At 43.3% G+C, this 60,948-nt stretch overlaps 1 protein-coding gene across 2 annotated transcripts; it reads left to right on the forward strand.

Moving 5' to 3' along the window:
• Positions 1-19,703: 19,703 nt before the first annotated feature.
• Positions 19,704-55,916, forward strand: ASAH1 (N-acylsphingosine amidohydrolase 1). Of its 2 annotated transcripts, XM_054990464.1 has the most exons (14): positions 19,704-19,827; positions 31,877-31,923; positions 37,788-37,878; positions 40,389-40,475; positions 43,063-43,141; positions 48,431-48,505; positions 48,616-48,661; positions 50,072-50,216; positions 51,225-51,279; positions 51,795-51,876; positions 53,048-53,179; positions 53,515-53,638; positions 54,413-54,469; positions 55,058-55,916. In XM_054990464.1, exons 1-14 carry the CDS (start codon positions 19,774-19,776, stop codon positions 55,145-55,147), a joined length of 1,164 nt encoding a protein of 387 aa, XP_054846439.1. In that variant the 5' UTR covers positions 19,704-19,773; the 3' UTR covers positions 55,148-55,916. The 2 variants fall into 2 exon arrangements, with proteins under 2 accessions (XP_054846439.1, XP_054846440.1); XM_054990465.1 differs by lacking the exons at positions 19,704-19,827; positions 31,877-31,923 and adding an exon at positions 34,049-34,103.
• The last annotated feature ends 5,032 nt before the right edge of the window (positions 55,917-60,948 follow it).

The following is a 60,948-nucleotide window of genomic DNA, read 5'->3' on the forward strand; positions in this document are numbered from 1 at the left end:
TTCCAGGCTGGAGTTGGCAACCCTAATTCTTCCTGATGTCCTGCTAAAAAGCAAAATATCCTTCTTGGTCAGCTGGACTTTTCCCATTGTAACAAGAGTTTTCATTATATGTTCTTGAAAAGGAATATGTTTCTGAATTGTTAGGTCTGTTTCTAGTATTAAAAAATAAAACAAACAATCTCAGAGGACTTGTTTCCTCAAGCCATATCACAGTATAAATTCATCTTTCCAACCTGTCACATTCTGGGGTACATAAAGATGACTGAGTTGAGAAAACTCCTTTACACAGTAGGCAACAGAGATATAAAAGGTGAAGTTAATTGAAAGATAGAAGAGCCCTGTGGCGCAGAGTGGTAAGCTGCAGTACTGCAGCCCAAGCTCTGCTCATGACCTCAGTTCAATCCCGGCAGAAGCTGGGTTCAGGTATCTGGCTCAAGGTTGACTCAGCTTTCCATCCTTCCGAGGTTGGTAAAATGAGTACCCAGTTTCCTGGGGGTAAAGTGTAGATGACTGGGGAAGGCAATGGCAAACCACCCCGTAAAAAGTCTGCCAAGAAAATGTTGTGATGCAACGTCCCCTCATGGGTCAGTAATGACTCGGTGCTTGCACAGGGGACTACTTTTACCTTTTTTTAATTGAAAGATAGCATGCCCAAGAAATCAACACTCCTTCCTATTAATGTTGTATGCAGGGCTTTTTTTCTGGGAAAAGAGGTGGTGGAACTCAGTGGGTTGCCTTCAGAGAAAATGGTCACATGGCTGGTGGCCCTGCCCCCTGATCTCCAGACAGAGGGGAGTTGAGATTGCCCTCCGCGCTGCTGAGCGGCGCGGAGGGCAATCTCAACTCCCCTCTGTCTGGAGATCAGGGGGCGGGGCCACCAGCCATGTGACCATTTTCAAGAGGTTCCGGAACTCCGTTTCACCGCACTCCTGCTGAAAGAAAGCCCTGGTTGTATGGGTGGTTGATGGATACAGTTAGTTGTTCCCGCATATGGTGACCTGTTTCAGCATTCAAATTATATGTTGGCCTTCTGGCCATATGGCCTTGTTTCAGAAGCTTAACCTAAAGTTATCTGATTCTGAAGCTCTTCCTTTCAAGTAGTTTTAATTCTGCACTCATTTTGCACCATTGTTAAAAGATGCTACACTGAGAAAATGGTAATAAACAGCAATGCCAATGATTCTCATTGTTTCATTAGTAAACAGGAAGGTTTAAAAGAACAGAAGTACACAGAAGACAATGTGTCCAGTATTCATGCCTGGATAATAGCCAAGGTTCCTACTGCTGCAACTGAATATAACTCTAGGAGAACGTTTTCATCTTTACAGAGATACCCTAGCTCATTCAAGCATTGTCCAAAAGGCCCACGAAACAGAATTTGCATACAACACAGAGGTTGAAGGGGCCAAGCTCAGTGGAAATGTATACAGAGTAGAAGGCTATGACTAGCCACATCTCTAACCTCTTCCCTAGTCTGTTCTAGGTTGAGAAGGATGAGTGGGTTCCTTCAAAAAAGCGGTGCAGCTGTGGGTCCCATAAAAGACAGAAGCAGCAATGAGAAAGAGGATGCGGCAGTTTCCACATCTAGAAACAGAAAAACAGTTCCAGATGAAATGCCAACAGCTTCTCCCCACAAAAGCTGGCTTCTCCTCTGCAAAGAAAAGAAGGAGATCTGCGTACAGGCTGGGGAAAATCTGAAGAAAATCTGTGAGTGCTGTATGCACAATAAAATCAGTCCTCAAGAATGCGCGTCTCAGGTGGCGGCTCCAGAAATCTGCTCACTGAAAAGTTCTATTTTAACATGTGAGTATAGGGATTCTAGGATTGGTGCTAGACTCACAGAAAAATGCTCTGGATGGGACAGCACTGGGTTTATTATTGAATCACCTAGAAGTATATTCAGCCTCATTCTAAGAATGTCCAGGGCTCATGAGATATTGCTGGGGGGATCTAACTGGTTAGGATGGAGGAACATTGGGCGCTCAGGAATGTGCACCTTTCTGAATAAAGTGTTTTGGCGACAAAGATGATGCTAGGTCTATTTTAAAGAAGAAAGGAGATATTAATCTCTCTTCATATTCTTCATGTCCTCCCCCCCCACCAGTTTCATCATCAAGTTGTGCAGACTCTTGTTCAAACTCAACAAAGGAGGAGGACATCTCGTTGCCTGAGGAGTCCTTTGACACTATCCTGGAGCGAATAAAGCATGGAGAGAAGGTACAAAACCTCTTGGGAAAATCCTTCCTTGTACACAGCCCACGACAATTTGCATTTTGGTTGTCTACCCCATGGGCTCCCAGGATACGTCCCTTTGTTTCTATCAGTTTTTCATTTCTCTGTACAGAATTTGTTTGTTGGTTGGTTGGTTGGTTGGTTGGTTGGTTGGTTGGTTGGTTGGTTGGTTGGTTGGTTGGTTGGTTGGTTGGTTGGTTGGTTGGTTTGTTTGTTTGTTTGTTTGTTTGTTTGTTTGTTTGTTTGTTTGTTTGTTTGTTTGTTTGTTTGTTTGTAGTCCGCCCTCCCCACACAAGTGGGCTTGGGGCGGATCACAACAGACTTAAAATACACCACACAACTAATCAACATCACCATTAAAAGCATAAATAATACATATCATTCAATTTAAAATATGTACTACAGCTATATAAATACAAATGTAAAACAGAAAACATGGCAGCGCGTGAGCATTTTACAGCAACTATGTGAAGGACAGGAGGTGACATTGGGCAGAAGGGCATAATTTTTTTTAAAAAACCCATGGGGGGAGGGCACCACCTAGCATCAACCATATGCCTGGCGGAACAGCTCCATCTTGCAGGCCTGGCGAAATGCCAACAAGTCCTGCCAGGCCCTGGTCTCGCAAGACAGAACATTCCACCAGGCTGGGGCCAGGGCCGAAAAAGCCCTGGCCCTGGTCAACGCCAGGCTGGCCTCCCTAGGGCCAGGGATCTTTCCAGGCACAGAGGGAATAGGATTGGCTAAGATATTTCAGGACAATAAACAAAACCGCTTTAACTTGGAGGATAGTGTTGCCAGTTCATAATTTTCAGTATTATTAACCCAAAGCCTACCCTGACCTGAGTAGCCCAGGCAAGCCTGATCTCATCAGATCTGGGAAGCTAAGCAGGGTCAGCCTTTGTTAGTAATTGGATGGGAGACCGTCAGTGAAGACCAGGGTTGCAGAACCAGGCAATGGCAAAACACCTCTGTTAGTGTCTTGTCTTGAAAACTCCAGCAGGGATTGCCATAAATCAGCCATGTCTTGATGGCACTTCCCACCACCACAATACAAAGTGTTTCCTCAGTAGATGTGTGTGTGTCTTCTGACATTTTCTTTGTATGACTTGAGGCGTCTACTCCAAGTTTCCTACTTGGGACTATATTAAAAATGTGGCAAAAGTCCTGGATGTTCAGCCAGCTAGCAGGCCCTGGCTAGAATTTGTCCTTCGATGCAAAGGAAGCTGCAGCTTGCGCCAGGGCTACTGCCATTCCGGGTCACAGTAGGAAGGGTCCTGGGACCATTTCAGGCAAGGCTCAGACAATCACCTCCCTAACAGCCTGACTCTTGCAACTTCCAGAGATTCCAGGAAAAAATTTTAAACATCAGTTTCCTGAGTTCAATATCTGCGCTCTGCAGAGATGCTAAAGAGAGCGGCTTGGGGGAGTCACACCTGCCAGAAACAAAAGAAAATTTGGCAGAGCACATCATGGTAAGTGAGATGCAGCATCAGCTGTCAGGTGGCAGCAAAGGGGTTGGTGGGGAACCTGCATATCAATGCTGGGGTCCAAAGAAGGGTGAGGCAGGAGCCTTAGGAGTGTCCAAGAGAAGACACATGCCATTGCGACTGGAACAGATTACATCTGCTTAAAAAAGTAAGTGATGCCATACATTTGTAAGGCTGTTCCAAAACGTCTTGTGAGAAGCACCTAGCTGAAAAGGAGCTCTTTTCAGAAATCAGATTGGAAAAACACAACCAACCATGTTGGTTGGATGGTTGGTTAGTTGGCTGGCTGGCTGGTTTATGTCAGTTATAGTCCGTCTTTCTCACTGAGACTCAAGGCGGATTACACAGAGTGAGATTAGTACAATCAGTAGCGAGGACATTTCCATAAACAATGCCATAGGGTAAATAAATACAAGTTTACAAAGACAGAGCATTAACAAGGATCCAATATAGAGTTAAAGAAATGCTGAAACAGAACATAAGCAATTCTAGGACTGCCATTAGACAACATGAAGCACAGGTAGTATATAGGAGTACATATTTAAAGCGACAGATAATATGTAAGGCAACATAGTGGTGAAGACGATGGTCTCTAATTCATTAGCGAAGCATCTGAGACCCCCTCCCTACAAGGCGGCCCTCCTATCTGAGTAAAAAGCCTTTTTGAATAATTCAGTTTGCGGCAAGTCAGGAGAGTGGGGGCTCTCCTGACCTCAGGCAGGCCATTCCACAGGGTAGGGGCCACCACAGAGAGAGCCTGTCTACAGGCTGCTGTTAATTTGACCCATATGCAGAAGGCACCTGCAGGAGATTCAGTTCAGATGAGCACCCTCCACAAAGCTGGGAGTGGATGGAGCGTTGATCCTCATCGTTTGCATTTTACTCATTTCTTTCTCCTAGATGTTGATGGCAAATCTACCCGAATGGTCAGTGCCAAACACTACCCTCATCTGTGCCATGTTTGCTATCCAGAATCTCAGGTATCAAAGCTATCCATGAGAAAGGCATTCCAATTGGTTCCTGCACCAGGGTTCCTTGAACGCACGGCTCAAATGGCAGGGAGGGGCAGATTTTATGCTCCTCCTTCTTGCTAAAATTATAACTGTTTACTGTTTATACTCCTCACCAGGGCTTTTTGGGGGGCAAAGAGGTGGTGGAACTCAGTGGGTTGCCCTCAGAGAAAATGGTCACATGGCTGGTGCCCCCCCCGATCTCCAGACAGAGGAGAGTTGAGATTGGCGCGGAGGGCAATCTAAACTCCCCTCTGTCTGGAGATCAGGGGGCGGGGCCACCAGCCATGTGATCATTTTCAAGAGGTTCCGGAACTCCGTTCCCCCACATTCCTGCTGAAAAAAAGCCCTGCTCCTCACATTATGCTAGTGAGCTTCCTCTCACAGTTTTCAGTATTCCCTCCTGTTCTTGCTAATCTTTCTAACTGTCATGGTGTCCTCGCCATTGTCTTAAAACACCAGGTGCAAAATACTGAATGTATTGTGTTGCCATCCAATCTTAATTTTACCTTCTCTGTGCAAAGTTCTTCAAGTCCAGTGCCTAGGACTAATCCCTTTTAACAGTGCTTGAATGTCTCATACATAAATATAAATGTATAGGCACACATATGACCACAAACAAAATGATATAAAATATACAGAAGATATTCTCTCCACAATATCAGTCTTCAGTCCTTCGATCTGCAGATTTCTGGCATCTTTCACAGTGCTGCTTACAAGAGAGGAGACGTGAATCAGCTCTGAATGAGTTACAAGCAGGCTAAGAAGTCGTAGGTTTGCTACATGCAGGCAACTTGTGAAATATTACTCTGATGAAGGGATTTGAAATGTATGGCATTACTGGATGTGCGTAGGTCATGTTTTCATCCACACTAGGATTACAGATTGATATCGTGGAGAGAATATCTTCTGTATATTTTGTATCATTTTGTTTGTGGTCATATATTGGCCTGTACATTTATATAATTTATGTATTAGACATTCAAGCACCATTACAAGTAAACTCTGTGTTGTGTTTCATAAATCCTTAGCACAGTGTTATCTTGTACTTTTAACGCTCACACCATAGCCCAGTTGTATTTAATTGTAGGACTAATCCCTGTCAAGGGACAGCCTAGTTGTAAGTCCTTCCCTCACACAGCATCATCTAACATTTATCTGAACATTTCATTCTGTCAGCAAAATCAAACCACCTCTTCCGCCAGATGTGGAATCCGGTGTTCTGCGGTTTGCTCTTCAGGGTGTTTTCAGTGTGGACGCTGAGGATGCCAACCCCCACAGTCTGGTGAGCTGTGGTCCATCTCATCAGCACTGGGGCAAGTTCACTGTGGTGGGGCCTGCGAGGCCAAATCCCTTCTCAAACTCCCGTGTCTGGGGTTAATTCCACTATATGTCCCTGATGAGGTATGTACCCTAGACAAGGCAGGCAGGGAGTCTTGTTATGTAGCACATGACTTCCATCTGATTCTGAGTCTCCAACCTCCTTAAAACTGCTCCTAGCAGAAACGTATCCATTTGATAGGTAAGCTTCATCACCTGTTTGTGCCTCTGCTCTATAAAAAAAGAGATGTGGCTCAGAGAAAGTGAACGCAGCTTCTGTACTCTGGCTTTCTTTCCTTTCAGGCCCTCTACAAAACGTCCTCCGATACACTGCAGGCAATGCTGAAGGGGTTGCTGGAGGAAGAACCAACAACGGGGCACCTCCTCTTCATACTGGAGGTGAGAAGGAAGACTAGAAGAGGGGAGGAATCTGTCTTGCACTTAATACCATCACGAGTCTGGCAAAGGCACTAACTGCCACCTTCTCGGGACACTTAGTCCAGAAAGATCGCCTTCTATACACAAATACACCAGGGACCAGTATGAGTCTTGATAACCACAAGGTACAAGCCACAGCATGACAGCAGCAGAACACTTTAGAGTCTTTCAGGACTGACAAACCAGGGACATTCTTTACAGGAGAAAGAGGCTGCTGCATAGCCATGCTTGTCAATACAGGGACTTTTAGGCAAATGGGTCAGCCTGGTAGAGATTTTGCATTGATTCTGAACTGCTTTTTCCCGCAGCATGTTCACTTTTGGATCAAATCTAGAAATCCCAGGGAGAGAGCCAGAGCCCAGGAAGTCAGCACGGCCTTGCTCCAACATGCAGTGCTCTCCCCACATTTTGATGTGAGTATTCCCCCCCTGCTGACACAGCTTGGCAGCCTTAGTTTGGGAGTAACAAGAGCTGGGATAAGTGGACCCAAGTTGCGTTTTTTTCTAGGGAAGGAGCCTGAAAGCCGAAAATGACTTTTTGCTTCTAATTAGCTTTAGTCTGACATCCCAGCTCATACATGTAGGAGACGAACGAGGAGGAGTGAGAACAGAACAACACAGGGGTGGTAGAATGGATTGCACCACTTCAGTCTTTTTAAGATTGAACAGCATATTCACCTGTGGGATTGATTTTGTATTCCTCACCAGATGATTTTATTGTAGGCTTTCTATTCATCAGAGAGCCCCAAATTAGGACAAAGTGCATGTGCATCTCCTTGGACTTTGCCTGTTCACTCTGTGAATGAGGGCCAAGCTACAAGTGATGAATGACACTTGAACGGCAAGTGAACAGACTTGCGTGTATTCCTCCCTGTTCACTTGCGCTCCACTTGCGCTCCACTTGATCACGTAAATGGCAAGTGAACAGACTCACGTGTATTCCTCCCTGTTCACTTGCACAAGTGAACAGGGAGGAATACACGTGCGTCTGTTCACTTGCCGTTCAAGTGTCATTCGTCACTTGTAGCTTGGCTCTGAGAAACATTCTTTAGAGCAAGGATCTCTACTACCCATGGATTTTCACAATAGAGCTCAGTAGAAAGAGATGAACAATTGAGAGGGACAGGTAGGATCCATCTTGTTTTCTATCCCACTAGGATTTTGATGACTTCCCATTGCTGGGACGTCATGTGGCAGAACTTGCCCTCTGTCTAACAGATTCCAGCCAAGATGTGAGCGAGCAGGCCAGGGAGGGACTCACGTGCCTTTACAAGGTTCTGCTTCACCGAAGTAAGTAAGCTGGAAGAAATAAGACCAACAATTAATTTTGAGAAGCCCAAATTTCCAACACACATCTTCAATTCCTACCCCATACCATAAGTAAATTCAGAAACAGGGAATAAGCACTTCATGCCAAAAAGCAACAAAACTTTACTTCTGCTGTCTTCCTTTCAGATGAGCTTGTGACTGAAAAATCTTGGTTTCAGCAGTGGCAAAGCAACAAAGAAATGCGAGGCTATATTGATGCCAGCAAAGTTGGCCAGGTATGAATATTCCCAGCATAATTGAGAATTGTCGTAGAACAAAATTTCAGTGCACGGAAATGACTCTGACTGTTCCTCGTTTAGGTGGTTGTGTAATGGGCCACCCAAGAACCTGGTCAATAGCTGTCGTCCGTCCAAGACCAATAGATTCATGGCTCTTTGTTGGATACAGGAGCCTTTCCTGAGTATCAAATTTTAAAACAAGTGATGCATAACAGATTTTTTGATGCAGACTCTGATATCTTTCCATCAAGCAGAACTTGTGTGGCAAGAAAATTCCATTTAACAACCTCTCAAAATAATGTTTCTTCCCACAGAGGAAGTGTCAAGGTATTCCCCCACCAAAGGGTAGGGTTGCCGGCCTCCAGGTACAGCCCAGAGTTCTCCCAACTGATCTCCAGATGGCAGAGATCAGTTCCCCTGGAAAAAATGGCAGCTTGAGAGGGTGGAGTTTATGGCATTATGCCCTACTGAGCTTCCGCCCCTCCCCAAACTCCGACCACCCCCAAATCTTCAGGAATTCCCCAACCTGGAGTTGGCAACTCTACATAGGGTGAGAGAGTGACACACAGTACACTGTTTAAAATGTTCATTTGTGGATTTTAGATGTTTGCAAATATCTTCAATGAACAACAAAGGAGATGTTTCCTCCAGACCTCTTTGCAGGCAATTTATAACCCACTACCAAACACCAGAGAAGCAGCCGTCCTCTTGATCTACTCCCTACTGGGGAGAGAGAAGGAGCTCCTGGGAAAGGAGGTGAGCAGCTGGGTTAGGCTTGGGGTGGGGGGCGCAGTGGCCAGTGCCTAGTAGGAAGCCCTGTGCCCTGCTGTTCCGGCATGGCTGGGTATAGGAAGCCCTGAAATGAAAGGGAGTGATGACTATTGCCATGAGCAAGGGGAAGTGGAGCAAGTGCAGTAACAAGGCTTCCAGGGGAAAGTTCAGCCTTGCTTTGGCCAGGATATCCTACGGATCCCATTTCCACAATTTCAGTCTTGGCACACCTGTAGGCAAGCCAGCCAAACCACTAACAACAGAGGAGAGGAGAGGTGAGGTGCCTGGTGGAAACGTTAAAAATGGTGATTCATGACAAATGTTTTAAAGCCACACAATCAAAAGAATGTCTGATGTACCAAACAGACCTGCATCAGCAGAAGCTCATGCACAGTTTGACCGTAGGTCAAACCATACACCACAGTTTGGTGTAGAGGTTAAGAGCGGCAGGACTCTAATCTGGAGAGCCGAGTTTGATTCCCCACTCCTCCGCTTGAAGCCAGCGGGGTGACCTGGGATCAGTCACATCTCTTCCAGAGCTCTCTCAGCCCCACTCACCTCACAGGGTGATTATTGTTGTGGGGATAATAATAATACACTTTGTAAACCACTCTAAGTAGGCGTTAAGTTGTCCTGAAGGGTGGTATATAATCTATCATCATCATCATTATTATTATAAGAAGGATGAGCTTCTGCTCCAGATTGAGGTCAGAGGAAACCTTTTTTTAGGTTCGAAGCAGAAATGGAATGTGCATAGTGACACTTTGATCTGGCTGGTTGTTGTATCTAGACACTTCTCAGAGCACTCAGCGTGCAAAAAGTTAACGAGAGAGAAAAGTACTGAAGATTGGGCAAGAAAAAACATTTCAAGGAAGGCTCTTTGAAAACGAAAAGCCAAAGCTGACTGTGTGCCTAAAACAGCCATTGGGGCAAAACAAGTAGCAGTACTCAGTCCTGATTCTTAATATGTGCTTTTATAAAAGGCTAAACAGACACTAGAAAAACGCACCTGCTCTTGTTCCAAAGTATGTCTGTATGCAGCCGAATAGGTTGATTTGCTCCACCTTTCTAGGTGAAAGAAGTAAAGACCAAGATTAAGAATGAGATCCGCAAATTAGAAACGTGCATGGAAGTGACAGACCTACTTCCGGGCTTATTTCCAAGTCAAGGTAAGTCTCCTGGATTAGTATACAGTCTCCACACCCCCAATCAACACACTGAGCAAAGTTTGGCCTATAGACAGACCTGATGCTGTTAATCAAAGAGTTCTTCTAGCTAGCTCTCTCTTTTCAAATTCTAAATTTCCAAAAGCAAGCCATTCAGAGACTGCTAGTTTATTTGTATCAAGGGTCATTTAGATTAGAATAAGCATTTGAGTGAAACCACTGCTGTGCCAATTTTTTTTAAAATGAGCTGTAGAAACAAAGACCCTTTCCACACACAGTCCTTACTCCTAGTTTCTTTCTGTTTTTAAAAAGGGTTTTTTTTTTAAATGAAATGATTAAAATCCCATTAAGTGGAAAAGAAGAAAAAGAAAAAAACAGTAAAAAAAAAGAAAAGTAAACCAAAATACATATATTGTGTTGGGAAAAGGGATTAAAATAGTTTAAATTCAGAGTTGCAATGGATCTTGTATCAATAGAGAGTCAGACACATTGTTTGCTTTTAAGAAAAGTTTACTTCTAAAGGAAAAAGGTGCACGGGGTTGCTACAAAATAAAGAAACCTATTAGCTACATCTAGACACGACGGACAAACTTAGACTGAGGGTCCAAGCCAGCTATGGCATTCTTCTCCTTGACCCTAGAAAGGAAATCACCTGATCAGTTGACCATTGGTAGTTTACAAATACATCTCAGTTTCCCAGGCTTTGAGTTAGATTAGGTTATTGGTCTGTGCCAGATTTCCCTTCCAGGTCAATACAAACAATAGCACACTGGGTAACACATTAACCCTATAATGACTGAATGTCAGACTCATACATCATTACAAATAATATACTTGTAGTCTTACTAATATAAGTACTTAACCATTTCTTTATATCTCGTTTTGTTTAAATTTTCCCAAATCTATCTTCTTAATAAATCAAATCTGCATATCATCAGTTCATTTTTTTCTGTTTCATGCAGAAAGTCAATAAGGAGTTTCCAATTCATTATAAATGTAGACAATGTTTTATCTCTAATCAAAGCTGTAAGTGTAGCCATCTCGGCTAACTCCATAACTCTGTCTGGTGCCTTTCCCCCCTAATAGGAATCAGTGGAGAGAAGTGTATCTGGGCAGAGAGGCACCTACTTTGGGGGTCCGTAAAATTAAAGCTCTTGCTCCAATTTGCTTAAAATGGCTGAGGGGGCTTTAGTGCCAATTTGGTACCCTTTTTATAAACAGACCCTTGAATATATTCCCCACTGAAAATAATGGTCCCAAACTCCAAAACTTAAAAACCCACAGGGAACTGAATTCTGAACAGGAAGTGTCTTACCCAGAAATAAGAAATCATGGTAAAAACCTCCTCCTCCAAAACCTAGATCTGAAATTATAACGAATTTTTTCTTGGCACACACCCCTACTGGTAACACTGCTCTACATTTCACACCTAAGATGACCTGTTTCCTAAGCCTAATAAAACTGGCCTAATTAAATCTCTTCTTCTCTTTCACCCAGATCAGCTTTTATTGGAGGATATTGAGAATACAGAAGAGGAGTTCTGAAATATCCTCCAAAGCCAGCAAATATAACACAGACCACTACGCTCAATTTCTTTCTTCCTTATGCCTCCAAGTCACAATCCATTACCTCCATCTCTCCCTTTCCCCTTTTATTTCGCTTCTCTCCTCCTTTCTCTCTTCCTTCTCTTGTCTCTATATTTCCTCAGTCTCCATTTATGTTTCAATATTGATTTAAGACAGAAGAAATGTAATTGTTCAGACTGTAACTGTTGAGAAAAAGTCATATTATAAAATGTTATTACATACAACCAGTTTACATGTTAAATAAAAAATAATAATCGTGGTTTCAAATGAAAAGAATATTGGAGTTATTTCATAAATGAGATGGGGAGGGGGAGTAAAAATGCAAGCAAAATACACAAAGCACTAATTTTTTATCATAGCTTGCCACTTGTCATTTGTTCTAACCAGGGGTCATTTTGTAGAAAAAAAGCTGGTGGAACTCATTAGCATAACTCATTAGCATAACTTATTAGCATATGCCATGCCCCTTGACATCACCAGAAGTGTGTCAGCATAACTGATTTGTGTATGCCACACACCCTGACATCACCTAGCCTGGCTGTTTTGGACCCAATCCTGGCCATTCAGGACCGCAATTGGGCCCAAAATGGCAAAAAGGGGCTGAAAATGGTCAGGATTGGGCCATTGCTGAACAGGAGAGTGATCCACCACCTGTCAGAGGCCCAATCTGGGCCATTTCGGCCCTAATCTAGGATGAAGCGCACCCAAAATGGCCGAGAGTCAGGTGGGCAGGGCCACCTGACTTGTGACCTCTTTGGGGAACTGCCAGAACTGCGTACCTGCATGTTCCCCCTCGAAATGAGCCCTGGTTCTAACACAATCATTTATTTAATAAACACATTGAGAAATGTAGGTAGTTACTTATAACCAGGGATTTTTTTCTGGGAAGAGGTGGTGGAACTCAGGACTGTACATGTCACTTTGGGTTAGCTGGAACAAGGGTGGAGTTTTTTAAAGTTTAAATCGCCCTTGGTGAAAATGGTCACATGGCCAGCGGCCCCACCCCCTGGTCTCCAGACAGAGAGGAGTTTAGATTGCCCTCCGCACTGCTGGCGCGGAGGGTAATCTCAGCTCCCCTCTGTCTGGAGATCAGGGGGCAGGGCCACCGGCCATGTGACCACTTTCAAGAGGTGCCGGAACTCTGTTCCACTACATTCCCGCTGAAAAAAGCCCTGCTTATAACCCATCTTTGATTTTAAAATTAAAATATCCAGGTCATTAACTAAAGAAATAAGGAGTAAAATGGGTGAAAGCAGGCCATAGAGACCACACTGTGTCTTCTTTCCTCTTATTTATTTGTTTATTTGTTTGTCATTTATAGTCCACCTTTCACACGGAGACTCAAGGCGGATTACACACTATGAGATTAGTACAGTCAGTATATCAAGAACATTATCAGGTCGAGGTGAAGGTCACACCAGCTGCAAATTCCACTAGCCACTCAACTGCTGTGCACCTGCGCAGTTCTGCAGCTGTGGCTTTGTCACTGCCTCTCAATGCCCTTCTCTTCCCTTTTCCCTTCAGTGTTGCTCAGTGGTGGATGCTGGAATATTTCCCATGACTCACGTCACAAGCCACTGTTAATTGTATGTAAAAGCATCCTTTAGAGCAGCACATTGCCTAGAAAAGATGAAACAGCACTTTCTGGCATCAGAAGCCTCTGTCCTGAGCAATACAGGCTGGCTGGTTCAGGGTTCCTCTAGAATAAGGCCACAAGCTAGGCGCGAAAGTGTAGACTGGAGCTTGGACCTGAAGGCAGGGAGCTGGACAGGGCCAGGCCCCTAGGCTTTCAGGTATTTCGGACCCCTTATGGCACTTCAGTCTTTCACCCCACTACAGCTGACAGCCTGACCCTGATATCGTAGTTACTAGACTGCAGAACATAGCCTGATATACATTTTGAGGGTCTTCTGAAGAATTCTAGTCACAATTTTTAAAATATTTTTATTGTGCGAGTAGAACTCTTCAGGAAAGCACATTTTGAGGGTATAATTGTTCAATACTGTAATATTTTGAAGTGAATAATTTTTTATTATTTATTAAAATATATAATGTCTGGATAATTGTTGTAATATAAGAGACAATTTGTTTCACTTCAATAAGGAAGCAGTTAATTATCCTATTAATAGAGGTTATATTTGAGAATCAATTACTTGTAATTTATGTGGGAATGTGCCTCAGCAAAACAAATTGATGGGCCTTTAATGCCTGCGGGGGCCCCTAGGCTTCGGCCTAGTCAGCCTTATGAATAATACAGTCCTGGAACTGGAGCCCAGGGCTTACACCTAATGGTCCAGCAAGAAGATGCAGCCAGATGCAAAAGGGTTGCCTCAGGAGACAGAGTCAAATGGACTCCTTCCCTCCTCACACCTGCCAGGAAGAAGAAAATCTTGAAGGAGATGAATAGAACCACACACTGACTAAAGAAAGCTCACCAGTCCTCATTCTCCAGCGAAAAACCCATTCATTTGAACAAACCCTACCTTACAATGACTTTGTAACAGCTGGAAGTGCCTCACCCCACTGATATTGACTACACTGTAGACGGAGGTTTGAATACTGTTTATTGAGAAGAATTAAATATTGGCCGGAAGAAGACTGTTCTCGAAATGAGCCGAAAGAGACGGGACCGGAGAAGCTCATAACCATCTGTTTGGAAATACTGCCTCTGTTCTTCCCATCCCACAGGGGAACAAGCGGCTTCCATTAACTACAGGTCGAAAGACCGTGTGTGCTCCGTAAAAGGCAACCTTGAAAATCAAGGAAACAAGATAACACATGATAATTTTGTGAATGGGACTTTGTATACTATTGATACTGGACTTGACTTGTCTGGTTTATTTCACTGATACATAAAATTGTCTATTGTTAACAGGCAGAAGGTGTTTAATTTCAACCCCTTCAACCTCCTTGAGCTTTGGCTCTCTATACTAGGAGTCAACTTCAGCCAAGGGAAGTACTGGCAGATATCATGGTACCCGTGGGTACCACATTGGCGAACTCTGCTCTATGCCAAAGAATAAAGGAACACAAATCTGAGGTTAAAGTATAGCAATACTCAGAAACTGGTAGAATAATATTTCATACTTCCAGGACACACGCTGGCTGCAACGCTACGTATACTTTCCTGACAGTCTCATTGAATGCATCTGATGAAGAGAACTCTGGTTCTCGAAAGCTTATACTACAGTAAAGTTGGTTAGTCTTAAAGGTGCTACTGGACTCTACTATTTTGCTACTACAGACAGACTAACATGGCTACCTCCTTTGGGTCATTGAATGGGGGACTCACTTCTGAAGACGCCTGCTTAGGCGTACGCCTGAGTACACCACTCACTGCTGCTGACCTAAAAATCACAATTTTTCAGCAAAACAATTTTAAAGAGAAATTCTGGCATGAAACTGAACTGCTTAACTAGAATTCACCAAGAGGTTTGACACAATTTCCCTCTGCTCCTAGAATAATATTCCTAAAGATGTGGGCACAATCATGCACACACCTACTGAGTTCCCATCCTACTGACCTGTACACATTACTTCAATTCATATTAATCTGCTATTCTAATATAAGAAGATGTCAGAATCGATAACAAAGGAAGCTTGCGGTTAATCTTCCTTCCTTTCGCTGTTCTGGCATTATGTAAACAGAAAGAAGAATATAAAAGAGTAAATTATGTACTTGTATGTACTTCTTAAGTAAAAGCTACTTTTGCTTAGTCTCCAACTAACATTTGTAAAGTAATGAAAGGTATAAGCAGGGCTTTTTTTCAGCAGGAATGCAGTGGAACGGAGTTCCGGAACCTCTTGAAAATGGTCACATGGCTGGTGGCTCCACCTCCTGATCTCCAGACAGAGGGGAGCTTGGATGGCCCTCCGCGCCGAGGGCAATCTACACTCCCCTCTGTCTGGAGATCAGGGGGCGGGGCCACCAGCCATGTGATGATTTTCTCCGAGGGCAACCCACTGAGTTCCACCACCTCTTTTCCCAGAAAAAAAGCCCTGGGTATAAGAGAGGTTGAGAATAGCCTTGAGGTTTTTGTTCCTATGTTTAAATCGTCCAGATAAGGAATCTTCAAAACCTGGTGTTCTACCCCTCAGATGTGCTATGCTGACAGGCAGTCTTACATTAGGACATGTATGAGTCAGATCAGTTTTGTACATGTGCACAATACAGAATACAAAGAGGAAGCATGAACTATATTTCAGACAATTTACTCACCAGAACTGTCTCAACAAAGTTATGGTCTTCTAAGCATTATGGAGAGAGCAGCTGCTGAGTGGACATTCACATTGGGATCAAAGGTTGCTCCTTCATGCACGTCCACATGAGATTACTCTTCTTAAATTATAATAATAATAATATTCTATTTATATACCGCCCTTCAGGATGACTTAACAACCACTCAGAGTGGTTTACAAAGTATGTTATCATTATCCCCACAACAACAATCACCCTGTGAGGTGTGTGGGGCTGAGAGAGCTCTGAAAGAGTTGTGACTGATGGATATAGATTTGGAGGTTTTTTATATACTTATTTTTATATACTAAACCTATGCTTTTTCAGTATTACATGCTTTGCACTTTTTCTATGCTCAGGAGCCAAAGTAATACTTGTAATGTAACCTGTAAGAATTTGACACTTGGAACAAGAAGACTTGAAACTCTGTAAGAACTGATATACTGCTTTTAGGGCTGCACTTATATTATATGTTATATTATTCTATAGATTCCAATAGAAATCAGTACCAGAGAGCCTTTTGTAGAAAACTGATTTGATGCAGCAAGCTGGTTTTGGCCACCTGTGGCCAATCTTCCTTAAAGCTGAGAAGAAACTGGGGAAAAGGGTACGAATAGGAAAACATCCCTTCCTATCCACAGATTTCAGTTATCAGAAGATATCAAGGCACCAGATTGAGACTCATTGGCGCCCTTGAAAGTATTATGCCCAGAAGAAAGTAGGTAAAAGGTTAGACAGTGTCCTTCCAAAATGAGGGCACAGGAAAAAAAACTGTGAAGACTGGAATTCCCCCAAATAGAGGGGCCAGCCCAGAATTGCATCTTCAAATCAGAACTGACCCTAGATATGTTACGAGCCAGTAAGATATCAAATATTAGAATACTGTAATATTGTTATGATTATCTGTAAGTATTAATTGCCTGTGTTTCTATTGTAATTTTGATGAGCTCTGGACACAAGGAGACCACCTACTCCTGTGAAAATGGGCTCCTCCATTGTTTAAATTAAACAGTCATATATTGCTTCATTCTACAGGACTCCGTGGTGTGTGTGTCTCTTATTGTGATTGGTGAGAGGGACACCTAAGGCACAAGTTTGTGCATAACATGACTGACTCAAGGTCACCCAGCTGGCTTCAAGCAGAGGATGGGGAATCAAACCCGGTTCTCCAGATTAGAGTCCCACGCTCTTAACCACTACACCAAACTGGCTACAACAAAGAGCATGACAAAAATAATATTTTCTGTGAAAAGCTTTTCCATAAAGAAGTTTCTGTAGCTAGTTGGAGGTTAATCCAAAACACTTTTGTCTTCTCAAGCGCTACTCCAGCACCTTCATCAGAGAGGCATTAGCTATAGCCAGGGGTTTTTTTCTGGGAAAAAAGGTGGTGGAATTCTCAAGAGGGAAATGAGGAAGAAACACACGGGATTCTTTGAAATAATATTATTTTCATACACTATTGATGAGTATTTTCAAGAGGTGCCGGAACTCTGTTCCACTGTGTTCCCGCTGAAAAAAAGCCCTGGCTCTACCAAATATACTATAACAACTATTGTGACTGTTTCATTTGAACTCTGGACTGATTTTTGTTGGTTATTTAACATGGTCACAGGAAAACTGTATAATAAATTTGACTTTTTTATGGAGAAGAATTCATTTCTTCATTAAAGTAATACAGAAAAACAAATTATGCAAACTGCTTAGACCTGTTTGGGCAACAAATACAAATAATGAGGCTTGTTGGCTAGGTAAGTTTCTCTTAATTGCCCAATTACATATATGCATTACTCTTAGTTATATAAGTTATTTATATTAAATTTGTTTAAGTTTAAAACTTGAGATTTTTGCTGATTTCAAGCTATTGCATTACATTCCAGAACAATACAGAATATATATATTAAATTCTACATTTTAAAATGGCCAAATCAAAGATGCCTCTAACATAGCCAGCTCTTTAACTTGCCACCAGTATGGTAAAATATCAATGGTGATACAGTTATTTCCTCTCCAGAGGCATATTATGGTTGTGAAACAAGAAACAAATGTTTAGCAACTAGGTCCAGAGGAGTTAGCCGTGTTAGTCTGTAGTAGCAAAATCAAAAAGAGTCCAGTAGCACCTTTAAGACTAACCAATTTTATTGTAGCATAAGCTTTCGAGAACCACAGTTCTCTTTGTCAGATGCATCTGACAAAGAGAACTGTGGTCCTCGAAAGCCCACGTCAGGTGCCACTGGACTCTCCCTGACCCCGCCTATGTAAAGGCTTGTGCTCCAGTGGAATTGTATGGTCTTGGTGGTGCTGCTGGACTCTTTTTGATTTTGCTACTACAGACTAACACAGCAAACTCCTTTGAACCTTTACACAAGCAAACTGATCCCCACATCAAAAGGAGCTGTTTGCATCTCCATATCAAAGGAGTTGTTTTCATCCCTCCTCTCCTCCTCCCCTCCCCTCCCCTCCTCTATATTTGACCAGTTTCTTTCTGTCCTCCATGCATCTGACAAAGAGAACTGTGGTTCTCGAAAGCTTATTCTACAATAAAATTGGTTAGTCTTAAAGGTGCTACTGGACTGTTTTTGATTTAGCAACTAGGGTTGCCCGTCCCCCGCTGGGGGTAGAGGATCCCCCAGTCCCCCTCCCACTGCCCCCCTTTAACTTGTTGGCAGGGGGGTACACTCCAGGGCTGTGCCGCAGTGGCCCAAATCGGGCCCAGATTGGGCAGCTGTGGAGCACAGCAGGACTCCTGCACTCTGCAGCAGCCCGATCTGGGCCAAACTGGCCTGATCCCAGTCCAATTCGGGCCTGATCTGGGCCCCTGTAGAGTGCAGGAGCACTTCCAGGGTGGCCCATGTGATGATGTCCCTTCCTGGAAGTGACATCATGGCGCAGGCTGGGAACGCTCAAGAACAGTGGAGAAAATGTAAGTGCTAAGCCTCCCACCTCCTGCCTGGGAGATGGGAGAACCTGGCAACCCTATTAGCTAGAATCCTAAATAGTTACACCCTTCTAAATCCATTGAAGGCATGGCTTAAAAAGGTGGAACTCTGCAAAGGATCGTGCTATAAACCAAGTATGTGCTCCTATGGGCTACCTGTGCTTTAAGTATGACCCTACTGGGCAGGTCTATGTTGTTTAATGTCAATCCTAGAATTGCTTATGTTCTGTTGTTTTAAATATGTGCTCCTTTGAGCAACAAGATGGGTCTGTCTAGCCGTAGAAAAGAACAAAATTTGCGGTAGGGTATGAGCTTTTGTTACCCTTATAGCTGCTACTGGACTCTGGCTCTATGTGCAATTTGTTCTTCATTTTGCCTGGTATCAGCCCTAGAATTGCTTATGGTCTGTTTCAGGAGTTCTTCAACTCTATATTGGATTCTTGCAAATGCGACGTCTTTGTAAACTGCCTTTATCGAAGCTACGGGCTTGTTTAGTGAACTGTCCTTGAGGGCGACTGTACTAATCTCACACTATGTGATCCGCCTGGATCTCAGTGAGAAAGGCGGGCTGTAAACGGCAAAAATAAATGTCTTTTCCCGTTGTAAATTCGCTACCTGTATTTATTTTAAAAGGGGTTCTGGGCCCGTTTGGACTTTTGCGCGTCGAAGTCAGGGTCAGAAATTAATATTACAGGAACCAATCAATAACGATTCCGCTCCCCAGGAACTCTTTTCTTTCAGTTTGTCAGGCTTTACGGGGCCAGAAGGCGCTTTCCGATTTTGCGCCGCACCCCCAATTCTCCCCTCCGGCATTTGCTCCTTAAGAAGCGCCGCCCTCCCCCCGCGCCTGAAGGGCAAGACCGCCAGTCCCTCCCGCAGTCCGTCCCGAATGGGCTGGCCTCCGCCCCCCTCCCAACTGCCAGTGGTACGGCCCCGGCCGAGTCACGTGGGAGCGGGGGGGGCTCGCCGCCCGGGGAGTCAGCTGACCGCGCCTTCTTCTAGCGCTGCTTCCCGGGCGCTTCCGGCGAGTCTGGCGAGCAAGATGCGGGCGGCGGTGGCTTTGCTGGCCGTGCTGGCGGTGCTGGCCAAAGGCCCGGTGAGTTGGGCGGCAGCCGCGCCCGGGCGCTCTGAGGGGCTCCGCTCCGACGGGCTGGATTCCTAGGCGGGGAAGCCGCGGGGCCGAAATCGGTCCTGCTGCCGAAGTAGGAGCAGCGACCGAAGATGCGTTAGAGCCGGGGCTGCTCCTGAGTAGCGGCCAGCAGGAGCTGGGCAGAGGCAGCGTGCCTTTCCCTTACTCCCGAGTAGCAGCTTGTAGGAGCTGGGCAGGAGCAGCATGCCGTTTCCTTACTCCCGAGTAGCAGCCAGCAAGGCTTTAGAGAAGCTGCTGGATGAGGCAGTCTAGCTCAGACAGTATTGAGCCTTGAGCCCAAGAACTTAACCGCTGGTGGTAGAGCAAGTTGTATTCTGTGTATGCCCAGAGGAGCTGCATTGCATTTCTGTATTCCACGGCCTGAATCCTGGCATAAACTAAGCCCTGAGCTGGGGGGCATAATGGAGAGGCTGTTTGCTTTGAATGTTCAACACCTTGGGTCTGGAAGTGGGCAGGCAGGTTGAAGGGAAGGCGCTCTGCTGGTATTGATTCTAGATGGAAGGGCAGCAGTCTGCAGGGTGTGCGGCTAAGATCGCCAGTCGGGTCAGTCGTTAACGTCTCCTGTTAAAAGCCTTCTTGCTACATAAGGTAGTCAGAAATGAGCTGGATGGGGTTTATTCTATAGAAATAAAAATCGTTCAGAGCCAGCTGGAGGAATTTTGTAGCCCCCATTTCTGAGGCTTTTCCACAGGAGACTTTAAAATCAGGAGTGTTTTCCTTGTAAATATACTGAATAAGAGAGCCATGTTAACCAGAATGTGATTGAAATATGATTTCCTTATCTCTCTGCATTAACCTTATTCTAAATTGATGCAGTGAAGGCTAAAAGGCTATGTGCATAAAAAGCACATAGTGGCAATGGCAAAAATATCTTCCCTTTGCCTTTTCAGTGAACTGGCTGGAGCATTTTAAACTGTCTGCTTCTTTATTTCACTTCTTCTATACCTCACCTTTCTCTCTGGTGGCTTCTGTCATTCTGTCCTTTCCTCAAAGCAAACGCTGCAGTCAGTTAATCTGAGAGTGTGTGATGAGCCCAAGGTCAGCCAGTGGGCTTCCATGGCAAAGCGAGGAATCGAACCGGGGTTGCCCAGATGCTAGTCCGTTTCTCTAGCCCCTCCAATTTGCTCTCCTTGCCTTTTGACTTTCCCTTCCTTATGAATTTCAGCAATAAATCCAGAGCACCAGTGCGTGCGTGCTTGAATGACTGACACTGCAATCCCAAGAACACTTTCTTGGGAGTAAGCCTTATTGAATAGACCTGAGTAGGATTGCTTTTGATGAGTGCAATCCTCAATAGAGTTACACCTGTTTATGCCCATTGACTTCAGTTGACTTAGGAGGTTTTTACTCTGTTTAGGGCTGGACTGTAAGGGAGCAATTCTGAGCAGATCTACTGGCCAGCAAGTTCTGTTTTATTCATTGGGGTTTGTGTGTGTATTATGTGCCATCATGTCACCTCTGACCTATGGCGACCCTTGGAATGAAAGACCTCCAAAACATTCTGTCTTGCTCAGATTCTGCAAATGGGAGAATGTGGCTTCTTTTATGGAGTCCAGCCATCTCATTTTAGGTCTTCCTCTTTTCCTACCGCCTTCCACTTTCCCTTGCGTTATTGTCTTTTCCAGAGAACCTTGTCTTCTCATGGGGCTTACTCTAAAGTATTCTTAGGATTGCCGCTGAAATGAGTTTTTAAGCCTGCTAACTATAGCCATTCTTTATTGTACAAAGACTTGTTTCTTCCCTATCACATGGGGACTTACAGTAGCAAAAGTACTGAGTTTACAGTGAAAGATGTTTTCTGTATTCTCCCTCCCGCCTTCTGCTTTTCTCTGGGAGCTCTTTGTCCTTGTTAAATGTCTTGGAGCTGTTTCACAACAAGTCCCACATCTGCTTGCAAAGCACCTTGTGACTGAGCAGAGCAATCTGTTTGAGGATTTTGCTTAAAATACCGAGCACAGCAGATACTTCCTTCTTAAGCCTATCTTGGAATCTCGTTTCCAAGCACTATAGATGTTAAGGCATGGTTTTAATTTAGTAATAAGAAGGAGGCTCAAAGCATGTTTGTGTACTGTGTTGCCGCTGTATTATTTACTTTTTAAAAACAGAAAGAACTCTCTGGAACGTTCAGTTAGTCACCCCTCTTCTTAACTGCACAAGTGTTTACAGCTGATGGCGAGGTCCATGAACTCTTGTTTATCCTTTTAAAAAATCACTCTCTCTCCTGTTCTCCCCTCCCCTCTATATGAGTACTTGCACAGGCACACTAGAGGATTGTTAGGCAATCATTTTTTAAAAAATGATATAGCAGAAAGTCAATCAAACTTATTCTGTCTTTAAGCTGGGTAGCCATGTTAGTCTGTCTTTAGTAGTAGAAAAGAGCAAGAGTCCAGTAGCACCCTACCAAATTTGTGGTAGGGTGTGACTCATGAAAGCTCATACCCGGCCACAAATTGTGTTAGTCTTATAGGTGCTACTAGACTCTTGCTCTTTATTCTTTGATTAATAAAATGTATGAAATGTAAAGATTGTTAAATCAAGCAGTTAAATTATTGCTGATAATTTGAGATCAGCCCTAAACACCAAGAGTCCGTGGGCCAAGCTACACATGACGAATGACACTTGAACGGCAAGTGGATTGAGTGGAGGGCAAGTGAACAGGGAGAAATACACTTGCTGTTCAAGTGTCATTCGTCATGTGTAGCTTGGCCCCGTGTCTTGCGGTTTCTGACAGTCTTGACTCAGGGCCAAGCTACAAGTGAGGAATGACACTTGAACAGCAAGTGTATTTCTCCCTGTTCACTTGCCCTCCACTCAATCCACTTGCCATTCAAGTGTCATTCGTCACTTGTAGCTTGGCCCTCAGTTACTGTGTATTTTATTGAAGAAAAAAGAATGGGGTTTTCTCTCGGCCATATTGTGAACTTTAAAAAAAAATAGCTTACTTTAAAAACTGAGCTACCTTTATTTTTAAAACCGATGCATACATTTTGTGGATTTACTTGCTGCTGTATTGTTCTACGGAAATTGTTGCTGTGTCCCGTAGGATATGGTTTTAAAATAGTAAGAGGTGTTGCTTATTCAGAAGCCTGAATATTCCTCCACTCTGTGTTATTAAGTATTAGAGCCTTGCAAATAATCGTTTGATGGGCTCTGTTGATCTGTAATGCTGCCCCGGTATTGTGAGGTGGTCTCTGATTCTCTTCCTTTAAGTTGGTCTATATGTTACACACGCTACCGGAATTGGCCTCGCTGGGGCATCATCCCAACTGTACACATACTCTTCTGTGTCACCGTTACCACAGTACTGACTCCTCATTGGATCCAAACATTCCCCACCCCCGCATGTGAAAGAAAAGGCTCTTTTACTCACAAGGGAGGTTGCAGTGTCTATGGGTGGTTCTTCTCAGAGCGGGACCACAAGTGACGCCTGACACTAGTTGGACACTTGTCAGCTTCCCTCAAGTTTTGATGGGAAATGTAGGCAGCTTGGCGGAATGTTGGACAAGTGACAATTGAAAAGTCCATTGGACAGCAGTCAGAGAGCCAAGCTGCAAGACCAGGATGCCTACATTTCCCATCAAAACTTGAGGGAAGCTGACTAGTGTCCAACCTGTGTCAGGCGTCACTTGTGGTCCCGCTCTCAGTGTAGCACAATGGCTGCTCTATAGTGTGTTTTCCCACCTCTTAGGAAAACTCACATGGATCATGGGCCAAGAAGCACCCGGTATTGTGTCTCTGATTCACACAGTGAATTGTGTTGAACAATACACCTGGGAACCCCTTCATGAAGGAACATATAAACGCATGCATGTGGATGAGAGCCCCAAGTTGGCTTCGTTCATTGTCATTCTGCATTGGACAGGGCTGAAACAAATTCTAATACTGGATCTGTCCTTTCCTAGAAAAAGACCAAATGAGCAAGAGATCCAAACAAGAAGGCAGTTGCTGTTCATCACTTAAGTGTGTAGCCGTTGTTCCTCTACCCAAGTGAGCAGTGACTAGCAAACTCTTTTAGCCTAAAGTAGTGGCATTTTATGTCTGTCCAGTTTGGTTTAGATCAGCACACTTAATCTAAGGGGGAAGCATCAAGAAGGCTGGTTGAATAACATTCTTCGGGACCTGTGATTTTGTCCTCTACATTCCAGCAAAACCTCTAGCCGTGTTCAAAGTGCTCTGAATCTTTTAACAGTGTTTTAGACAAAACTTTAATATTGTCAGATATCTAATGCTCACAAGCAAAATGAAGCCAACTGGATTTCACTCTAGCTTACTTCATCCTTTTATTTAAATACAGATTAAGTTTCTTGTTTATTCACCGATCAGCAGGGCTTTTTTTCAGCTGGAACGTGGTGGAACGGAGTTCCGGAGCCTCTTGAAAACGGTCACATGGCTGGTGGCTCCGCCCCCTGATCTCCAGACAGAGGGGAGTTGAGATTGCCCTCCGCACCACCCAATGAGTTCCACCACCTCTTTTCCCAGAAAAAAGCCCTACCAATCAGTATGTCGTTGCTTATATGAGTCTCTGGATACCTTCTGTTAGCAGTCAACTGCGACCCTCATGCAAAGAGGAAAGCTTATGAATATGGCTATATCGTAAGCCCCTATCCTCATGTGTTTCGAACGTAGACGTGCATTGCAAGGCTGCCAACCTCCAGCCAGGAGTTGGAAAATTACTGGAAAGTGGGTCAAAAGTAAGACTATCAGCCCCACACCCCCGAAGAGATCGCAGAGTTGTATAACAGAAGAGAACTTCTAGGAGTTCCTGAGTTAATCTCATCCACACCCTACCAATCTTCCCTTATCCACTGTCTTGATTTGGGCTATTCAGGGACCTGATAAGCCCCGCTTAACCAGCCATCGTGGGCCATCAGTCTTTTTCCTCCTCATTCTTCCCAGGAAGGCGCTAGCCAGACTTTCCCAACTTTATTTCATCTCTGTACTCAGCATTAAGTTAGTATTTTTGAGCTGAGACAGCCAGTCTTGCTTCAGGATACATTTAACGTTAATTACACTGCCCTTGGCCAGAGCTGTGTGTACGCACATTCTTGGATCTTACACTCACCCATAGAAACGTGCCTGAGCCTCTTTTCGTGCCGGGAAGCTCCAGTTGCTCAAAGTTATCTTCCAGACTGGTACCTATCATTCATTTCCTGAACTGCTCTCCCACTTTCCTCTCTCTTTTCTAGTTAGCTCTTTGTTTGTGTTGTGTGTATTTTGTGCAGTTGCTCTTTCTAACTTTATCAATAAAAACCATTCCTGTTGAACATCCGCCTGTTTATTAAAAGTTCTCTAGAGGGATGTTACTTGTATACACTGGTGGAGAAATCTCACGAGTTATCCCCCTCTCACTGCTAATTCCCCCAACTCACAAAGAGACTACCTATTTGTGTAGCACTTTATATCCATGAAGACATGCCTTTCCAGCCCTGCATCAAGCATGAATTTAGCATATCTTGCATGATGAGCAGGGTGAGCTTTAAAAAACTGACCTACTCAAAGAGCATTCCTAGAAAACAAAATTATACTGCTGAGCTTGACAAAGACTTTCTTAATTCAGGCCCCATTGTTTTAACATAGTACCTGACTTAACTTACCCTAGTTAATGGTCATTATTTCACCTCTGTTTATCCTCTGGAGGTAGGAATGAGCTTACAAGCCTAAGAACAGAGAAGCAGCTCCAAATACTGTTGTGCATTTCCAGTGCAATCCTAAATGGCAGGGTGGATTTGATTTAAATCAAACTGATTTAAATCACGATTTAAATCACGATTTAAATCACTAGTCAGTAAGGCTTGATTTAAATCATAGTTTTCTACATAAAGACTAATTCTTGCTGGTATAACTTTAATATGCAAGTAGATGAAGATTTTTAGAATAACAACTTTTCATATTAGTTTTACAGTTGTATAAAATATTGTTTTTAATACTATTAGAAACACATTATAGTTAAGAGTTAGCCGTGTTAGTCTGTGGTAGTAAAATCAAAAAGAGTCCAGTAGCACCTTTAAGACTAACCAATTTTATTTTAGCATAAGCTTTCGAGAATCAAGTTCTCTTCGTCAGATGCCTGATACAGAGACTGGTCAAACACAGAAGAGCAGAGGGAAGAGGCAATTAGGGGGGGAGGGGGAGGGAGCAATCAAAACATTCCTTTGCTAGTATATGTAAACATCTCCTTTTGGTGTGTGTATCAGTTGGCTTCAAAGGAGTCTGCCCTGTTAGTTTGTAGAAGCCAAACAGCTAGACCATCCAATTCCAATGCAGTATGGGCCTTCGATAACCACAGCTCTCCCTGCCAGATGCATCTGACAAAGAGATCTGTGGTTCCCGAAAGCCCACGCCAGGTGCCACTGAGCTCCCCCAGACCCCACCTCTGTAAAGGAAATCTGTTACCTGTGGTAATGTGATAACCATTCATAGTCCCTATTCAGTCCCAGCTTGACAGAGTCAAATTTGCATATGAATTCCAGTTCAGCAGCCTCCCGTTGGATTTTGTTTTTGAAAGGTTTCTGTTGAACTACAGTGACCTTTAAGTCTTTGATGGAATGTCCTGGTAGATTGAAGTGTTCTCCCACTGGTTTCTGGACGTTTCCATTTCTAATGTCAGATTTGTGTCCATTTATTCTTTTGCGTAGAGGTTGGCTGGTTTGTCCAATGTACAGAGCAGAAGGACATTGTTGGCACATGAGGGCATATATCAGATCGGAGGATGAGCAGCTGTAAGGGCCAGAGACAGTGTAGTTGATGCCATTGGGTCCTGTAATTGTATTCCCTGGGTAGATATAGGGGCAGAGCTGGCATCTGGGTCTGTTGCAGGGCCTGGTACCTGTGCTGGTGACTCTGCTGGCCGATTCATGGTTGTGAGTGAGAAGTCGTTTAAGGTTGGGGGGCTGTCTGTAGGCAAGGAAAGGTCTTCCACCCAGGGCTTCTGAGAGAGAGGTATCATTTTCCAGGATGGGTTGTAGCTCACTGATGATACGTTGGATGGGTTTGAGCTGGGAGCTATAGGTGACAACCAGTGGTGTTCTGTTGTTAGTTCCTTTAGGTTTGTCCTGGAGTAGACTGTTTCTGGGTACTAGTCTGGCCCTGTTGATTTGTTTCTTCACTTCATTTGGTGGGTACTGTAGTCCCAAAAATGCTTGTTGTAAATCTCTTAAGTGTGAGTCTCGGTCGAGAGCATTGGAGCAGATACGATTGTAACGTAAGGCTTGGCTGTAGACAATAGACCGAGTGGTATGTTTAGGGTGGTAGCTGGAGGCATGTAGATATGAGTATCGGTCTGTTGGTTTCTGGTATAAGGTGGTATTTATTCGTCCATTATGTAGTTGTACAGTGGTGTCCAGGAAGTGTACCTGTTGTGTAGAGTGGCCCAGGCTTAGGTTGATAGTAGGGTGAAAGTTATTGAAGTCTTGATGAAATCTCTCAAGGGCTTCCTTCCCATGGGTCCAAATGATGAAGATGTCATCCAGGAATCTTAAGTATAGTAGTGGTTCCAGTGGATGGGAGCTGAGGAAGCGTTGCTCCAAGTCCGCCATGAATATGTTAGCATATTGTGGTGCCATGCGTGTGCCCATGGCTGTGCCATTAACCTGTAGATATAAGTTGTCACCAAATTCGAAGTAATTGTGAGTGAGTACGAAGTGACAAAGTTCAGTGGCGAGGTGTGCTGTGGTTTTGTCCGGGATAGTATTCCCTATGGCTAGTAGTCCATCTGCATGTGGGATATTGGTGTATAGAGCCTCCACATCCATGGTTGCTAGGATGGTGTCATCAGGTAGGTTGTCAATGGACTGTATTTTCCTGAGGAAGTCAGTGGTGTCCCGTAAATAGCTGGGTGTGCTGGTGGCATAGGGCCTGAGGATAGAGTCCATGTATCCCGAGACTCCTGATTAATTCATCCTTTTCAGAGCTGCTGCAGCAAAATGATTGTTACGGAAGTATTTAGCAATTTCAACAACATTCGTCTTTATTTCTGGAACACTTAAATCTTTGGCTAAGAGGTGCAGCAAATGAGCACTGCAACCATATGTTATTAGCTTTGTATTCCCTTCCTGCTCTTCTAAATTTCTTCTCATCTTGGATACATTTGCAGCATTGTCTGTGACCAAACTGCGTACCAGACATTTGAATTTTTGTTCACGTGTTATTATAGCTTTTACTGCCACTTCTTGTAAGTATTCTGCTGTGTGTGCATTTCCTGACGTATCAATTGTTTGTGCAAGGAAGACTTTCCCTTCTTCTGTTGTTATACAAACACGTACAACAGGATCATTGTGGACATTACTCCACCCATCAGTACTTAGGTTAACAATTCCACCCTCCAGAGCTGTTGCACATTGCTCCATTTCTCTGTCATACACTTTATCCAGCAGTTTCCCTGCAACATCTACTCTGCAGGGTGGACTGTTATCTTGGTCTCAGTGACTGAACCATATTAATGAAATGTGGGTTCTCAGTCAGACGGAAAGAAGAGTTCGTTGCATAAACAAACGGGGCAATTTTTTCATCAATTAACTCTTTTTCTAATCTGCTAGTTTTTATCACAAACTTATCTATGGTGGTTCCAGGAGGGAAGGGTTTTTTCTTTCTTTTAGGTGATATACTGTGGGTGTCTGATGATGATGCAAATGAAGCACTATCCGGGATGGATAACTCTGAAACTGTAGAACAGGAGGATGGTGATCTTGAAGGTGGATAGTTTCCAGAATCCTTAATGTTGACGATGAATTCCCCTAAACAAAAAAGTCAATGCTGTTATTTTATTGTTTATACAATTTCTGCTTATTGTACAGCACTGCCCCAAAAGGAATAGTTGCTTTTCTTCATAACTGTACCAAATGACAGTAACATGCAGTAATAATAAGAAATATAATTTTGCTCAAACATGACAGTTCAAGGCAGTCTTTAGAAATATGATTCAATAAAAATGTTTACCAACCTGAAGATCCTGCCTGTTCAAATGTGTTTCTTTGGTCATCTTCATCACAGCACTTCTCATGATGTTGCCTCATTCGGGCCACCAGGCCTTGCATTTCTTTGTTGCAGTGTTTGCATTTTGCACGCATGCCTGCCTTACCGATAGGTAAAGGAACTTCATTAAAGTATTCCCAAACCGGGTCTCTTTTACGGCCTGCTGCCATTATAGGTTTTTTCCTCCCAAGGAAAGAATGTGATAAACCTCAGGTCATACACACAAAAGATCCAAAGACTTGTGCAGTATTGTGCTCAAAAAGTTTCACTTTCATTTTGTACAGCTTGCCCCTCCCTCCTCACACTTAGTTTCTTCTTGTGCAGATCTATTCCACTCCAAACAATCAGAAAAATATTGTTTCTATTCACTGAACTTCTTGAAACTTAGCACTGAAGGGGTTGATTCTGTCTTCATAGGTTTGTAGAACAATAGGATTAAGGTCTTTTTCTCAACTCTGTTCATGTTATAACATTTTTGCTGTGAAGAAGAGGCATGTGATCTCTGCTGAGCTGACACAAATTCAGTTTTGAGAACTGCAAAACCAAGCATCTGTGATAATATCTTGTAGGCAGAGAAACTGCCCAATAATCTTACAAAAACCTCTGGAAGAGCATGACATTGTGAATGGATTAATGGAATTTATTTGCCAAAAAAATTAAACATATACAGCCTTATTCTACATAATTAAAAACTAATCTTTATTTCATGATGGAATAACCTTTGGATGGTAATATATTTTCCTCAAAAAGCATTTTATTTAAAAAAAATCCGATTTAAATTTAAAAAATCCGATTTAAATAAAAAAAATCCGATTTAAATTAAAAAAAACTGATTTTTTTGATTTTTTTAAAAAAAATCATTGATTTTTATCCACCCTGCTAAATGGGATTATACCCTTCTAAATCCATTTACTTTAGTGGGTTTAGCAGGGCTTAACTTTGCTTAGGATCGTGCTCTGGGGGAACTAAACTACAGCTATAATTTGGCATGTTGTCTGAATTAAGTCACCATCCCTTGCGTAATTGATGCGTCTATGAAGTTCATCTGTAATCACCCTGCTTAAACAGGATTTCTTACTAAGGGAAGGCTTAATGTTGTTGCAGCCCTTCAAGGTATAGAACTGCTTCTAGATAGTGGAAATCATGTTAGGATCTGGTTAAGTTAGATCAGCTGTAGCTACCAACCAGGACAGGAGGCTTGCCAAAGGAAAGAGACGTTATAAACCCAAGCCTATTTTTAAGTAATAGAGATATCTCTTTCTGATGTCTGAGATTTCAGAAAGAGTCAAAAGCTGTGTGGAACAGTAACTTTTTCTGAATAGAATTTAAGATTGTACTCTCCCTTCCGGGCCTACAAGATTTTCATACTTTATAGCCATCCTTTCTATGATTATCGTCTCTGTCAATGTCTGTTTCACTATTAAGTGAATTTAGTTAAACCATAAAGAAGCACCTTCTGGGACAGTCATTACAACCTTCATATTGTAGATTCCCAAAATGGCTCCTGCTGGAAGCCATTTTGAGCTTGCGCTAAATCAAGGTTCGGCAGTAATCTTGAATCAGCTATTTCTGTGGCCTGGTAGGAGACCAGGACTTTTTGACTTGACTTGGCACATGAAACAGGGTTTTGGGGGGCATAAGGGATCTGCGAGTTTTCTGAGAAAAAGGGAATATCCACGTAAAGATCTTTTTTGCCAAATGCTAGCATGTCTTTTGGAGAACCTCCCAACTGCAAGTTGGTGAAAATCCAACGATGATGTTATGGTCATGTGGTTCAGTTATAGAGAATCTTGGAGTTTTGTGATGGGTTTATTCACCATAAGACTCTAGAGGTGGGCCCTCAATTTAGAGTATAAGAATAGAGGGGTCTGCCTGTGGGAAGTAACGAGGAGAAACAGGATGTGTGAGTACACACTACTTCCTTGTGTGGTGTGCGCGCACCTTACTTCCTTTGCACCATCATCTTCAACCCATCTTGAGGAAGAGAGAGAGTGTGAGTGTGAGTGAGTGAGTGAGTGTGAGTGAGTGAGTGTGAGTGAGTGAGTGTGAGAGAGTGAGTGTGAGAGAGTGAGTGTGAGAGAGAGTGTGAGAGAGAGACTGGTGAGATCATGGTGCATAGGATTAAAGCTATATATATTGCATTGGACTAATAGCAGTTAAGATGTATTCTTGAAATATCTGGAATGGGGAAACTGGTGGATTATGGAAGCTTTTCTCTGTGACTGGTGGGAAGGAACTCTTGTTTTTATTTATTTTTATTTACGTCATTTACAGTCCGCCTTTCTCACTGAGACTCAAGGCGGATTACACAGTATGAGGTTAATACAATTAGAATCAAGTAAGTACATTTCAATTTGTGCATCAATGAAGTATCATAAAATGCACATAGTGTTTCATGATCACTTCTTTTCTCCCCGGAAGTATCATTTCCCATGCCAAGACCATCAAAATATCTCCCTTGGGAAGCTGTTTTGTCTGGCTAGCGGGCCAGCAGGTGGCTTGGCCTCTGAGCATATCTAGGAAGGGCATCTAGTGAAATCCAATATGCTTCATGCTAATAGTACTTAAGCTTGATATGGGAGGTGTGTACAAGCAGAACGGTTTTACCGCACTTTACAAGTCTTGTGGCCTGATCTTCTGCATCCCTGCTTTGAAATAAGCCCAACTGACCATCATGGGGTTTGCTCTTGTGTGAGAGCCAAGCTACAAGTGACGCCTGACACAGGTTGGACACTTGTCAGCTTCCCTCAAGTTTTGATGGGAAATGTAGGCATCCTGGTCTTGCAGCTGTAATGGAGAGCCAAGCTGTAAAACGAGGATGCCTACATTTCCCATCAAAACTTGAGGTAAGCTGACAAGTGTCCAACCTGTGTAAGGCGTCACTTGTAGCTTGGCTCTGAGTGTGTACAGGATTGCGGGCTCAGTGTTAATTTCTATCTACAAAATCTGCAAAAACTGCAAGTGTCTTGCACGCAACAGATGCAGAACTGTTTGTTCTGAAAAGTACTTTGTTTTGTTTTTTCAGTATGCCGAAGACTGCCAAATTCAGCAGTATCCTCCAAAAGGACCAACGTAAGTAACTTAATAAATTATAATAACTTAATATATTATAGCAGATGCAAAGACATTCCTCTCTTCTAACTGATCTAGTCAGACATTAATACATTGCACTGAGTTAGCATTGCAAAGTTGCTGCACGTAACTGATGATTGCGTCAGTAGAAGCATTTTATTGGACACAGGAATCAGAAGCACTTTGTTTATTTTATTTGTTTATTTAAAACATTTATATGCCACCTTTCCACCCAAACAGGTTCCCCAAGGCAGCAAACATAGTAAAAAATTTAGAATATTAAAATAACACTATGAGTGAGTGAGTGTGTGTGTGTAAACATGATAAAAATATATAGACATATCAACAAACATGCATGCAGGGTGGAGGGCCAACAAGAGCTGCTAGCTGGTTAATCCTCTGTTAGAATATTGTTGTCTAGTTTGAGACACTGTTTTTAAAAATGGTGGTGGTGGAGAGTGCCGTGAAGTCATAGTGGACTTATGCCGATGCCCGATAGGGTTTTCATGGCAAGAGACTAACAGCGGTGGTTTGCCATTGCCTGCCTTTGCAACCCTGATCTTCTCTGGAGGTCTCCCATCCAATTATTAACCAAGGCTGACCCTGCTTAGCGTCTGAGATCAGATGCAATCAGGCTCACCTGGGCTATCCAGGGTCAGTGTGTGTTTTTGCAAATCTCTTGGAAATTAAAAGAAATGAAAAGTGACTTCTGGAATGGAAAGTTTAATGTTTGTGTGGTCTTTAATAAAAAGTGTCTTCAGATATTAAGAGTGTGTCTCTTAGTAGTGTTAGGAATATGAGACAACACTGGGATTCTCTTGGTGTACAGCTTACCTTGCTGTTCAACCATCTCCTTGCCTGGGCTGGTGCAGGTGGTCTCAGGAGCAGTGCCGAAGTCTCCTACACTGGTTGTTCTGGGGGACTTCATCCATGCTGAGGCTACCATGTTGGAAGCAGCTCACAATTTCATGGCCTCCATAGCAACTGTGGGTCTGGTTTAGGTGATAACAGCCCCCACCCGCCGTGCAGGTCACACTCTTGATCTGGTGCTTTGCTCTGGGTGGGGAAAAGGTGATCTGAAGGTCGGGTGGATGGATTAAAAGCTGTCACTTGAACGGACAGATCACTATTTTTTAGACTTACAGGGTTACCAAAACTCCCATGGGGTGGGGGGGGGATCAATTAAGACAGTCTCCCCCATATCCTGGTGCATCAGACTGGTTTTCAGATAGCATTGGGGGATTTTCCAGTTGATATGGTCGGTGCTCCAGTAGATATCCTGGTTAACCTCTGGAATGAGGAAATTACTCAGTCATCCTGATTGTTAGAGCTGGAGCTTATTTTAAAGCCTCCTCCATGGCTGTGATGGTGCAAAACAGGGTGGAAATCACGATTTAAATCATTAGTAAGACTAGATTTAAATCATGGCTTTTGACATAAAGACTTCTCCTCGCACTTAGCTTCTTGTGCAGATCTATTCTACTCCCAACAATCTTCTATTCATTGAATTTTTTGAAACTTAGAACTTAAGAGGGAAGGGGTTGGTTCTGTGTACAAAAGGAACAATGGGATTAAGGTCTTTTTCTCAACTCTGTTTTTGCTCAACTTTTTGCTGTGAAGAAGAGACGTGATCTCTGCAGACACAAATTCACAGTTTTGAGAACTAATAATATCTTCTAGATACAAAAATTGCCCAGTAATCTTATAGAAACCTCTGGAAGAGCATGACATTGTGAATGGATTAATGGAATTTGTTTACCAAAAAATTTAAACATTGCATGAATATACAGCTACATAATTAAAAACTAATCCTTATTTCATGGACTATAATGTATCTTAAATAGCTAACTATCTTTAGATAGATTTTTCCTCAAAACATTTGCCTACCTGCCTTTTGATTTTAACCGTCTGTAAATAAACCTTCAGTTATGTTTTGAACCTCAAAAAAAAATTTTATCAAAAAAAATCTGATTTAAATTTTAAAAAAACCAATTTAAATTTAAAAAATCTGATTTTTAATTTTTTTTAAATCATTGATTTTTATTCACCCTGGTGCAAACAAATAATATTTCTCTGCCACCATTGCATCTGCATAGCACAGACCTGTGGAACTCTTCCAGGCGGTGAGGGGCCTGTTGGTTTCCAGCCTACAAGAGGAGGCAGACCACTGCAATCACTTTGTGGGTAAAATCTTGGGTATCCATTCCCAAGCCTGCTGCAATCACTTTGTGGGTAAAATCTTGGGTATCCATTCCACTTGGACTCTTATTAGCAGTGATGGGATCGGATGGTCCCAGGGTGCCGATTTGTCCTGTTGTGTGGACCGCCTTTCAGCTTGTCCACTTTGAGGATGTGAACAGGATTTGGTGTGCGTAATTTGTACCTTATCTTGTTTTAGCCCAATTGGTAAAGAAGCATACGCAGGAGACCTACTGAGGGAAATAAACATAGGCCTTTTAATTTGTTTATAAGCAAAGGAAGAACAGCATAGCTACCAGGAAAAAGTTCCTTGAACTGACCGGTTCTTCGGAGCTACGATGCTCCAACATAAGAATTTATACCCTTGGGTCAATTAGCATAAGTTATATGTTACAACCTTGGTACTACATTGGTTCCAGCAATTGCCTGTCCAGTGGTCCCACATTGGCTGAACAATTCTGGACATCATTAAATATGCATACTTCTCACTATCTTATCAGATATCATCTTGCCTCGGCATTGCTTATCCCTTTGGAACATTTTATTGTCTTGGCAACATTTTGTGCTTTGCAAGCAAAATACTATTTTTCATGTCCTCGATGCATCCCGCTGATCATGGGGAAAGTTCAGCTGGCATTCTACAGCTACTTGTTGCATGATTAACTCAGGAACAGATTTCTGTTATTTGCCTATGGGTATGGCATAATACATAATAATAATATAGGTACTTCTTGCTACCTATAACCTAATATGTGGTATCCTTTCCCTAAATTTCAAATAGCAGGCACTTCACAGTAATTGGCATCAGCATGTGCTATCTGCCTGGGTACTTCACCCCAGTGTTCACTCTTGATAGTAAAAATACAGTTCAATCACATAAAAATAGGAAAGACATCCGGAAATATTCTAGTCCATTAAATTCACTTTCCTCACGATTCTGGAATGCTTGAACTTAGCACCTGCATTTATGACCCTTAATCCTCCTGGCTGCTTAAATCTGTTGTAGGGCCTGGTTTGCTGGGTATGGGAGACAGCAGATGACTCCCTGAGAGAGGGGGTGGTCTCACGTGGGTGGTCTCACGTGGGTGGTGGTACATCCCCTCCTAAAGAAAGCTACTTTGGGCCCAGGATCATTGAATAAGTACTATCCAGTTTTAGATAGACCAGTCCTGAGCAAGGTGATTTGAACCAGTAGGGGCAGGGGAACGTCAGGGATTCATGAAGTGGATTGTTTGGCTCCTTTCCAGTCTGGTTTCAAGCCTGGTCATGGGACTGAAACAGATTTGCTTGCGCATGGGGAAGTTATGGAGGCTCTTAATCATAGCTAAATCATACTATGATTGATTCAGCTTAAAATGCTCGGATTGCCAAGCATTGAAACAGCAGAAAACAGGGGAGGAAGACTGACATGTCCCTGTCCCTCCTCGTAGCTAGCCTGAAATGGCAGTGGCTGATGGACTGCTGAGAGGTTGACAGTTGGAGTAAAATGAAGAGTGAGGAGAGTTGGAGTCCTCTGTGTGAGGAAGGAAGGAGAAGGAAGGAAAAAGCATTATGTTCATGAAGCACTTTTAGTCCTTGGACTAAAGTGGGACAGACAGCACTAACTCTTGCATAGACAAAAGAATCATAGAATCATAGAGTTGGAAGGGGCCATACAGACCATCTAGTCCAACCCCCTGCCCAGTGCAGGATCAGCCTAAAGCATCTCTGACAAATATTCATCCAGCCTCTTCTTGAAAACTGCCAGTGAGGGGGAGCTCACCACCTCCCTAGGCAGCTGGTTCCACCTTTGAACTATTCTGACTGTGAAAAAAGTTTTTCCTAATATCCATCTGGTACCTTTGTGCATGTAATTTAAGCCCATTGCTTCAGATCTTACCCTCTGCTGCCAACTGGAACAGCTCCCTGCCCTCCTCCAAATGACAGCCTTTCAAATATTTAAAGAGAGCAATCATGTCCCCCCTCAATCTCCTCTTCTCCAAACTAAACATTCCCAAGGCCCTCAGCCTTTCCTCGTAGGGCTCAGTCTCCAGACCCCTGATCATCCTCGTCACTCTCCTCTGCACCCTCTCGATTTTGTCCACATCCTTTTTGAAGTGAGGCCTCCAGAACTGCACACAATACTCCAGGTGTGGCCGGACCAAGGCAGTATAGAGAGGGGCTATGACTTCCTGCGATTTCGACGCTATGGCCCCTTTGATTCAACCCAAGATTGAATTAGCCTTTTTTGCCACCACATCACACTGACTCCTCATATTTAGTTTACAGTCCACTGTTACCCCAAGATCCCTTTCACATATACTACTGCCCAGAAGTGTATCCCCCATCCAGTATTTGTGCTTCCCATTTTTGTGGCCCAGATGTAATACTGTGCACTTGTCTGGGAATTGTAGTGTGCCAGGGAAGTGGGTAGAAAGGAGTCTCCCCTTTGGCACACTATAACTCCTGCCCAGTATCAAAAAAAGGGTTTTGACTCAGTGGAGTACCCTGAGGTCTGCAGAAGAGGGGAAATCGTGCTGTGTATGTGTTAAAATTGGAGCACCTAACTTGAGGAGGAGTGCCAGCCTCAGACAGAACTCACTTTAACAACTTTAAGTCTGATAATACCAACATTTCTCATCCAAGCCTGCAACTTAAGAACCACACCAAGTGTTTTGTGCCTCACACTAGTGAAGTAATTAGTACAAAATCCTCTAAGTTACTGTAGTTTTAAACACCTGCCTACATGCCTACTTATTCTACTTATTTGTGAATAAACCACCTGTTTCCATTTGAATCTCCATAAGCCTCGTGTGCCAGTTTCTTTCTAAGGGAAGCGCAAACCCCTGATCTTTCCCCTACTTAGACTTGGCTGGGTAACCGCGCCACTTACATGTTCCTTAAGGGTGGCTCACGAAAGAAAGTTGAAGCTAAACCTCAACCATGCTACTAAAGGCTTCCCAGCCCAGTATTCAGCTTCATACACTTGGTGAGGACAAATGTTACTTCAGCCTGAGTTCGACAAGGGTTTCTGACAGCACCCTTCTTTCTGGTCATGTTATGTTTTTGGCGGGAAAGCACCAAAGGGGGCAGGGGTGCTCCTAGTCTTCTAGAAAGAAGGAAATCTTCTCCACGGCTGGCTTGCGCATGCGCAGTGCCAATGTGAGACTGTACAGAAGCCAAAAAGATGGGCAGTAGTAACAAATTGCCTGTAAAAATTATGGAGTACTAGTTGACTTGCATTCCCTCTTACGGTAGGGAGTCTCCCAGTGATTTCAGCCTCTGCAAACTGATCCACAGTTGACTGGTGGGAGGAGGCAGCCAGAAAAATGATCCGCAGAGAATGTCACTTCTAGCGTGACCCAGAAATGACAGCATCATGCAGGGCTGGTTCTTTTGCACATAGCCAATTAAAAAATAGTGTTTTTGGCCAAGTGCTAAAGAATCTGCCCCAGCCCAGCACCTCTGCTTCTGGGTCAAGCCAGAAGTGACGTCATTGGTTGGGGATGACACTTGCACATACTAAGGTAGGTTCCTGCTCCCCTATCTCCCACCAGTTGCCGGAGGGACCTGGCAACTCTAAGTACTAGGGGAGAACCAACACCAAATGGGAAAAAGTTAAAAGATAGTGAGTGGTTCACATATAAAGGATACTTGATGGATTTTGTCAAATTTGTCTTTTTCAGGTACAAAGGGAACATTCCAAAGTATGTCATAAATCTTGACTTGCCACCTCATGAAAGATGGGCCCAGGTGGCACGTGAGAAACAAGCTGAGGTACTGAACTTCAGGGGTTGGGAGGAGAGGGTATTTTCCAGTTGGGTTTTGTGTCTTGTCTTTAAAGGAAAAGAATATAATTGGTGCTGACAGAAATGTAATAATTGATAATTCAGGCATCTGTCTTGAGGAGAAACTAGGTATACATTTTTTTTCAATAGTAATTTATTTAGGTTTTTTTGGTAACAATAAACAACAATAAAAACTTCATAAAACCGTAACACATTACCAACAAGCAAACAACAAAAAGTGGAAGTAAGAACTAATAATTAGCTTTTGAACTTTATAGCTAAAGTATATAAAGTCTATTTTTGCAAAGAGAATGAGTGATGTGTACAAGTCTAAAGGTAAGCTAAAGAATAATAGAGGTCTTGTTTTGTCTTAGCTGATGTCCATTTTTCTTCTTTGGTCAAATAATCCAAAACTGGGAGCCATTCTTCTAGAAAATATGACTTAAATTTTGGATTATCCCTTTGTGCCAGCTGGTTAGAGATTTTCTGCAAAATAAAATGGTCCCAGATACGGGATTTCCAGCTGCCCACTGATGGGGCAGATTTTTGTCTCCAATATGAGGCTATTGTTAATTTAGCTAATGCCAGAAGTAAATAGATAAGATTTAGGCGAGCTGTTGGGATCTCTGGATTTTCCCGAAGATTTAAAAGGATTATCTCTGGAGGTTTTGGGATCACGTATCCTGTTATCTCCTGAATTTCTTTTATTATTTTGTCCCAAAATGAGCTAATGTGTCTGCAGCCTCACCAGCAATGGATATATGAGCCCAGATCACCGCATTGTTTCCAGCAGTTAGCTGGATGGGGAGGATTGATGTGATTCAGTTTAACCGGTGTCATATACCAACGAGAAATAAGTTTTAGGGTTTGCATTTTTATGTTTACTATATTTGTTTGAAAGACATGTGATGTCCAAATTATATTCCATGTATTATTTGAAGGGTCCAGGTTGCACTCTCTAGCCCAGACTTTTTGGTATGGAAGAATCTTATGATTATGTTTTTCTTCTAATAGAATTAGATAGATTTTAGACAGTAATCCTTTCTGTCTAACTGGTCTATCTTTCAAGATCTTTTCAAAATTTGTTAATGGTTTGGCTGTTGAATCTTTAAATTTTGATGATTCTATGAGGTGCTTTACCTGCAAATATTCAAACCAAGGGATGCCTGAGCTTGTATTTCTTTCTAAAGTCATTTTTTCTTGAAATTTTCCTTTATCAAAAACATCTATTATTCTTGTTTTGTTATTGAGCCTCCACCACTTATATGAGTGCATGCTGAGAGCTGGGGGGAACCAAAACTGCCCCACAAAGGGTGAAACTAAAGACTGTGGCTGAATTAGTTTGCTTATAAGTTTATCCCAAACCTTTATATCACTCTTTAAAAAAGGGTTAAGCTGTAAATTTGGTGGACATTCATTACTCTTATTCCGTAAGGATTCACTTAAGAGTCTTTCTTCTAAATAAGTTTGTTCTATATTTTTCCATTCAGGCAATAATGACTCATTTGCTATCACAATTGTGTTTTTTAAGTGGGTAGCCTCAAAATAGGTTTTTAAATCTGGTAGATTTAATCCACCTATAGAGGTTGGTCTTTTTAGAGTTTCCAATGATATTCTAGGCTAGGTATACATATTTTAAATTCTTTAATTGAAAACTATGTTCAGTTCATGTTGCTTTTCCTTTTTAAGGCCTCATTCCTTAGTTAATAGGCCTGAATAGCTAGATTTCTTAAAAGAATGTCTCATGGGTAAAGGCAGACTTTCATTAAAGCAAATGTGCTTAGATTTGAGCATTGTAAATATTTTTCTTGGTTTGTCAAGGCCTTGTTGTGAGGTGTGGATGTCGGTCTTTTGTGAACATTCCAAAGCTGGGGTATCTGGCTTTCCTTCAAGCGCTTGTTGCTACCCACCAAAGCCTGTAAAGGCTGCAACATTAAAAGCTAATCTGGAGTGCAATCTTTCAGCAATCAAAGCCTCTGCCTGCAGATCCCCAGCTGAATTACGAGAGGAGGCAGGCTGGCAAAGTGGGAGAGGCACAAAAGTCTTCTTCTGCTGGTAGAAGACAATTGACAGAGGGGGAGATGGGTTCTGACTCAGGTTTCCTTGACCAGAACCTCTCCACTCTTACAGAAGCAATTTTTTAGATGGCTGTTAGAACCTCGGAATGAGAAAACTGATCTTTCACTGGCTTATTAAATTTAATTGATCTTTGTGACCTTTCCTTTTGTTCTGCAACATCTCTTCCCTCCCGTAACATTGAAAAAGCTGCGCTGAGGTTCAGGAATGGTAGGCAGCAATAGGGGATCTCATTAGGGGAAGTGCCTTTTTCTTCTCAAAAGGTCAGAAGGAGGGGAATATTTGGTTTCGACCTCTGACATTGTATGAATGCTCATTAATTAACTTCCTTCAGACACTTGCGTAGGATTTGTGTTTCTACCTCTTGCATTTCATTACCCCCACAAAATAGTAATCTCTGCTTTTTTTTTTAAAACTCTGTAGCTGAAGATCTTAGTCGAGCATATCAAAAACATAATGGTTATGCTTTTCCCAAGTGCCAAATTGGTGCATTTGTTGGAAACAAAAATGGTGAGTACTTTTTCCCAGGGTCTGGAATTTGTGATCATGTGTGACTTATTTATTAAATAGTTATTTGAAGCATTTATAACCTGCCTCTCCCCTCCTAACAAGCTCTTGAATTTCATCTTAAATTTCATCTTGAATTTAAACGCGATCTTTCCTTTTCACTGATCTTCTCTGGACAAACTGGGTTAAACAGTTTGTCAAACACATTGGGGGGGGGGGGTGGAGATTTCCATCAAGTCATAGCTTACTTATGGCCAATCCTTGAGAGTTGACCATCTTACACCATTTGGCTATATCAGAATTTTTACCTTTTAGAAAGGGTGATGGGAGGTTAAATTTCTTGTCTGTTAACCAAGAAACCATTTTGAACACTCACAAGCCAATGGGGCCTTGTGTAGCTGGCTGCTAGTTCTTCCTCAGGGTTCCAGGTCTTTTGTTGCACCTTCTCCGATTCCACACTATACAGCTCAGGGCCAAGCTACACATGACAAATGACACTTGAACGGCAAGTGGATTGAGTGGAGGGCAAGTGAACAGGGAGAAATACACTTGCCATTCAAGTGTCATTCGTCATGTGTAGCTTGGCCCCCAGTTGTTTAAACAAGCTGTAGAGGGGGAATGACTCTCTGAAGAGTCTCCTTGAACTATATTCCACAGCTTTCGCTGTTGTGAAATGCCATACAACCTGTGACCTCCTTTTGTCAATAGAGGCATGTTATAGGTAAAAGTTAAGATCTTCTTAAATGAATGCCTTTTACTGCATATTTCAAATTATCCTCCAAGCCCCAATGGAAGAAGAGCTCCTTTTTGACATTCAAATGGCTGTGCTGGGGAGATTGTAGGACCTGAACTGCGTAGGAATTAGACAAGATTGCCCTTTGTCCTCTTGTAGCACTGGAAAAGCTAGCAAGAGCCAATCCTACACATTTTATATCACATTTTATATCATCTTGTGGGCACCTTTGGAATTCTGACCCAGGGTGATGGGTGCTATGTTAGGAAGTAACGTTATACTTGACTATGATAGTAGACTTCCAGCATTAAGGTGGTTTCATGTGTGTAGCAGAAGAGCAAGAGTTGAGTCCAGTAGCTCCTTAAAGACCAACTAGATTTCTAGGATATGAGCTTTCAAGAGTCAAAGCTATATGACAAAGGGAGCTTTGACTCTTGAAAGTTCATACTCTGGAATTGTAGTTGGTTTTCAAGGTGCTACTGGATCTGAATATTAAGGCAGAAGTTCTTTTAATGGGGTGCTTTTAAAAGTATTTTCTTGTATACACACAATATATCAAGCTAGCTAAGAAACCCTCACCCTGACCTGGATGGTCTAGGAGAGCCCTGGTCTCTTCAGATCTCAGAAGCTGGGAGACCTCCAGCGAAGACCAGGGTTGCAGAGGCAGGCAATGGCAAACCACTTCTGTTAGTCTCTTGTCATGAAAACCCCTCCAGGAGTTGCTGTAAGCCAGCTATGACTTGAAGGCAGGATTTCATTTCAAGAAACCTTCATCTGGCATTATCTTCATTTTGCAGGCAGTCTAACACATTCGTGCAAAAGGGAAAAAAAACTTCTTTTCCTTGCCTGAGGTATCTCTTTACATGATCCCTTCTCACATGAGCCCAGCCATTTTTAACCTGCACTTGTAACAACAACAATGGATGCTGAAGGGCTAGTTCTCCTTGCACATGTGTGCAGTAATAGAGATTAGACCAGATTTTGATAGCACCATAAATGATTTTTGAAAAGTGAGCAAAATGTGATGTACTAATGTTATTATCAACTCCCACCTGAATTATAAAAATACATTAAAACGAGGAAGATGTGATGACTTCGATAGAAGTCCCAGTTGGGCGCATTAAGCATGTTAGCTGTGCAGCCCAATTATATTCAGTTGGAATCAAGCCCCACTGTGTGTTTAGAATATCACTCTGTTATTTGCATAAGCAAAGTACTTTACATAAAACCGCTTTCTGCTTAAACGCTAAAAAAACAACAAGTCCCACCAGCCCTGCCTGCTTTCTGCATAACATTTGGTGGGTGATGAGCACTGTGTTGGGGACCCCTGTTTTAGATGTCCATTCTAAGTGAAGATGATGATTCTTGTGTCATACAGGTACAGTCATTGGGAAGCCGTGCTTATCATTGACAAACTTGGCTTCATGGGTAACATCCAGGGCTTTTTTTCAGGGGGAATGTGGCGGAACGGAGTTCCGGAACCTCTTGAAAATGGTCACATGGCTGGTGGCCCCGCCCCCTGATCTCCAGACAGAGGGGAGTTGAGATTGCCCTCCACGCCGCTGAGCAGCATGGAGGGCAATCTCAGCTCCCCTCTGTCTGGAGATCAGGGGGTGGGGCCACCAGCCATGTGACCACTTTCTCCGAGGGCAACCCACTGAGTTCCACCACCTCTTTTCCCAGGAAAAAAGCCCTGGTAACATCTGAAATGGCCTCAAGCTTCTGTAATATGTTTTGCTTACAGTTACTCAAATCACAAGAGCTTGAAGAAATTAGAAACAGAAAATTAGACAGAAACAGAAGAAGCAGACGAGAGATTAACCTTTTGAAATGTTAAAACGCATGTTCTCCTTCTAGGCATGGTTAGGGTCTACCCTTCCTTATCCTTTCAACGAAGAGATCAAAGGCATCGCTGATGCAACTGGAGCTGTTTTAGGTAATTTTCATTTTATGATAATGCCTGACTTTAAAATTGCACTACGTAAATATATTGCTATATATCTATATTGCCCCAGTCCTAAATGAGCTTGTAGGTCTTGGCTAATATGTGGGGAGTTCATTGAACTGAAGAAGTGTGGACTTAGCTCAAAATAAACTTCTGAGAGTTTTGTAAAGCATTCCATCTTTACGTTGGCTGCTTTTGGGGGTGATGTTTAGTTTCATGTTGGTTGCCTACTTTACTTTTCTTTTGGGAAGGGCAATGATAGAACATCTGCTTGGGAATGCAAAACGTCCCAGGTTCCGATCCCAGCATTTCCCGTTAAAAGGATCAGGTGGGGGGTGATGCACGTAAGTCTCTGGAGAGCTGCTTCCAGTCTGCATAGGCAAATCCTGACCTTGATGGATCAATGGTCTGCATCAGTACACGGGCTGTATTGTGTTCGTACATCATTCTAAATTAACTAAATGATTAGACAGTAGGTTGCCTATTATCTGTTAGTAAGAATCGGGTTATATGACCAGCATTGCTGTTAATCATAGCTGACTGGTATCTCATTAAGAGCTTGGATTAGATCCTGTGGTGTTATTAATATGAGGAATAAGACAAGTGAGAAGGAATCTCAAAAGTCAAAGGAGTGGCGGTATGTATATTATTATTAGAAGGCATGGAATATATTAGGCCTGTATGCTTCTGTTTTATATATAGCTGTCAAAACATGTCTGGGGCTAGAGACTCTTTAATTCAGCTGAAATCATCTTTTTCATATGGTGTAATCAAAGAACTGTATGGGTCTGACCTATGCCAGTCAGTTTTTAGGAAGGTATCTGTCAAAGAACTACACAGGTTGACCCAAGAGTTCCCCCAGGGTGTAAGTACACAAGCAACCAGACTAATAATGTAAAAAATATTGGATATAGTTTTATTAAAACAAACTAATACGAACTACCAGGGCTTTTTTTCAGGGGGAACGTGGGGGAACGGAGTTCCGGAACCTCTGGAAAATGGTCACATGGCTGGTGGCCCCGGCCCCTGATCTCCAGACAGAGGGGAGTTGAGATTGCCCTCCACGCCGCTGAGCGGCATGGAGGGCAATCTCAGCTCCCCTCTGTCTGGAGATCAGGGGGCGAGGCCACCGGCCATGTGACCATTTTCTCCGAGGGCAACCCACTGAGTTCCGCCACCTCTTTTCTCAGAAAAAAAGCCCTGCAACCTACAGTCAACAGATACCAAAAGTCACACAGACAAAACAATAAAGCTAGCTTTATACTATCTCAGACTTTCCAAAAGCCTCCAAATGGTGCCAACTTAAATCTAAGCGCAGACCTCAGTGTAGCACAGTCTGTAGCTGCTGATCTTTCGAGCACAGATTGAGACCTACCTCTGAGATCGCTGGAACCTTCCACCTCTAGGGCAGCACTACAGTTATAGTTCCCTACACCCCAAGTCAAATGGTGGCCCCCTCCAATAGAAACAAGCTTTCCAAAGAATATTCCAGCACCTTATATCACCACTCCAGATGTTCCCTCTCCCAGTGCTAACAAATACTCTCATGAGCTAACATCTTTGAGCGGATAAGAAACCGGCCAAGCCAGAACACTTAATTAATGACAGTTGCAAAAGAAACTGGGCCCATTACGTCACACATTAACCCTTAAAGGGGAAGTAAAATACTGGCTTGCCTTACAGTACCACTTTTAAAAAAAGAATTGTTAGCAGGTATCACTGGAGCCCTGTTGGTGCACAGGTGGCTGGAACTCAAGAGGTCGGCCGCTGATTATTGTGCTGACCCATCTATGGTTTGCCAAGGAAGAAGCTTGGGGAATTGTGGACTCAAGGCTTTGATTTGATAAAGTTGTTCCTTTCTGATAATACTATATTGAGAACAGTCAGATTTGCTGTCCAGGCCTATAAACTTAAGAACGAATTCATGGAGGTTCAGGCGCTTCATGGTTTTACTGTTCTCACACTGTGTAATGTTGTTTTAATATATTGTGGCTGTTTTAAGCAGTTAAAATATTCTTTGTTGACCGCAGAACAGAACCAGGAGAACGTTGGGTTGGATCCATCCAGCTTTTTGGCTGACTCTCACCCAATTCTTCTCCTTACTGAAACTGGCATCCCACATGGTTTCTGTCTATGCAGACTCCATGACCCCAGCATAACCGTCTTGGAAATCAAAGGGGAATCCCTCCTCCCCTTTTCACCTGCTAAGCAAGCTGGTTGGCTCCAACTCAGTATATATTCATTAAAAGTGCTGCTGCTGCTGCAGTTTATTTTAGACGTTTTGGCAATCCACACTGGGGTTTTGATATGTACCTGGAACTTTGGTATCCAGGAATGCTTCAGACACGTGGCTGAAACTGCATGTGTGGAACATAATTTGATTCATTTGGAGGACATGATGAGGTACTGTTTCTCCTGGGTGTGAATGGCAATGCAGTATAGTTGGGAGCAGTACTCAGATTCTTGTATGGCCTCCACTCTTTTCAGGCGTAAATTTATTTATGATAGTCATAGACTCCTTTTCATGCTGAGACGCCAGACGGGTTGCATAGTGTGGGGTCACAAACAGTGAACATCCAGTAAACAAAGCAGTCCAGTTTGGGTTGCAGAAATATGAAACAAAGGTTAAGCATTAACATGACTCATGAAAAGATGCAGAAATCATAAGGTAAGGATGATAATACAGCAACAGGACTCGTTAATATGGCCCCCAGACCCTAAACCTTTCCCAAAGCCCTCCTGAACAATTTAGTTTTGCACAGCTTGCGAAATGACAGATGTTGGGAGCCTTTTGACCTCATCAGGCTGGCAATTCTATAAGGTGGTGGCCACAACAGAAAACCCATGTGCATGGGCAGTGATTTTGCACCTGCACAGAACCTGCTTCTGTGAGCAGATATCTGAGACAGGCCTTCTCTTAGCCTGCAGGCCTATCCCCATATTAAAGCTTTTTCGAGATGCAGGTTATCTGTTTCCTATCTTCTTACTATATAATTGAGTAAGCGTGTTTCAGACAACTCACTTTATACTGTGGTGCACCACCAGAGGGCGCTGCTGCAGAGGAAAGCCCAGATAACTCACCATATCGCTCCAGAAAACATGCTGTGGTGGGAAACCCAGGCAGGGAACAGGAGTGGAGCAGATGGCAATGCCCTCCCCATGACTTAACCCAGCTGGTATTAGGTGCGGAGCAGGTGGTAATGCCCACCCCGACCTTAACCCAGCTGATATTAGGAGCGGAGCTGGTGGCAATGCCGGGCCCCTGCTTTAACCCAGCTGGTATTATGAGTGGAGCAGGTGGCAGTGCCCATCCCCCAACTTAACACCGGATATTAGGAGTGTAACAGGTGGCAATGCCCACCCCCACCCTAACCCAGCTGGTATTAGGAGCAGAGCAGGTGGCAGTGCCCATTCCCACCTTAATCCAGGTAGTATTAGGAGTGGAGCAAGTTGCAATGCCCCCCCCTTCAGCCAGCTGGGATCAGGAACGGAGGAGGTGGTAATGCCCACCCCTACCTTAACCCAGCGGGTATTAGGAGCAAAGCAGGTAGCAATGCCCACCCCTACCTTATCATAACTGGCAGTAGGTGTGGAGCAGGTGGCTATGCCCACCCCCCGCCTTCACCCAGCTGGTATTAGGAGCGGAGCAGGTGGCTATGCCCACTCTCTGCCTTAACCCAGTTGATATTAGGAGTGGAGCACGTGGCAATGCCCACCCCCCTTCTCCCAGGTGGGATCAGGAGCAGAGCAGATGGCAATGCCCGCCCCCTTCACCCAGCTTGGATCAGGAGTGGAGCAGGTGCCAATGCCCACCCAGTGCCTTCACCTGGGTGGGATCAGGCACAGAGTAGAAGGCAATTCCCTTCTTCCCTTCCCCCAGCCGGGGCGAGAATTGGAGCAGGTCGCAATGCCCGCCTCCTTCAACCTTCTGGAATAAAGCACGGAGCAGGCGGCAGTGCCTACGCCATCTTCACTCTCTCGGAATCAGGTGCCAAGCAGGCAGCAATCTCTGCCCCCCTTCCACCGGCCGGAATCAGGAGCAGAGAAGATGGCAATGCCCGCACCCCCTTCACCCAGTTGGGATCAGGAGCGGAGCATGTAGCAAAGCCCACCTCCTGCCTTTGCCTGTAGGGATAAGGCAAGGAGCAGGAGATAGTGCTCACTCCTCCCGTCACCCAGTAGGGAACAGATGGCAATGCCCACCCCCCTTCACCCAGCTGGGATCAGGAGCAGGCAGCAATTCCTGCCCCCCTTCACCCAGCCATAATCAGGTGCAGAGCAAAAGGCAATGCCAGTTTCCCCTTCACCCGGCTGGGATCAGGAGTGGAGCAGGTGGCAATGCCTGCCCCTTCTTTACCCAGCCTGTATCAGATGTGGAGCAGGTAGCAAAGCCCACGACCCCTTCACGTTGCTGAGATCACGTCTGGATCAGGTGGCAATGCCCACCCCCCTCCTTCACCAGCTGGGATCAGTGATGGAGGAGGAGGGAATGCCTGCCTGCCTGCCTGCCCACTCTCCCCTTTCTAGAGCCTGTTGTATTTTTTCCCACCATGAGCTTTGTTTCTAGTATATAATTGAGAAGGATGCTATTACCATGTTAGTTCAGAACCGAAAATGAGGAAGTAGCTTCAGATATACCCAGATGTGAAAATAGCATGGTCCAGTAACTTGCATATATCCTCTCTGCTTTTAAGTAATGTCCTGGCAACATTGATGCAAAAGCTGGCATTTTAAAATGAGGGGAAAGGTTGTGCAAATTGCTCAAGTGTCTTAGTTTTAGCCCTTCCATATAATGTCCAAAGCTCTCTTCGGTGTTTTGCCTTCTGGTGTTCGGGTGTGTAGTTTGGAGTGACCACAGTGAAACAGCCAGGGCTTTTTTTCTGGGAAAAGAGGTGGTGGACCTCAGGACCACACAATGACGTCACTTTGAGTCAGCTGGAACAAGGGGGCAGTTTTTTAAAGCTTAAATCACTCTCAGCGAAAATGGTCACATGGCTGGTGGCCCCGCCCCCTGATCTCCAGACAGAGGGGAGTTTAGATTGCTGGCGCGGAGGGCAATCTCAACTCCCCTCTGTCTGGAGATCAGGGGGCGGGGCCACTGGCCATGTGATCATTTTCAAGAGGTGCCAGAACACTCTTCCACTGCGTTCCAGCTGAAAAAAAGCCCTGGAAACAGCCAAGTAATGTTCTGAAGATATGTACTTCTCTCTGCTTTTTCCTGTGTTAAATAGTGAAAACTGTGTTCATTTATTAAGAAATCTCTTCCTTTTTTTAATTCAGGCGACATTGTGATATTCAATGTCTTCTATGAAATCTTCACAGTGTGCACTTCGATAGTAGCAGAAGACAGAGCAGGTAAGTATTGTTTAGCCACTGATTTTTTTTGATGGTTTACTCTTAAGGTATTTTTATTATTGATAAATATTATCTTTTTGTTTCTTCCTCCACTCCGGCTCCTAAATCAGGAAAGCTGTATCACGCCAGAAATCTTGATTTTGGCCTCTTTCTTGGGTATGTAATGTTCCTGTGATTTTTTGTTGGTGGTGCTGTTGTTGTTACAAGTTTAATCAATAAATCAAGCCCTTCATTAATCTGGTCCTCCTGGTTATAATTACGGTAATTAAAGAGATAAAAGACTTGCCTCCTCGATAACCTTGAGGCATCTTTGGGCTTGTATAGAGAAACTAATGTACATGCCCTGTTTAATCTCTGTTCCATGTTCTGGATGTGGAGATTACTGGAGGGGAATGGTTTTGCTATGTAAGCATGGGAGAGAGGGTGGTGGAAGAAGTGTAGAATTGAATTGGGCACATAGTCCACTATTTATTTGAACAATGGGGTTGGGACTAGGTGTTAAAGCAGATGTGTAACTACCACTAATAACAGCACTCCTGCCTTGAGGATCTCTTGAGTGTAAAGATGTTGTGCTGCATATTTTGTATTGTGAGGAACCAGGGCTTTTTTTCTGGGGAAAGAGGTGGTGGAACTCAGTGGGTTGCCCTCAGAGAAAATGGTCACATGGCTGGTGGCCCCGCCCCCTGATCTCCAGACAGAGGGGAGTTGAGATTGCCCTCTGCACCACTGAGCAGTGCGTAGGGCAATCTCAACTCCCCTCTGTCTGGAGATCAGGGGGCGGGGCCACCAGCCATGTGACCATTTTCAAGAGGTTCCGGAACTCCGTTTCCCCTGAAAAAAAGCCCTGTGAGGAACTATTAACAGAAAGAAGAGGAGACACGGGGCTGCTGTTCTTGGTGGAAGCTGTGCTTCCCCATCATGACTAGCTTGGGCAGCGATGGCCATCATGAATAATCTGTGCAATATCTGGTAAAATCTCTGAAGCCAAAGAGTGGATGGATGGGATTTTCAGTGATACGAAGGTTGGACTGCAGTGTTTTGCATAATTTCGTGTTTCTCTTCAAGATGGGACCAGGATATTAAAATCGTCCTGGAGTGAGCTGAGCTGTGTGGCCCTTGCTGTGCAGGCACCACTGTAGAGTCCACTTGGCTTGGACTTGGTCCATGGTGAAGATAGCAAGAGGTGTCGGTTCACTTCTGGGGCCGCTTAGTTCAGCTTACTGTCGGTGGCACTACAGGACAGGGGTTTACCGGAGACTTCTGAGCTGACTTAAAAGGCCAGTCCACCCCGTCTCCCCATGTCTAGTATAAATGGGCATAATTTATACAGATCATAATGGGCAGCTTTTCTTAATGAAGAATTTCGTTTTGTATGGAGTAGGTTTTTATTTGCATATTTTTGTTTTAGAGAAACATGGCCCAGTTTTTAATTTTCATGCATAAAAATGAAAAGGTTTCTAACACCTGGCAAGTAGTCCATGTCTCCATTGCTGTAAGAGAGCCACATCTTTAAACAGGCTTAAGTATGCAGACACCATATGTACTGACATAATATTTTTTTTGCAGGTGGGATATAAAAAATAACACTTGGACGTTAACACAGAAATTGAAACCCTTAATGGTGTCGCTGGATTTTCAGAGGAACAATAAGACAGTCTTTAAGTCGTCAAACTTGGCAGGCTACGTGGGAATGGTATCTGGAATCAAACCAGTAAGAACTCTTTGTTTTACACAAGATTGCAATTTATTTTTCTCAAAATAGCTCCCAGAAAATGCCAAGGGTGACTTAAAATACAAACCTCGTACTTTCAAACAACCTGGGGCTACTTGTTGTTTCTAATCTACCTCACAGGATGGTTGTGAGGACAAAATTGAGTTGGGTGGTGAAAAAGATCTGTGCTACATGGAACTTCTTGGAGGAAGTGTGGGAGAAACGTGTAATAAGTAGAGTGATTCCCAAAAGGCTATTGTTAGGATGCTGCTCTTGCTATGAACTATATGCTGAAAGATAAGGAGAATTGACCCTTGACTAGTACACCTACAATTTTTGGTGACAAGACTACTCCAATGAGAAGAAAGAGGGAGGAAATGGTTAAAGGAGTAAACAGAGCTTGTATTCTGCAAGCAAAAAAATATATTTTTGCCCCACCCTGTTCTGCTGAGGAGGCAACAGTGCTCCCACAGCCCATCATTTTGTCCTTCAGGCAGCTCGGCTTCCCTTGTGCTAGAATGTTGGCCTGTTATGAACTTCGTTTCCCAAATGTTGACAGCTCAATGCAAAAATGTTCAATTTTTTCCTGATGTTTGCTGCAGAGACAGTATGTCTTCATCTGTGTGTTTGTCAAATTTTAGCTTTCCTGTTGTACTTGAAGTATCGTAATCATTCTGGCACGTACTTTGAGTCCTTCCATTTTGAAGAAAAGATTAGGAATGTCCTGTTCTTTCAGAGATTCTTTCTAGAGATTCCTGAGGCGTTTGTCTCCACATGTACCAAATGTTAGATCCAGCTGGTTGGAAAGTAGTCGAGCAATTTGATTTTTCTATAAGAGAGACAAGTATGTATATGAAATATAAAGGAATAAGCCACAGTTCAGTCATTTGAACACCTTCTTACTCAAATAGTCTCATGCAAGATGGTACAGAATTAGAAAGTAAGACCAATTGTTGGATATCTGTTTCTTTGCAAGTATAACCTATATTTAATAACCTTATATTTTAGGGCATTTTCACTCTAACCATGAATGAGCGTTTCAGTATTGATGGAGGCTACATTGGTAAGTAAACATTTTTACCCATATGAGAACAGAGTATCAGGCATAAACTTAAATGACTTGTATTAGCACTATGAGTTATGCAAGAGATGCACATAAATGGAAGAAATCACAGGAGGTTGCATAACGTCTGTGCCACTAAGAAGCAGTTGAATACAACAGGGACTACACTCTTAAGCATATTTATTCGGAGACAAGTCCCTCTGAAATGCTAGGTAAACTTAACAAGGACTGGGTGTCTGATTTGCACACACAAACCCCATTGAAAATTATGGCTTGAATCCTCCGGAAAATTACTGGTGACAGGAGGATTTCCATCAGCAAAGTATGACTTCCATGCCTCCCTTGATGCTGCTTTTCCTGTGAGTTCCCAGGAGCATGACGGGGAATTAGAGGTCTGCCGGTGGGGAGGGGAGTCAGTGCAAATAACACAACCTTCCACCTGCGGAAAAGATGCAAGATTTTACATCAGAGAGGTTATGTGATATTAAAGCTCTTCTAACTTGTGTGTCTTGCAGGAGTCTTTGAGTGGATCTTTGGCAAGAGGGACGGTTGGTGGATGAGCTTCCTCACTAGGACAATCCTAGAAAATAGTACAAGGTAACATCTGAGATTCGGAAGTGCTTTATCTACAAATATGAATGTAACATCATCGCAAACAGCTTTAAGTTCTTTAACACTTTTGTAATGCCACTATCAGATCCAGTGACTCTAGCATTCCTTAAGGGCCTTTAACACTCATTATAGATCAGTTAAATGGGGCGTGCCGAAAAGATCAAGCCTTCTATTAAAGGACAAAATAATTCAACTCCTGCAAGCCTGTGAACTGCTTAACATTAATATTTTGACACGTTTGAAGCAAAATGTACTTTCTGGCTATTAATCTGTCAAGTTGTATGTGCTAGAGTCTCTTGGTTCATGCCCTACTACCTATATCCCAGCTTCCTGACCCTCTGTGGCTCCTCTGATTTGCAGGAACCTTTGGAGCAAGCAGCTAGTATTATTCCTGGGGTGGGAGTAGGTGGGAGAAAGACAGGAACAGGGAAACATTTTCATCTGCTGTAGGCTCAATGGTTGCAAACAAGAAACAGATGGGGAAGACCTCTCACTCTGGATGGTATAGCAACCTTTAACCTTGAATATGAGTTGATATAGTATGTGGCAGCAAAGTAAGCAGGGCTTTTTTTCAGCAGGAACACAGTGGAACGGAGTTCCGGAACCTCTTGAAAATGGTCACGTGGCTGGTGGCCCCGCCCCCTGATCTCCAGACAGAGGGGAGTTGAGATTGCCCTACGCGCCGCCAAGCGGCGCGTAGGGAAATCTCAACTCCCCTCTATCTGGAGATCAGGGGGCGGGGCCACCAGCCATGTGACCATTTTCTCCAAGGGCAACCCACTGAGTTCTACCACCTCTTTTCCCAGAAAAAAAGCCCTGAAAGTAAGTATCATAATATACGGAGAAGCCACTGCTCGGAATGCCTCATACCTTTCAGATGGTCTCCTGTGGTCTGTCTGCCCTCCTTGAAGCTTTCCTCGATAGAGGAGATACTCAGCTTCTCCTTGCCTGTCTTCAGCTGCTGCTGGGAGCGATGAGATGACATATCTTTGTTTTCTCTGGCCTAGGATCGTCAGCGTTTGCTCTTGTACACTGGTCCACAGAGCACATCTCTAAACTAGCTGGAGGTTGCTGAGCACTGAGTATTGGAGGGATTGGCTTCACATTTTCCTGTTGTATGTGGTTGGGTTCATGTCATTGTTTTTGTTGCCTTTAGCTACGAAGAGGCAAAGGATAAACTGGCCAACACGAGACTACTGGCTCCGGCTTATTTCATATTGGGAGGAAACAAATCTGGACAGGGATGTGTGATTACACGTTCCCGAACTGCTGCCCTAGATGTTTGGAAGTAAGTATGCTTTGATATTAAAGCTATATCTCACTGCCCACACAATAGATGTGCTTGTGTGTCATCAGGCTTGCCGGACAAACTGGTGTTCATTCACATACTGGGCTGCATCACTAATCTCTCTGCAAGGGTTTTGAGGGTAGATTCTCTCTACTTTTGTGGCTTTGGTCAGTTTCACAAAAAAAACATTATTTTAAAAAATGGATCCTGGCTGTTAATACCATTGAAACCTGTGGGGATATCTTACTTTAGGTAGCTGAGTTCTGTTGGTAATATATTTGAAATAAAAAATTATTTGATAGAAAATGGATACTAACGTTTATCCTTCTTTCAAGCCTGAATTCAAGTAAAGGTACCTGGTATGTGCTAGAAACGAATTACGATCGCTGGAAGGTTCCATTAGTTGTGGATGACCGGAGGACTCCAGCAACGAAGTGCATGAACCGAACAATGCAACAGGTAGATTCGTGGAACATAAAAAGAGTCCCTTTGAGATTCCTTCATTATTTTTCTAGCAGTGCAACCCTAGACACTTACCACTTTCTAAGCCATTGCCTCTAGTCAGGACTTTTTTTCTGGGAAAAGAGGTGGTGGAACTCTGTGGGTTGCCCTCTGCAAAATGGTCACATGGCTGGTGGCCCCACCCCCTGATCTCCAGACAGAGGGGAGTTTAGATTGACCTCCGCTCCGCTCAGCAGTGCGGAGTGCAATCTAAACTCCCTTTTGTCCGGAGATCAGGGGGCGGGGCCACCAGCCCTGTGACCATTTTCAAGAGGTTCTGGAACTCCGTTCCCCCTGAAAAAAAGCCCTGCCTCCAGTAGACTTGGAAGGGTGTCATTCAGTTTAGGGTTGCCCTCTAAGCCAGTTAATTTCAGCGATTCCGAATGTGGCTGGTCCTTCGGAAGGACATCCGTCATGAAGGCTGAAGTACTGTGATACCTAACTTCTGATAACTTCCATATGTAGAAGAAGTTTGCAATGCTGACTGGGCAGCTTTCTCTATAGTTATTTTCACCTAGGCTTTTGGAGACAGATTACAGTTCGTGCAAGCATAAGCTCATCTCCTCTGAGGTGTAATTTTGCAGGAGGAAACCCAGTCTCACGGGATATTGGAGGGGCTCTTATTTTAGGAACAATACAGGAGCAAGATTAGTACAGAAATCACTACCTATTTTTGTTGTTGTTGTTACGGTCGCCAACTAATTTCAGTCTACATTCTTTTTCCACCCCCAGAATGTCTCACTACCAGCTCTGTACAATGTTCTCTCCACAAAGCCTATCCTTAATAAGGTAATTTTCCCCCCACTTGTAAATTGTTTGACATGTTGTACAGCCGGAAAAGCCTGATTTGAATTTCTCCCATAACATTTATTGAAACGTTTTTCCTTTAGTTACATACAGCAATCTGAAAATGTCATGGTTTTCACTCCTACAGCAGAGAACTATTTTGACCCTCTAAATCTAGCAGATTACAGAGACTATCTGCCCTGCTTCCGGGGGGGGGGGGGGGGAGGAGAGGATTGTTTTCAACTTCTTGAAACTTCGAACCAGTAGAATAGCGCCCCTCCAGTTGCAAAGAACCATGTGCTTCTCCTGCCCTTTAAAAAATGGGAGACCCTCCGAACTGAATTTATTCATTTAGGTGAATACGATTATGTGCTGCTGTTCTTTCCTATACCGCACCAGAGTGAAAGCACTGTGTATGTGTTTTATGTTTGGCTTTGCTAAGGTACAACATTTGTCTGTAATGACTTGTGTTTGTTTTTGAAAGTAATCAGTTTGTTTTACTGTATTGACAGATCTGAAACAGTACTTTAATCTGGAAGGAAATGATGACTAACATTTAAATCATACGGTTTTTCCTTGTCTTCTTCTTAGTTGACCGTCTCTACAACATTAATGGAGGTTCATGAAGGCCATATAGAGACTTACTTGAGGAACTGTCCAGATCCGTGTAGTCCGTGGTGAAGACTGAGCAGCCCAGAGGAATGACTGCACACCTGGGTGAACGAGATGACAACTGAGCTTCTGCCAAGAACCTCCTTAGCCTGGGGAGGCTTCCATGAGCCTTGTTGGCCCGCTGTAGCACTTGGGCTCCTCCCAGGAATGGAACATCCTGCTTCATTAACTGCTTACAGTTCAGCACTTAATGTCCTGTCACTTTTTCTTTCAAGTGTCTGCTTTCTGTGATCAAAACAAAATTACTGCCTTTGGGTCTCTAATTTTCATGCTACCACAACTGTTCTCATTCCGTGGAGGTGGCTGTGGATTTGTGAGTAAAAATCCCGATTTTCTTCATGGGAAAAAAACCCCTACAGGTGGCTCATGGGATGGTGGTATGGTAGGGCATCCATAAACTGAGATGTGCTGGTGGGGATCATACACAAATTTTGGCGAAATGGTGGTAAAATCAGAACAGGCAAAACGTTAGCTCCTCGAGTGGCAGTTGGCAGTGGTGCAAACTGTCCCAGTAAAACAGGTGGAATGCTGTATCCAAAACCTACAGGAACGAAAGTTATGTGAAGTTGGTGCTGCTTGAACAATAGGGACAAGCCGGCTCGGATGGGGTGCCCTGAAGAGATCACAATAGGCTGCTGTTAGGTTATCACGAGATTTCTCAGTTGGGGCCAGCCGGCTCAGATGGGTTCAATGCTGCCACTTAATATGTTTATGAATGCACCTTTTCATGTGTTCTTGAATTTCACTGTACAATTAAAAAATATATGGAGGAAATGTCTTTCAGTCTGTTCTTACCTGAGCAATATTCAGTTTCTTGAAGAACGTGAAACAGCAAAGGAAGATGAACCTCAATTATTGCATTTCTTTGCCTGTCCTTCCCATCCACCTTGCTTCATATCTGCAGATGAGATCAAGCAACTTGCAAGTATCTAAAGGGATGGGGTGTTTTATGCACGATGAGCAAGACAATACAGGAAATACAGCATAGCTGCACTTCCTGCTCCCCTGAACATCTCTATATCATATGAAAGAGATGTTTCGCACATTCCCTAGTGAGTCAGTGGTACCTGGAATTAAGTGTAGACTGTCCTAGTTTTTCCTGGTATGTGCCGGGAGTTTTTAAAAGTTGATGTATGCTCACATGCCTTAATTAGATTTGAAGAATTGTGCTAAATGGTCAGGTTAAAAGAATGCATTCCCAATACACAAGATTAGAATACAGTTTCTCTGTCCTTCCTCTTTACTAATCTAACACTACCATAAATGTTAGTATTTGTGGAGCCGCAAAATTTGAAGTCTAGAACTTGGCTGCATGTTGTGTCCATCGTTAAAATAACAGCCATACTCTGATCTTTTCAATCTGTAGGGGCCTTTTTGTATGAAAGAAAGTGTTTGCCTTGATGTTGCAATAAGAGGGAAGAAACATTACTTGCTGTTTGGTCTGCTATTTTTAATTATTTTCTCAGCCAATACACCTTGCTGTTTAATTACTGGGAGACAGTTGATTGGTAAAATAATTGACTTAGTCTGTGACAATTAACTGGTGTACACCCAAGCTGGATACAACCACCTCAACTTTCTCTGCAGCCTTGGGAACTGGAAACTCCAGCCAAACGAAGCTCCTAGTGCCAATTTGTGTGTCTATAGCAGAATCCGTTGTTGTCCCACTTTATATGGCAGCAGATACTGCTGCACTGCAGCAACATAGGTAGAGCATTGGTGCATAAGGCAAACCATTTTGTTATGGCCTAGTTTTTCACACTTGAATGAAATTTTGCTAATTTGACTTATTTAAATCCTACGAGTAAATAAGAAGCCAGTTTTAAGAACGAAGTATCTCCCTGCTAAATAGAATGGCAGCTTTGCTCAACATACTAAGCAGTAGATATTCAAGCAGATCTGGTTGAACAAGAGCAGTAAGCCTGACCCAATACAGAAGTCTATTCCACAGGATTTAATGGTCCTTACTCGTAAATAGGCAAAAGGCTTGCATCTTTAGTCAGCCCTCGATATTGTTAGGAGAATTAGCAAATCATTTTATAGAGTAGAAATCTTTATTGATCCATCAGCTGTGTTCTGTACAGTATTTTTTGGCAAAAGTCTGTTGTGGTGACAGATTTCCATCTGTTTGAGCCCACTAATTACAGCAGAGGCATTTTTTCCTCCCTACAGGATAATCCATATAGCGTCTACACCACTATTAGCTCACATCTAGATGTTTAAACCAGTTTACCTTATTCTTGCTTCTAAATGACCCTGACAGCTGCAGTTTTATGAGAGGCCTGTGGATCTCTCACAAAGATTTCTGCACCCTCATCAAACTACAGTTCCCAGAATTCTTTAGCAGAAGACTATGGTGGCTAAAAAAGATGTGAACTCACTCTTAAATTTTGAGTGTAGGTATATCCAAAATGCAGGAGTCCATTGTAGCTGGGCTCCATAGAGGATTGTAGCCTGCTAATTACCAAACCTACATGAATCCTACCATCTTGAAACTACAGAAACCAAGACATCTTCTGCAGCATGAACCGTCATGAAACTCTACCCTTCATGTAAAATTCTGCTCTGTAATACATATGAAAATGTACATGAAGGATAGAGCTTGTCCTTAAGAGGTCTATGATGACATTTGCAGATGAGGTTACTTCTTTAAATCTGAAAAATAACAAATTCCACAATGGGGCCACATCAGGAATCCCTGAAGCTCTTTCCAAGCAAATCCCTTCAAATGACCCCTTGTGCCCTTGTGGTACAGAGGTGAGTGCAACCCATGTGATTTTATTTTGCAGTTACTATAAAGAAGAGACGATGCAATTGTTCTAATTGTTGTGGTACTGGGACATTATAAGCCTCGCAGCTGGATGCTACACATTTACTTGGAAATAAATCTCCATTAACGGGGACTTACTCTACCCTGAGTGCACAGGACTACAGATGTGTGGGCTGCGCGTCAAGTATGCTTACTGAGAAGAGAGGAACTTTCAAGGACGCGTTCTTATAACTGTGAAAGCCCATTCTTACGCAATATGAAGCATATTTCAGCCCATTCACATCACACACACAGCATAATCCTCAAAGCACCTTCCTGAGATTAAACCCAACTGAAGAGCCTTGTTTAGGGTTTCCCTGTTAAGTGTATTCTGCACAAGATTAGGCTATTCATGAGAGAGGTGGTGAGTTTCCCCTTTTGATCTACAGCTGGGTGTGTCCCAAGTACTGACACACAGCAGGCAAATAGAGGTAGTTTTGAGACGTCCAAGTTCTTCCATGTACAGTTCCAAGATCCAGGCACAGGTCAGACAATACGGCATCGAGCCAAGGGAGTGTTACAGAATTTGGTTTCTCAGCTACAGGCCAAGGACAGAGACGCGATCATTTCTGGACGCAGGCAGCAAGATCAGTAGTTAGCAGGACGTGTTGCTTCCACACAGCCACTCCGCTGCTTTTAAGCCTCACACAGCCACTTGTGTGGCATCATGTGCCTACCAGTTACCTCAGTCCTGCTCCTGTGAGTACTCATCACTGTTGCTGGGTCGGTATTGTGCTGCTAGCTGGGCACTGCATCTTCTGACTTGGAAGTCTCTCCTTGCCTTCGTCCAACGGCATTCCCAAGGCTCTGGTGATGAGGGGGGAGAGCTGGCCAGTGCTTGGATCTCTGTTGCTGTCCCAGGGCAGGGAAGCTGTAGAGCTGATGTGCTGGGACCTGGCTGTGGATCTATGTCTGGCCCCTCCGAGACTGCCTCCCTGCAGTGCCTCTGCCACTGGCCGTGGGTCTGGGTCACGTTCACTGACTTCCTGAGAAGAATCTTCTGCGTCTCTTTGCTCTGCTGGACTTGGCTGAGCCACGACGCCATGACAGAATTTTCTGCTTTTCATTGTTGAGAAATTGGTTATAATTTGTCCAAGATAAGCTAACAATATAAAGTCTGCCCCAAACAGATTTGTTTCTTTTGTATTTGGATTGTTTTATAAAACCTCAAAACTAAGTGAACGGCTATATATGACGCCACGGTCCAAGTCATACAAATTTTTAATATTAGCACACGTCTCTACAAATAGAGTTGAACACAGAGCAAACCTTACTATATTATTCTGATTACAATATTTCTGATGCTTAAAAAAATAAGTAAAGTTTTGTTATCTTTACTACCTCCCAGGTCTTCCAACAGCAGACAGCTAAATTTTTGCTGGACCAGTGACTTATTCCACTTAGAAGCCATCTCAGTTCATTCCAGGTTAAGTTATTCGCCATTACTTCTATATTGCCTAGTTCAATGTTTCTCAGATACCAAAGTGCAACCGCAACAGGATATGGCGGCGGGGTGATCAACTGCTACCACAGAGCAGATTTGGCTCTAAAGAAATTTTTATTGAGATACAACAGGTTTTGCCTTACATGTGAAATAGCATTTTTAAAGTTGTCAAAGTTGTAAGAGACATTCTACACTTCAGCATTATGTAGCTTCTCCTTTGGATTTTATATCGTAATATAGCCCAGGAGAGTCTGATCTTGTCAGATCTCAGAAGCTAAGCAGGGTTGGTCTTGGTTAGAAATTGGATGGGAGATCTCCAATGAAGACCAAGGTTGCAGAGCCAGGCAATGGCAAATCACCTCTTGCCTCCACCAGGGTCACCATAAGTCAACTATGACTTCAGGGCAGGATTTCATTTTTATGTCATATACATGCCAAATATTGATGTAATACTCTGAATATAAATACTCTGTAAGTAGGAAATATGGCCGATCTGAGCTGTAAAATACACTTCCAAGTCACCAGACCACTGCTCTGGGGGGGGGAATGCCCCCTCCCCCAAATAGAGAGATTGACCACCCTTGGAGTAGGAGGAGAACTTGGCAACCATGGCTGGCCCCCAGCAAACATACAATGTAGATCAGGCCCATTCTGTGCAGAATGCATTCTATTTGGTGGTGTTGAGCAAGCTCTTCTGATGTCTTTCATCTTATTGCAAACACTTCCTGAAAAAATTTCTCAAAGCCTGACCACCTCCACTCCCTTGTTTACAGCCGGGTGTGTTTATTTAGCAATCAAGTCTTCACCCCTGTAGGTATCTGTGGGTGTGTGATACAGCGTGATTTCCTAACAGAGAGGGAACAACTCACCTAGATTTCTCAAGTTAACCAAGAACTAAAAAGGGCAAGGTATAAGGAAAGGGGAGACTTTGACAGCAGAATTCCTTGAGAAAATGTTCCTCTTCTTTGGAAAATTATATTTGAAATATTGCCAACAATAAGTGGTAGAAAAGAGCAAGAGTCCAGTAGCACCTATAAGACCTATAAGACTAACATTTGTGGTATGAGCTTTCGTGAGTCACAGCTCACTTCTTCAGGTAGCAACAATAAGAGAAGCTTCGCTTACTGCAGCAGTTTGGTCCTCAAAATACAAAGGACGGTAACTACATTTGCACTCTCTAATTAGGTTATATTAGAAAGCCACAAAAGGTTTGTCCCTTTGTCCCTTAGGTGTGTCTGGGATGCTTACTGTGTTAATTTTTACCTAAAAGATGCAGTAATAAGTTGATTTCAGCAGTTTTAAAGAATCCTGTGGAATTTGTCAGCAGAACTGCAGAGCTTATATCTAGAAAGCCAGTAACTATTGGAGAAGCCCAAGCCAAGAAGGGTTCCTTTTCCAGTCCAGTATCTTGCAAGGTTAAACAGGCAAAGCAAACAAAGCGAGAATCTGAACGCTGTGGCAAGATCCCATGCTTCTTGTGTGCTGCCTCAGTGAATAGACCACTTATGAAAGGGGGGAAATAGTATAAACATTACTATAAAAATAATAATGGTGGAA

Source organism: Eublepharis macularius, chromosome 10 (assembly GCF_028583425.1).
Source record: "Eublepharis macularius isolate TG4126 chromosome 10, MPM_Emac_v1.0, whole genome shotgun sequence".
Lineage (NCBI taxonomy): Eukaryota > Metazoa > Chordata > Lepidosauria > Squamata > Eublepharidae > Eublepharis > Eublepharis macularius.

Excerpts from the sequence above, each read along its gene's own strand:
- ASAH1 (XM_054990464.1), top strand. The coding sequence starts at position 19,774 with ATGCGGGCGGCGGTGGCTTTGCTGGCCGTGCTGGCGGTGCTGGCCAAA. Across the intron at positions 51,877-53,047 it reads ATCCTAGAAAATAGTACAAG|CTACGAAGAGGCAAAGGATA; the intron begins GTAACATCTGAG and ends TGTTGCCTTTAG. Across the intron at positions 54,470-55,057 it reads CAAAGCCTATCCTTAATAAG|TTGACCGTCTCTACAACATT; the intron begins GTAATTTTCCCC and ends TCTTCTTCTTAG.